Source organism: Uranotaenia lowii, chromosome 2, assembly GCF_029784155.1.
Source record: "Uranotaenia lowii strain MFRU-FL chromosome 2, ASM2978415v1, whole genome shotgun sequence".
Taxonomy (NCBI): Eukaryota; Metazoa; Arthropoda; class Insecta; order Diptera; family Culicidae; genus Uranotaenia; species Uranotaenia lowii.
Window position 1 is genome coordinate 320,376,791 of NC_073692.1, and position 72,089 is coordinate 320,448,879.

A 72,089-nucleotide genomic window follows, 5' to 3' on the forward strand; every position below is an offset into this window, starting at 1 on the left:
TCAAGTTTCAGCCAGTTAGGAAATAATTATATAATTTCTGCAATTTTTATAGTTTTTGTTATTTTTGTAATTAGTGAATGCCAAAGCCATGACGGCTGTATTTTTCGTAATTTTTTGAATTTTGATAATTTTTGTAATTCCTGTTGTTTTGTGAATTTTGTAATTTAAGTTTTCTTGTAATTTTTGTAAATAGGCCGCTCTTGAAATTTTCCGGATATTTTAGAAATTTATCGAAACTTCCATAAAATACTTCAAACTTTGTATTTTACCCCCTTCGAGGTTTTCGGAAATTTTGAAGGTTGGCGCGAGGTGACAATTGATTTTTGTACCTACATTTGTAATTTTTGAAATTTTTGTTTTTTTGTCACTTTTAATATTTTTCTATTTATTGTAGTAGTTTTTCGTTATATAATTGATTTGCGATTGTGACTATCAAAAATATTGAGGTAAAATCTATATAAAATTGTTATAATTATATATTCTATAAGGAAAAATCATTTCATATAATTGGAATCAGAAATATTGTTGAGGAGAAGCGAAATTAGAGGTTAGCCAATGTGAGTGAAACATTTGATTCAAAATTTTTCTTTATAATAACACTCAAATATAGTTTTGGCTGTACCACATCATCATCGGGTTTGCAAAACAATCCTCCGAAAATCTCGCCTCAACAAAACTGTTTTTTGTAATATTTGTAGCTTTTGTAATTGTTGTATTGTTTTGTATTTGTATTGTAGCTTGATTATTTTTGCATTTTTTATTTTGTTTTTTTTTGTAATTTTTGTTATTCTTGATATTGAATTCTTTGTAATTTTTATTATTTTCCATTTTTGTAGTTTTAGTAATTTTAATAGTTTTTGTAATTTGAATACCTAGTTTTTGTAATTTTTAATTTTTATGCCTTTGAATTATTTTCTTCCTTTTTTTATTTTGTTTAAATTTTTCGTAATTTTTGTATATATTTTTTAATTTTTTTTAAAATTATAGTATATCGGTATTTTTAGGAATTTTGGCTTTTAAGAAGTATACCTATAAGGTAACGTAAATTTTGCAATGTTTACCATTTTTGTTATTTCAGAAATTTCAGAATTTATTGTATTGAATTTATTGTCCTGCAAATTCGTAGTTCAGTTAATTTTATTCCGTTTTGTAATTTTTGCAATGTTTAAAATGTTTGTGATTATAGTAATTAAGGTCATTTCAATCGAAGAAAAAAACCCTGCGTCCAGTCAATGTAGCAGCTCAGATCAATGGATTCCATATCGCACACAACAAATAAAACAATATTCAGCATCTCTAATTTGCATAAATATTTATTTCCTCTCGGTGCTTTTACATTCGTTAGGATAGTTATATGAAGAATATTATACTTTTTCGAAACAGTTAAAGAAATGAATCCAACTTAGATGAAATTTCAGGGACTAGATAAGGAAAAATTGATGTTGAAAAACATGCGAAAAAAAATTCGCCTTGTCTCCCGGTGAGACTTGAACCCAGACTTGAACCCACATCTTGGCGCAAGATGTGGGTTCAAGTCTCACCGGGAGACGAGGCGAATTTTTTTTCGCATGTTTTTCAACATCAATTTTCCCTTATCTAGTCCCTGAAATTTCATCTAAGTTGGATTCATTTCTCTACAAAAAAAAAGTTTCGCTGACTGAATGTTTGAGTCAAGACCCATCTTTGGGTCACAGTTTAGAAACAGTTAAACTGAAGCTGAAAACTATGACGTTTTTATTCTGTAAAGCGTTTCCATATAGAGTGGTAGGTATTAGAGATTGGGACTAGCACTGTTATAGTTGTTCAGCACCGTCGTCGTTGGCGACGGAGTCAGGCTCGTTTCAGGACTAGTGTTGAAAAGACTGGGACTACTGATGCTGAGGCTAGGGTAGGAATCGATAGGCTTAAAGTGGCAACTCTCTGGCAACTGGCGTGGCAAGCTATAACATCCTGGTGGATTACTTATTAGCTGCTCCTGTTGTTGATTTGTATTGAGATTGCTTCGTTCCGTTGTTTGCGCTACCGGAGGTTGGGTTCGTGTTTGATGCTGGTCCTCGACCTGTCCGTGAGTAGCCCACATTTCGATTGCTTTCATTTTGTTCCAGTGGGACGGATGCGGCTGCGGGTAATGGTGCTGGTGCAAGCGATGGCTGTGGCTGTTGTTGTTGTTGTTGCTGTGTTGGGGACTGTGTGCTTCCAGCGGGGTAACTGGATTCATCATATACTTGCTCAGTGGTGTACTGCTGTGCATCATATGGTTGTTGATAATCCTGGTACTGTTGGTGATCGTAGGCTTGCTGGTCGTATGATTCCTGTACGTATTGCTGGTTTGCGTATCCTGCTGTGTCATACTGACTCTGGTCGTACTGCTGTGAGGGATCATACTGTGAGTTGTCATACCCGGCATTCTCGTCGTACCCTTCGTTAGGCTGTTGGTATTGCTGATCTGCGGATTGTGCATAGGATTGATCCATATCTGCCGGTTGTGTGGCGTAGGGATCGACGGCGGCTGATGGTTGATACTGGTCCTGGGCTTCTGATCCATACTCTGGTTGGGGGTATCTAACCGACTGTCGAGATGCTCGTTCACTGCCCCGTACCGATTCTCGAGACAAGCGTCCACTGCTGCCGGTGCCGTCTGGTTTAACGACGTTGTCGCTGGTTCGCGATACTCGTTCTGTGTCAGCACGTCCAAACTCCGACTCCTTTCCTTGCAGCTTCGAGGCAGAGTCCTCATTGGATACCGATGCTCGTGAGAGGCGGGAGTCACTTCGTTTTTCATCGGCGTACTTGTTGCCTTTGGAGTCTGTAGCATAATCGGTGACCGAATTGTTTCGAGACAATTCTGGTGGTGGTTGCTGTTTTGTGCTTGGGTATTGTTGTCGGTCTGATGATTGTGAGTCAGGCCGTGATGTTTTTGTTGCGTTAGACGGTGAACGGATTGTGGTGTCTTCGTTTGGCTGCATAGATCTGGGTGCTGGATAGTTTGTGGCTGTGCTACCCGGTCGGGATATGCTTTTGGAGCCTAAAAAGAATTTAATTTTATCAATATTAATCCATAACAGTTGACCTGTAAGCTATGATATTTATGGAGAAATAAAGTGTGTGGTTGTCTGAATAGAAATTATCTTCGTCTCCGCATCATCCGGATCTGCCCTCTTAACACATTGCGGGTCAAAAACGAGAAATCTCGTTTTTAACGCTTGCCGCGAATGTGCTACTCTTAGAAGCATACAGTGAGCGAAATAAGAATAGAACCACTATATGTTTTGCTTGTTAAAATATGAACGTTTGAAAATCACCAAAATTTTCTTCTATAAGTTGTTTTGAATTGTTTAACGGATAAATCAAGCATAAGTTTACTTTTTTTGGACGTTGCAATTGGCGTTGAGGACCAAAACTATGGAAAAAGGGTGCGAAATAAGAATAGAACCACTTGAGTTTTTTCAACAAAAACAAGATTATTTCTAAAAATTTACTGTGTAAAAGTGAATAACAATGCTTCTACGAATTTTTTGAATAGTTTACTGCATTTTAAGGAGTTTTCTAGAACTACAAAGGTTTTCGAAGGTTTTAGAATGGTGTTTTAAGAGATGCTCTTCTAGAACTAAGGAATTTGATATTTGAGCTGTAATTCTTTACCAAACTACTTATTTTCTTAATTAAAATGACGTGAGATGATGAATCAAATATTTTCGGTTTATTATTAATCAGAAAAAAAACAGGTTGGTATTCATAAACTTAGATTTTTTTCAATAAACATCACTTTTTCCAGTCATAGATGGCAGCACTGTCTCGCCGTTAATACCAAATTAAGTCTCAATATTGACTTTTCAGGTTTATTTAGGCCCATATTCATCATTTAGATGTAATTTTCCAACACAGTTTTGTTGGAGTTCACGCTGCAGAAATCTTTTCCGGATTTGCGAAAAAAAACACCAGCACAAGAATATAACACCGCCAAAATTCCTGCACATCTCAACTTCCGGATCAATTTCAAATCATACCAATAATACTGCTAGTTATCTGGTTCATCAAGCTCCATCGGAAAGTACAAAATTATTCTGATTATCAGTCCAAGAAATTCACTTTTATGGGTTCATGTTGAAATTCTTATTTTTTGATATTGTGATCTTAGAATTTCCAAGGCGGTCACACGGTACCAAGTACTTATTTCTTGACCAAAATCATCCAGCACACCTGAATTAGACCCAGATATTCGAAAATTGCCATCAATTCGGTTTAATTGCAAGATAGTGCTGCCATCTATGACTTGAAACTAGAGAAATAGCGTTTGATTATTTAAAAATATTAGTATTTTTGAATTTGAAGCCTGTTTTTTTATTCAAATTCAGCATCAAATCTATGTTTCGTCAATTTGCATCATACTAATGAATGATAATGAAGAAATAAAGCAGTTTGATAAAGTATTATAGCTCAAGTATCAAATTCCTAAACGCTAGAGGAGCATCTCTTGAAACCTCCTTTTAAAACCTTTGAAAATATTTGAATTTCTAGAAAACTCCTTAAAATACAGTTATCTATTCAGATAATTCGTAGAAGCATTATTATTCACTTTTACACAGTAAATTTTTAGAAATAATCTTGTTTTTGTTGAAAAAACTCAAGTGGTTCTATTCTTATTTCGCACCCTTTTTCCATAGTTTTGGTCCTCAACGCCAATTGCAACGTCCAAAAAAAGTAAACTTATGCTTGATTTATCCGTTAAACAATTCAAAACAATTTATAGAACAAAGTTTTGGTGATTTTCAATCATTCATATTTTAACAAGCAAAACACATAGTGGTGCTATTCTTATTTCGCTCACTGTAGCTCAAATGTTATAATTTTTTTGACAAAACTCTATTTTACAAAATTTATCTCAATATGTTCGGTAACTCAAAGATACTAAATTTGTAAAATTTGTTTCAGCGAGTTTTGAGATAAAGTATGCCAAACTTCGGTGTTTCTCTGCCTAGATTTCTTCGCAATCCTTAATGTGTTAACTAACCTACCATGAGGGTAGAAACTTTTCATAAGGTGTGAATTTTAAAAGCTATCATACAGGGTTTTCGATTTAAAAAAAACCATATTGGGGTCAGAAAAAAGGGTGTGTTCTGGAATGAAAACCTTGGATGAAAGAATCGTTCTTTGGCCTGCCAAAAAGCCTCATGCCAAATTCAGCTCAATTGGTAAACTCTAAGGGGTTACATAACGACGTTTAAGTTGTATGGAAATTTGACATCATTTGTTCTAGATAAGCTGCAAAATCCACTCTAGGAAACCAATTTTGTTGAGCAATCGATGTAAATATGTGCGATAGATTTTAGCCAATGTTTTGATTCCAAAACTTCCCCTTTTTTTGTTCACTTATTTGCATGTTTTATAACTGCAAATTTTCAGAAATTTCTCAAATCACCCCTTCTAGTGTACCCAAAAACAAGCTATTCTGAACACTTGAAAAATACGTGTTAGAGTAAGCATCCCCAATAAACAAGTTTCCTAGACGCAAGCAAGAGATACATAATATCCTATGGAAATTTAAGTCTTTGAACGATTTTGATCACTGTATGCACAATAGACTGAGTCGATTTGGGGTCATTTTTGAATTTCTCAAACCCTGGGGTCTCAAAAGCTTCGTTTTGGTCCAAAACTCATCCATGATTTTTTGCAGAATTTTTAAGTTACGTTTACATGAGTAAATTTCAACTTTTAGGTTTGTATGGGAAAATTAAATATTTTGTACTGAAAAATCAACATCATTTTTGTTTCTTCTGTGCAACCGAGCCTGCTAATGGTTTATGTGCCAATTTATAAATTCTCCTAAGGAAATTTTCCGCTGAACAACTTCGTCGAAGACCGTTAATTCGTATCTTATTAGACAAAAAAGTTATTAGCTGTTCAACAGAGGTATGTCTTTAGGCATTGATAAACAATAAATTCAATAGACACCACTGCTGGGTGCCTTGCGAGGTATTGCATGACTACTTTTCATGCAATACTTCGCGAGGCACAAGCAGGGGGTTTCGTATATGCTGTCAATTCACATGAGGACGGAAATTGTTCATACTTTTTGCTGTTCGGGTTTTTGAGTATGTGTCCGAAAAATAATCAACCATGTACCGGAACGTAAGATAAGTATCATAACAATTTATATAACTTCTATTTTTTTCAATGTGCTGAATATTTTTTCTTTATTCTGGTTCTGGACGCAGCTTAAAATTTGCAATAATTACAATTTGACCTCTTTTAGCTTACACAATTTTAACTATGTTATACAGTATTTTTTGTCAGAAAATTTAATACGTTTGCTTCAACTTGCAACTAACGGATTGAAATCAAAATTAAAATAAAGAAGGAATCAAATAACAGATTAATAACAGTGAAATTCTAAAATAGAAAACCAATTTTTACTGAGGAAAATAAAAGGGTTTGAAGAAATGTTCATAATAAGCAGGCTAATGTTGTTTATATGTTCGTGGATTTCCACAATCCGGTATTCTTTTTTTGTTAACATGGACAATTAACAACAACAAGGAAACTCAGAAAAAAAGACATACGGGAATATTTTTAAAAAAGTTTGAACTTTTGTTTGCATTGTGAAACATAATTAAGATTAATTTGCTTTATTTGTTAAATCAAAAAAGATTTTTTTTAGCATAATGCAGACTCTTTCTTAATCCCAGTTCATGCTTTAAAAAATAAGTTGACTAAATTGATATCGTGTTTGGGAAAAACAATAGGTGATCAACAAAACGTTTATAGTAATACATCTGAAAAATATCTTAGGACCCTTCCCCCTTTTTTATTCATCATCCTCTTTTCTCTAAATTTTAGAGTCTAAAAATTTAATGAGAAAGATTAAGTTTTACTTTGACGGATTATTAGATGTTGAAAACCTTCAATTGCTAATTAGTAATGCTGAGTTTTGCTAATTTTATCAAATATGTATTCAAAATAAAATATTTCATTGTTGATTAGTTTAAAGTTTTTAACTCTCACTAAAACAGTATGTTTGACAGCAATCCTAATATAAATTCAATAATATGATAAACATTTATCCTTCTAAACTGTCGTGAACTATTTTTGTTCTTTTTTTTTGTTGTATATTATAGGTAATACACATTCTACTCAACAAGTAAGAGAGGTTTAATCTAAAGAACGTAGCCAAAAGTAGCACTATTAGACATTTAAACAGTTTTCGAAAAAAATAACCTCATTCACAAAACATCAATAAATAAAATGTGTTAAATAATGTGTTACACTGAAATCGAAAAAAAAATAAAGAGATCACGGTTATCATAATTTGTATAGTGTTTCACGCGTAACAAGTTCAGTCTCTATAAACAGTCAGTGTCAGTTATAAGGAAGTTCTTGCGAAAAAAAATTTCTAGAATAGGATTAAAACACACTAGATCGCACTGGTCAAAAGTGCTTCCAGATCTTATCCTTTTTCCCACACTCCAAAATCAAATTATTTGCTAGGATGCAGAGGTGACCTCGGTCCTGAAGCACAAATTTAATTCTTTCATTCCTTCTTCTATTTTCCTACCTATCTATTGACTACTAGGACGTGGCCGGCGCCGTTCTTGATAATCAAAGAGAGAGTATCAGTTTTGTGCATTGAAAATGAGCTGCTAAAGCCCAAGCACCATTCTTTTGACCTCTGCGCAAAATTGATAGCCTCGGTCAATCACGGAGTAGCAACCATTGGCGACGTGGAAATCTTTCTACTGAGCCACGCTTGCAATCATGGTTTTCGAGATGCTTCATTGTTAAAAAAGTTAAGAGTTAAACAATGATATCATAAATTAACAATCAAAAGAAACTATAAAAAAACAATATGTGAAGTCATTTAGTAAAAATTTTTAATGGAGCATTTCGGGTTCAATGATTCAGGTGGATATGAGTAGTCAATCAAGCTAAGCTAAGCTAAGCTAATACTTCGCGAGGCACAAGCAGGGGTGTCAATTGAAAGACATACCCCTGTTAAACAGCTAATAACTTTTTTGTCTAATAAGTTACGAATTTACGGCTTTCGACAAAGTTGTTCAGCGGAAAATTTCCTTAGGAGAATTTATAAATTGGCACATAAACCATTAGCAGGCTCGGTTGCACAGTAGAAACAAAAACGATGTTGATTTTTCAGTACAAAATATTCAATTTTCCCATACAAACTTAAAAGTCCAAATTTACTCATGTAAACGTTACTTAAAAATTTTGCAAAAAATCATGGATGAGTTTTGAACCAAAACGAAGCTTTTGAGACCCCAGGGTTTGAGAAATTCAAAAATGACCCCAAATCGACTCAGTCTAATGCACAACTCTATTTTTCATTTCCTCACCCGAACTTGCTTCCAATAACTAAATGAATTATGAAATCCCTATTTTGGGAAACTCATAAATTGATTTGCTGCCTCACAGTCCCCACAATTGTTTAAAATCGAAAAACATTACTCTACTTCAGTGGTTTTCAAAGTGGTCCCTACCGTCCTCGGGGGCGTTGAGAGCTTCCAGAGGGGCGGTGAGCTGAATTTTGGAATTTGGGAGGACTCAGGGGACGGTGAGGTCGTAATTCACATATTCACAAATCACGAAACAACGTAGATTTGAAATGAGCATCGAACGATGCAAAACATTGAAATTACGTTTAGAACTAAACATCAGGTTCAAGACTAAAATATCTATAATTTAACAGAGCTGCTCAAATTTTTATTCCAGTATTTTTACCTAAAAATGTATCTGTAGGGAATAAGAGAGAGTATAGAGGATTATTGAGTAAAAGAAATGCTGAAGGTGACTGAAATTCGATGAACGTGCGTGCTAACGGATTATGTGAAACGGGATGGCCGTTACGACGTTAGGTTTCGGTGAATGCAAATGTGTGAGTGCGTATAAATGAACTCTGGAATAGCAAATAGGAGTTGAAAGAAATCATGTTTTGAATGTGTGTGAGTGTGAACGATCGTGCTACGAATCAAGTGTTTGTGGATTCGAGCTGGGGACGCTTTAAGGCAGTTAAGTGAAATAATTTCGAGAGGACAGACGCGGATTAGAAATATGTAGTGATGGTGAAGAAAAAAAGAAACGGTTTCGAACCAGAAACGTCCGGTCACTACAGTATCTTACAGGTTTTTTCTTTTAAATTGTTACTGATTTTGTATACACTTTACATGTTGACTTTTTTTGTAAGATTATTTTGGTTTATAACTAAAAAAGATTAATTTTAGATGGCAACCGAAAAAATCTGTATAAAAAGGCGTCATCTGTGATTAAGTGGTATATTTTTTGGAAAAAATATGAAAGATTTTATTAGTTAAAAGAATTTTTATTTTAAGTTTTTATTTGTTCATCTTTAATTCAATCGATTCAAAAATCAGTTGTGCCATTTGCCATGGATAAACTTTTAATCTATTCAGTTGTCATTAACATTGCCGGAATTCAATTATTAGAATTTAACTTAAACTCCGAGACCGCGGAATGCTGCAAAACTTTTAACAGGACTCAAATTCAGAAATCAAGAAATAATACTATTTTTACGTTCTTCCACCGGCTTGTCATTTATTAGGTAATTCAAAAATCCAAATAATGGTGAATATATAATTTAATTTACCTTAATTATGATTTGATACCAGAACAAACTAATCAATCAGTTTAAGTAATTGTTCAGGAAGGGCGTTAAGCTCGAAAATGTTGCAAAAGGGGCGGTGAGTGAAAAAAGTTTGAAAACCACACTGCTCTACTTAAAACAGTCAGAGTTCGGGTGATTAAAATTATTTAAAAAAGGGGTTTTGTTTTCAAATGATACGTTAAAACGTAGAATTCCGTTCAAAAGGTTATGAAAATTATAACAAACAAACAAGTATCTCAAAATACTCCACACTCCCCTATTTATTTATTTACATAGTATTCCGTCTCACGACATAACTTGACGAACATAATTCCTAAAATTCACTCGGTCCATGGCAACCGTTCTCCAATTCCTCGAGCACCCCACATTCGCCAGATCACGCTCCACTTGGTGTAACCACCTCGCTCGTTGCGCCCCCGCTCGTCTTGTTCCTACCGGATTCGTAGCGAACACCTGTTTTGCAGGACAGTCGTCCGGCATTCTCGCAACATGTCCCGCCCAGCTTTCACCACTTTCTGGATACTGGGTTCGCCGTAGAGTCGCGCGAGCTCGTGGTTCATTCTTCGCCTCCACACTCCGTTCTCCTGTACGCCACCAAAGATGGTTCTTAACACTCGTCGCTCAAATACTCCGAGTGTACGCAGGTCCTCCTCGAGCAATATCCATGTCTCGTGCCCGTAGAGAACAACCGGTCTAATTAGCGTCATATACAGGTTATACTTCGTGCGAGGGCTAAGTCTTCTCGACCTCAGTCGCTTGTGGAGTCCATAGTAGGCACGACTTCCGCTGATAATTCGCCTCCGGATCTCACGGCTGGTGTCATTGTCTGCGGTCACCAGTGAGCCGAGATAGACAAAGTCTTTGATTATCTCCAGCTCGTCGCCGTCGATCGTGACCTTGTTATTACTGGACAAGCGGGTTCGGTCGGTCTCAGATCCGCAGGCCAGCATGTACTTCGTCTTGGACGTATTAATCATCAACCCAATCCTTCCTGCTTTGCGTTTCAGTTTGCGGTAGATGTCTTCCACCGCCGCAGATGATCTGCCGACTATATCAATGTCATCGGCAAAGCAGATAAGTTGACTGGATCTGTTGAAAATCGTGCCCCGCATTTCGCCCACCGCTTGTCGAATAACACCTTCTAGCGCCACGTTGAACATCATGCAGGATAGACACTCACCTTGTCGAAGCCCCCTGCGCGATTCGAATGAACTCGACAATTCACCCGAGATCCGCACACAGCATTGCGTTCCATCCATCGTCGCCTTGATCAGTCTGATCAGCTTCCCGGAAAAGCCGTTCTCGTCCATGATTTTCCATAGCTCGTTACGGTCGATCGTGTCGTATGCGGCTTTGAAGTCGATGAATAGATGGTGCGTGGGGACTTGGTGTTCCCGGCATTTTTGGAGGATTTGCCGTAATGTGAATATCTGGTCCGTCGTTGACCGTCCCTCCTTGAAGCCGGCCTGATGACTTCCCACGAATCTGTTTGCTTGTGGCGTTAGGCGGCGGAGTAGGATTCGGGACAGCACTTTGTAGGCGGCATTGAGGACAGTGATCGCTCGGTAGTTCTCACAGTTCAATTTGTCGCCCTTCTTGTAGATGGGGCATATTACCCCCTCCTTCCACTCCTCCGGTAGCTGTTCTATGTCCCAGATCCGGACTATCAACCGGTGTAGGCAATCGGCCAACTTGTCCGGGCCCATTTTGATGAGTTCAGCTGCGATGCCATACTTCCCAGCCGACTTATTTCTATTCAGCTGGCGAATGGCTTCCTTAACTTCACTCATCGTTGGGATTGGCTCCTCTACGTCGTTGGCTACGCCGGCGATGTACCTTCCCCCACCGTTTTGATCTCCTGCATGTGCGCCGTTCAGGTGTTCATCGAAGTGCTGCTTCCACCTTTTGATCACCTCACGATTGTCCGTCAGGATGCCTCCGTCCTTATCCCGGCACATTTCGACTCGCGGCACGAAGCCTTTGCGGGATGCGTTGAGTTTCTGATAGAACTTTCGTGTTTCTTGGGAACGATGCAGCTGCTCCAGCTCCTCGAGCTCCTCCTCCTCCAGGCGGTGCTTTTTCTCCTGGAAAATTCGGACTCGCTGCCTCTTCCGCTGTCGGTGATTTTCCACACTTCGACGGGTGCCTCTTTGCACTACTGCCGCCCGCGCGGCATTCGCTTCGTCCATCACCCTCCTACACTCCTCGTCGAACCAGTCGTTCCGTCTAGATCGCTCCACATAACCGATGACGTTCTCCGCAGCACTGTTGATGGCTGTCTTGATGGTATCCCAACAGTCCTCAAGAGGGGCTTCATCAAGCTCGCCCTCTGCCGGCAGCGCTGCTTCGACCGATTGCGCGTAGTCTGCCGCGACCTCAGGTTGCTTCAGTCGCGCGATATTTAACCGAGGCGGGCGCCGGTTGCGTGTGTTGTTCACTACGGAGAGTTTTGGGCGCATCTCCGCCATCACCAGATAGTGGTATGACTCGGTGTTGGCGCCTCGACAGGATCTGACACGTCGATGATGTCCGAGAAGTGCCGACTGTCAATCAAAACGTGGTCGATCTGTGCTTGCGTTTGGTACGGTGATCTCCAGGTGTACTTGTGTGGGAGGCGGTGCTGGAAAAAGGTACTACGGAAAAAGGTACTACATTCGTTTGGAGGCGGCGAAATCTATCAGTCTGAGGCCGTTTTTGTTGGTCAGCTGGTGCGCACTGAACCTTCCAATTGTCGGTTTAAATTCCTCCTCCTGGCCGACCTGAGCGTTGAAATCCCCGATGACGATCTTGATATCATGTTTTGGGCAACGGTCGTATTCACGCTCCAGCTGCGCGTAAAATTCGTCTTTGTCGTCACCGGTACTTCCGAGGTGAGGGCTGTGCACGTTGATGATGCTGATGTTGAAGAACCGTCCCTTGATTCTCAACCGGCACATTCGTGATTGATCGGCCACCACCCGATCACGCGCTTTTGCATCTTTCCCATCACTATAAAAGCTGTTCCAAGCTCGTGTGTGTTGCCGCAGCTCTGGTAGATGGCACGACCATCTGGATACGTTCGTACCGAGGAGCCCTTCCAGCATACCTCCTGCAGCGCTACGATGTCGAATTTGCGGCTCTTCAATTCGTTGGAGAGCACGTGGGTACTGCCCACAAAAGTTACAGATCGGCAGTTCCATGTTCCAAGTTTCCAATCGCTAGTCCCTTTTCGTCGCGTGGGTCTTTGCCGATTTTCATCCAAAATTTGTTGTTCGTTGTTCGTTGCTTATGTTTTTGTAGTCACGGGCTCGCAAGGCCCGCAGTTAACCCCACTATCTCGCAGGAGGACCGTCGTGATGTTGCTGTTTTGGGTCCCGAACACCACCAGGACGTTGTTGCACTCCGCACGCCGCCCCTGACATGGAAACAGACGCGTACGAAGCCCCCTAACTCAGTCTGCATGCGACCAAAGCATCCACAGGGGTTGGGGACCCGATCTCCGCTAAGGTTGCTCGCACCCCAGCTAGCACCACGGGGAGGTAGAGAATCGGACACACTCCCCTATATATTTAAGGAAAAAAAAGATTATGGCCATTCTAATTTAAAAAAAAATTGTTGTAAAACATTACTTTTCAATCTTTTCAATCAATCAAAATTTTTCCAGTTGATGTAGAAAAAAATTGGAAAATGGATTGGAAAGTTGACGTTATTTGACACATTGTGGCTCATTATATTCTCGAATTATTCACTAACAATTACAACAATTTTTGTATGAAAAAAGCTAAAATTGTATTTAAAAATTGAAAATTCTCATGTACATGTAGTCCCTTGAAAAGTACGGTTTTACACATCTTTTTTATTTTATTTGTGGCCATGATCTTAAAAAAATCTTAAAAATATATTAATATGCCAAACATAAAGTTCTAGCTTTTTAAACACTAATTTATCTACAGCGTTCAGTCCGAATCATTTGTTTCTTCGATTTTGAATATCGTAAACATTTTAATACTGTATTTAGTCTGAAGATCATATTTGAGTAACATTACAAGGTTTTGAAAATTATAAATTCTGTACAAATTACTTGAGGAACATCTTTATCTTCAGTGGTTTTAGTTAGGAGTACCAAATTAACACACCTAGAACTCTAACGGATACAAAAATCTCGTGCGGATTAGGGTTAAAGGGTTAAGTTTTAATGTGACTTCCGATAACTTGGGATATAATATAAGATTGTTACAGTAATTGTAATCAAGAGTCTTATAAAGCCCAACCATTTTGTAGAGAGAAAAGCCGCGTACATTATACATCGTCAATATGAGAAAACAAAAGCTAAAAGCACTCTGCATGCTAGAGTTTTGAAGGGAAACCCCAAATGAAAGCATAATGATGTGAGAAGCCAGCAGCGGATGATTTGGCTCCCTTCGATTGTTGAAAGAAAAACACAGTTCCTAAAATAAGCTGACAAAAGTTCGCGTGAGTTTATAGCGTGTTGTGAGTAAAGTTGTAGGGGCGTTTGTTCTGTTGTCTTGTGATGTGAGTTTTTTTTTTTTGTGGCGGATGGAACCAAAAAACTACTGTAACGAACGATTCTAGGTATACCTTCGTATTTCCCATCATCTCGCACAGCGTACTGTTTCGGGGTTGGGCTCGAGTAATTTTGGGCGAGGACCGCTGCATTTACAGAGTCAGCGGCAGCGCTGGGTGTTGAATAGCTGGCATAATTTGTTGGATTAGGTCTATTAGAGGAAGCATAATCAGTCGTTGAATAGCGATTGTCGTTCGGATTATCAACGGAATTGGTAGCGTATTGATTGATATCTTGAGCGATGGCGGCAGCATTGACAGCATTTGTTTCTATTCGTTGTGAGAGGAAATCGAAATTGTTTTGGAGGATATCTATTTCCTGCCTTTAGGGGTTAAGCCGCATTTTTTTGGGGAGAAAATAGAAACAGAGAAAACAGAACAGATCGTTAATGGGATCCTGTGTTTTTATTACGTACCTGGGCGGGTTCGTGATTGGAGCCTGTGGACAGATTAGAATCCGATTCCAAGTGGTCGGCACTGCACTTTCGCTTCTGGAATACCGGACTAATTTCTTTGTAGTTTGTCCAAAGTTGCTTCAAGCGTTCCATCAGCTCGTTATTGGTTTGCCTTAGCTCTTTTTTCTCATCTCTAAATGTTAACAAGAAAATGAATCAATACACAAACTACCAGAAACAATTTTAACTGGAAGTGCGCAGATAAATTAAACAGGTGAAATAGAGCTTTAAAAATAATCAAAATCCAAAAATGCAATTTTGTTATATTGAAAATTTAAATATTCATTTTGATATAAGGTCTCAGAAGATATGCATGCAGATCATCTGATTTATTCTTCTAACTATACACTTATACATACTTCATCAAAAATGACAAATCTACTACTAATCATACTGTACAGTACAAACACAATATTCAGGAGATCTAGAAACGTCACGATACCTGAAGATACAGTTAACGTTTTCTAATGATTATTGTTATGCTATAATACTGAAGTGATGCTGAAGGCACGATCGATCTAAGGCCGAATTTATGTTTCAAAATACAACTGATCTCTCCCTCTAGCTCTCACACTCCTCCTGGCCCGTCTCGGTTTCTGGTTCTTTTTCGGTTTTCGGTTTCGGTTTCGGGCTGATCCGCACGTTGACATCGATCTTAATAGGGTGTCGCTTTGTACAGGCCACGTGCTCTGCGTTCAACGCGTTCGTCCCTTTGCCATGATCGCCTAGAGTGGCCGTTACAAAGGGACGTGAACAGGGGCGAGTACCGTTTGATGATAGTGGTGGGGGCACCGAATCCGAGATTCCACCCGGACGTTCCACTTCCAGTCGATGATGCCGTTGGCTCGTGACCAATGGTGGAGTAGTGGTACGGGTCTCGAACGGTGTTGTATAGCGATGCGGACATCCGGTCACGATCGGTGGCGGTGCTGGGATCAGCGGTCGAAAAACGGACACGTTTTCGGACAATCGAACGTCTTCTGTTTTCCAATGATGAATGGTGGTGAATTTGATGTCGAAGGGAGTCAGTTCAAAGTTTGTTGGGACATACGGTGTGCGGGAGATGTGCAGGGGTTGAGAAAAGAACCGAAAAACCAAGCGTTAGGAAGAGTGTTCAGATGCTAGAGAAGTTACGAAGAACATACTGCAAATACTTTATGAACAAATCGATACAGTTTAAGATACTCTTACAGTTTAAGATCTTAGGAATTAATAAAATAATATTAATAAACAAACGAAATGGTCAAATAAGATTGCGTGTGATCTCTTACATTTTAAATGTGTTTATCAGTGTTTGAATAATATCTGTTCCAAGCCTGCCTAGCCAGAACGAATTTTAAGATACAAGTTAAAATTATGCTTGAAGATTGCATTGCTTCTGGTAAATCTGATAATAAAAATATTGAAATCTAAATAACAATTTGGCATTCATATTGCTGGAAATTTTGCTGGAAAATCAGCAGGACGAAAACCAGCAAAAAAAAATGTTTATAGCATTTGGCAGTCGAGCGTTTGGGACATTATCTGTGTCGAAATGTGAATTTGAAATGAATAAACTGACAGTTCCGGAAATGGCTGTGCTTTGAGTGATAATTCACCAATAGACATCCGAAAATCCGTTCGTTGATCATTGTAAATTCCCAATCTGGCGAGTTAGGCAGATTTGCCCTAGCCATCAAAACCCAAAGAAAAAAATAATCCCCAATCAAAGTATTTTTGAAATTTTACATATAAAGGTATTAGGTACATATTCGATGCCCCTGTTTTAAAAAATAACATTTTGAAACTGTGCTGTGTTTGTAAAAAAAAAGTTCAGTACATTATAAGAGCGAGTTCAATGGTGTTGGGAAAAAGTGGTAGAAATTTTGACACGGCACATTTTGAAAATTTTGCCATGCAAAAACATTTTCAAGATCTGTGGCCTTCTAGTTTTTTTACAACACGTGTTGTATTTTCGCATGCTGTGATGCAAAAATAGCAATATCACATACGGCTGAAATAGAAACAGTGTTGTAAAAAAATACAACACCCCAACATCTTGAAAACATTTTTGCATGGTAAAATTTTCAAAATGTCAGAATTTCTACCACTTTTCCCCAACACCAGTGAACTTGCTCTAAATGGCGAACACGAAATTATTGCGACACATTCAACAGGGCATAACTTTTACCATTGGGTAAAAATCAACAAAATTTTGCACACTTTCACATTAAAGTGTTTTGTTTACATGCTGTCAAACTCGAAGACGTGTTTTTCGATTTAACGCAAATGGAGGTGAACCCGCGAGTCGAGAGAACAAACTCTTTCCAAACACATGGAATTTCCTGACCTGTCGCACCGGCAGTTGGGAAAAATGTTGAACATTTATAACTCAACCATCTCCAGAGTATTGAAGCGGTTCCAGGAGCGGTTGACGTTGGACCACGGCAAAGAAGCTGGAAGAAAACCGGGACTGGAGAACAAAAAGACGAAGGAAAAGGTGAAGCGGATGATTAAAGCAAATCCCAACGTCTCAAGCCGGGATTTGACTAAAAAGATCGGCCGGCATCCAGAATGCAAAGAAAAGAGCTGGACTACATACATACAAGGTACAGAGCTTCCCAAACCAATAATCGACGGCTAAAACTCGGGCACGAAAGCTCTACGGGAAGATGCTGACAAAATAGGGCTGCTGAGTGATGGACGATGAAGAGTTTATTAAAACTGATATTAAGCGAATTTTGGGGTTGGAGTTTTTCACCGACAAGAAATGTCGAAGTTCGCCTCCAAATATCTCGTTTGGCAGGCCATCTGCTCTTGCGAACTGAGGAGTGAGCTTTCGTGACAAAAGCACAGTAAATGGCGAGATCTACAAATCTGAGTGTCTCGAGAAGCGCCTTTTGTCGTTCATGCAGCAGCACGATGAAACTCCGCTATTTTGGCCAGATTTGGCATCATACCACTATTCTCAAGGTGTCATGGAGTGGTATAAGGCCAATTTTTCAATTTTGATCCAAAGAACACCCGCCAAACTGTCGGGAGCTGCGTCCCCGTGGAGCACTACTGGGCAATAATGAAGCAGGAACTTCAGAAGAGCAAAAAGACAGTCAAAGACGAGAAGGATATGTTAAGAAAATGGAAAAAATTGAAACTGGTACCGGAAGACACTGTAAAGACTTTGATGGAGGGCATCAAGCGAAAATACGTTCAATTTTATTTTCGATTTGATTCGAGTTCGATTAATTTTTCATTTGATTTTTGAAGTAAGTTGTTGCGTAAACTCTTCGGATCTAATAATCAAAGGTTTGAAGAACCTCTTAGCTGAATGAAACTATTATTTCAAAGTAGTCGAAGATTCCTTTGAATTCAGCTACAGTACTAATAATCAAAGGTTTGAAGAACCTCTTAGCTGAATGAAACTATTATTTCAAAGTAGTCGAAGATTCCTTTGAATTCAGCTACAGTACATACTGTAGCTGAATTCAAAGGAATCTTCGACTTCTTCGGATCTATTTCAAACACCGTTCCTTGTAGCAGTATGAAACAGCTCAAGCTGAAATATATTCACTGCCTTCATGAATATAATATATTGAAATATGTACTGTTTAACTTACAAATTTTTAGTATTTTACGAGCTCCTGACACTACGATACTACGTGGACCCTTTATTCCTTTTCCCCTTGTAACCCTTAATTAGGGTGTTATGTTATACGAGCCTAATCGAACCAACCAGTGTCGTTAGATAAGCTTAGATAGCAATGTTGAGGCAACTTACTTTTGTGTTTCTTATTAAAACGTCGTGCACTTAGCCGGGCTGAGTACTTCAGTTTCCCACAGTCGAAGGTATTAGGTATTTCCTAAATCTGATTTGACGAAGTATTTATCAATCGTGATTATAAGTTATACATTGGCTAGAACTTATAATTCTACTCCGATTGAGGCTGAAATTAAGCACTCTTCGTTGAAACGATTGTTTAACTAAATCCGAGATAACCTCAACAGGTTTTCAACACCACTTTATGGCTCTTCTGTGGTTAGATTTTTGTATAGTCGATAACTGTTTAAATTAAATAGATAGGTATTATACCTTCTTCTCCTAGGCTTTCTATCTAGACTTTTCAAATTAATAGCAAACTTAATAATCTCACTGACTGTCCACGTTTAATGTAATTCCTCGTTTTTTTTCCTAACCATCTTTGTGATTTATATTCGACTGTCACTTGTCAAACGCTGCCATCAGATTCACCGGTTTATTTTGATTCCTCCGCGACTTTAGAGTTGGGAGATAGTTCGGACATCTGTGGCCATCTGTATAAAACTACCCTAAAATTTCGGTTTGATTCCAAACTTTATAAGAAAATTAGCATAACATTTTCGGTGTCGCAATAATTTCGTGTTCGCCCTTTAACCTTTGCTTGACCCATTTTTTTTACAAGATGGAAATTTGACTTCAAACCAAAACAGCCGGGAATTTGCTGCCGTGTGTGGGTTCGTCCCACTAAAACCACCTTGGGCTTCGTGTGCCAGATGTGCCCCTTGGTTTCACCAAAGGTTTCACTCTATGATACTACATCAAGGGGTAGGCTGTGCTCATGCACTTATACATCTCACCCTTTTCCTCTTTCTCAATTCATCTTTCTCCTTTTCTCTATCGCCAACTTCAGACTGGTACGGGAGACCCCGAGACGTGTGCCGTTTAGGTAACGCTTTCATAGTAACTCACGCCCGTCACAGCATTCACTATCCCGGAGACCTCGAGACGTGTGCCGATTAGGTAACGCTTTCAAAGTAACTCGCGCCCGTCACAGCATCCACTTACGCAGGATTTCTAACCACCAAGACATGGCCGATTGAGAAACTACCAAGCTAGAATCCCGTCACGACCACCCCGAATGGTATCTTCGCTTCCTTTTGCTGCAGGAAAGATCGTAGCTGAGTAGGTGAGACCTTTTAAGTCCCACCATGAGTCCAGATTAGGGTTATACCGCGCCCTAAGATCGCGTTGCTTTTGAATAGAAGTGTCATACGAGGCCCAAGACCTTCCATTAGCTTGTCAAGTTTGGTTGACTATCTTGCTCTCTCCGTTCATCATCTTTCCTGATTCGTATTAAATCGCGCATGATTTGCGAGATTTCGTCGACTATAGCACGCCACGACTGTTCGTCGCGACACATTTCACTCACAATAGTTTCAGCGTTCAAATTTTGAAGTTGTTGACGCCTTGAAATGAACCTGGGGCAGACAAAGATAGCATGTTCTGCCGATTCCTCCGTATCTACGCATTCCGGGCAATAAGGCGAGCTGATAAGCTTAAACCGATGAAGGTATTGCTCAAAGCACCCATGACCCGAAAGGAACTGCGTCAGGTAGAAGTTGACCTCTCCATACTTCCGATTTACCCAGTCTGAAAGTCGCGGGATTAGCCTATGTGTCCATCTTGCGTTGTTCGATGCGTCCCATTGCTCCTGCCACTTGAGCATTGACGCTGCTCGTTGAATTTTACGCACTCCTATAACAGCTCTTGCATTGTACACTCCATATCCTCCGCCAGAGTTATATCGATGGGAATCATGCCCGCGATGACAAAAGCTGCATCTGCTGATATGGTCCTGTATGCACAGGAAACTCGCATGGCTATCAGCCGATGTGTGCTGCGTAATTTGGATCTGTTGCGCTCTACTTCTATCGCGGAGCTCCAGGCCGCTCCACCGTATCGTAGTTTGGACAGTGCTACGCTCGCAAGGAGACGTCTCTTGGTACTCTTCGGACCATGGCAGTTCGGCATAATCCAGGCCAATGAATCGATGACTTTCGATGCACTTCCACAACAGTATTTGACATGTGCACCAAAACTTAAGCGATTGTCGACCATTACTCCAAGGTATTTCAGCTGCTGTTTCGAAGATGTCGTGTACCCTCCAACAGTAATCTCCATATGCGACACAACTCTTTTATTGGTCACGAGCAGAACTTCTGTTTTATGGTGAGCTATCTGAAGCTTAACCCCCTCCATCCAGATGCCAACCCTTTCTACGGACACCGTTGCAAGGTCTTCTACCTCCTCGATTGTTTCGCCGGTTAAAACAGTAGATCGTAACTCAGTTTCGGTTTCGTACGTCAGGACTCGATTTTCGAAGAAGCTTCCTATTATCCTGCAGAGGGTATTGGGAACACGCATCCTGTGAAGCGCTTTGGCAATCGCTTCCCAGCTGGCATTGTTGAAGGCATTCTTAACGTCGGTTGTCACAATGGCGCATGGCGATTTTCGAAGAAGCTTCCTATTATCCTGCAGAGGGTATTGGGCACACGCATCCTGTGAAGCGCTTTGGCAATCTATTCCCAGCTGGCATTGTTGAAGGCATTCTTAACGTCGGTTGTCACAATAGCGCAGTATCGAACACCTGTCCGCTTCTTTTTATATGCGCGCTTCGCGTACTCTGTCACCATTCGGATGGCGTCCACCGTAGATCTCCCTTTTTGAAAACCGAACTGTCTGTCCGACAGTCCACTTTCGCCTTCTGTGTTGATAATAAGTCTGTTGAATATTATTCTCTCCAGTAGCTTACCAAGGGTGTCAAGCAGACAAATGGGTCTGTATGATGACGGGTGCCCTGGGGGTTTCCCAGGTTTCGGTAGTAGCACCAGCTTCGCCGTTTTCCACGAATTGGGAAACGATCCCTCGTCGAGACACTTTTGTAGCACCACTCTGAAAGTATCCGGAATGGTCTGTACCGCCACCTTCAGCACTGCATCCGGATCAGGGGCCTTATTCACCGCAAGTTTCTTGGCAATAGCCACAAGTTCCTCATTCGTTACTGGCTCGATGTCGTGGGAATCCGCGTCGTACGGGGTAAGTGGTCACTGCGTCGGGCCATGTTGCGGGAAAAGATGTGCAACGATCTCTCCCAGTTTTTCCGGACACTTTTCGTTCGGCGACCTTGGGCCACCGAATTTCGCCAGTGCAACTTTATAGGCTTGGCCCCATGGGTTATCATCTACGCTCTGGCATAACGCTCTGTAGCAGTTCTCTTTGCTTGATTTAATAGCTCGCTTAAGTGCCACCCTGGCTGCTCGATAAACGGCACCTCTCGTTTCTCTATCGGCTTCGTTTCTCGCCCGTTGAGTTCGTCGTCTGGCTTTTAGACAGCTAGTACGAAGCTCAGCTATTTCTGAGGTCCACCAGTAAGCCGGTCGTCGCCACCACTTCGGTGTATTTTTTCTGGGCATGGTCATGTCGCACACAGCTACCATCATTTTCGTCAGCTGCTCAGCATTATGGATCTGGGATGCCTCCTGCATGTATACAGCTTCGGTGCACACTTCCTTGTCGAAAACTTTAGTCTTCCATCTCCGCTCGTGCACTGGCAGTTGCCTCACTGCTACCGGATTTCGGTCTCCTACGCTATAGCGTATTGCCTGGTGATCGCTGTGTGTATAGCCGTCACACACTCTCCAGTTCATGTCAGTTTTTACTGATGGACTCGCAAAGGTGATATCAATCACTGACGTTCTGTCTGGTATTCCATGCTTGCGATAGGTGCGGATGGATCCGGTGTTGCACAGCTCAACCTCCAGTCTTGCGAAGGACTCTAGTAGACTGTGGCCCCTAGGGTTGTTGCTTGACCCATAGTCACCCCCATTTAACACATTTTGAAAAGTGTTCCAAAAATTGGAATAATTTGTGATATTTTCTGCCTGACAGAAAAAGGAACTTTGTAATGTGTTAATATAAGTTCCTACAAGACAATTTTATGTGGTGTTGTTTGTATGTAAATTATATACAGAACTTTTAAGAATTTTAGAATTAAATCTGAATATATTTCTGAAAAGTAAATTTTGAAGTAATAATGAAGTTATTTGCCAGCTATATTTTAATAGATCTTTGAATTCTTTTATCCAAATGAAGTTAGAAATATAGAACTTATATTTCAGATCTATCTCATTTAAATTTAAAAGTAAGCATTCAATGCAAGGATATCCATCCAATGTAAAATTTTGAGCAAATCTGATCCGACCTGGATGCCTAGGATTATGTAAAAAAGCTTAGATTTTGCCTGGACTCATTCACATTTTTTTTCCTTTATTAAAAAAGACTCTAAAAAAATTGGAATAGTTTTAAGATTTTTTGGTTAAAATTTCGATAAAACAATATCTACTGTTTCAGATATTTTTTTTTCTAATTTTACCTTGTTTTTTTTTGAATAATTTTTCTAAAAAAACTTAATAACTATAATCCGATACGAACATTTGCAAATTTCTTCAATCGTATGCAATGATTTAACAAAAGAAGCATTCTTGCACATATGGATTTTCCATCGCAATTTAATATAAGGTTCGTCACTTATTTGGAGTTGATGTCTGTTGATTTTTACGGCGCATTTACTAAAATTTCGCCATAAAACAAATGCAGAAAATAAAATTTATTTGACATACTATTGATTTAACACGTTCGTCGCCACGCTCATTTTGGTAGTTTTGCTAGCCGGGCCCAAATAAATTTTCAGGGAGAGAAAGCAAAGAGGGAGAACTCCCATATTAATATAAACGTTAATATAAACTCAAGTAAGAGAGCGTCACCTGCTTTTTGATGTGACGGGGCCCCCCAGGAAATACACCCGTCTGCCGAATATGGGTGACGTGGCGACGAACGTGTTAATGGTGTTAAAATAACTTCATTCCAAAATTTGATTACCTACCTCATTTGAAGGAACCGTAGTTTGAGAAAAAATATTTTGAAATTTATAAAATGAATTGTGTCTGAATAATTTCATTTTCAAATATGGCAATGTTTTTTTTAAATGCAATATGTTCTTCGTGTATAATTTGAAAATAAACAACTAACAGGGTTGCTAGCGATTTTTCGTTTTGAAATTCCAAAGTTTTTCCCGGTTTTTCCCAGGTTTTTTCCCGGTTATAAATGATGATTTCCCCATTTATATTTACTCGTTTTTTAATATTAAATCATGAAGAATAAAAAAAATTCAATGTAAAGGGCCTCAGATTTCTAACAAATGTATCCCAAAACTGGTTAACCGGTTAGAAATTATGACAAAGACTTCGGCGTCTTTTAACAGGTAGTCTTTTCGTACCAAATTGACAGGTTTTCATGATTTTTTAAAACGAATCTAACGAAAATGGCATCCGTTCGTTATTTTGCTCCAAAATTTTAATTCATCGAAACAACTTGAATGGGAATTTGTCTTACAAAACTTAAATCATCAGATTGCAGGAAAATATTTAGTTGTTTTCTGAATGCAGTTATAGTTTTTGTACAAATCCAATAACATGTTTTAGAAAAAATGTGTATCTTTCCAACACAAAACATTGAATAACTCTAGTAGTGCTCTAGTCATTTTAACTAAAAATTCGTGAAAATATAGAAAATCGTGTATAAGACGGGCCTGAACTTTAATCGTTTGAATGTAAAATATTATTTTGCAGCAGGGTAAAGACCTTAGATTTCGACAGGAGCTTTTTTAGGTACAATTTTTACATAAGACAATTATTCGAGCGTAGGAAACTTAAAGCAAAAATTTAACGTAAGAAGAATTAAAAACTAAACACTTACACTAAAAACTAAAACATGCTTCGTTCCACAAGCCAATTCAAACGAAATACGCAATAAAAACAACATTGAAAAATTAATATCTTTTTCTGGTGAAAAAGAGGTGTAACTCTGCTTTAAAACGTCTCACGCTGCCAAATTATTTGTTTTGCATAAATTTGTTTGATGAAATATGTATATCGAACACTGAATCATTTGACGTCGAAAACTTAAACTGGTACAGTCGAACCTGGATAAGCGAGAAACCTCTGTAAATGAGAGAAAACTCCAAATCCCATGCTTTTTAAAGCACGAAACCTCTTCAAGTGAGAGTGTAAAACCTCTAAAAGCTGGAGTCGTTTTTCCGAATAGACCAAGGAAATTAGAGAAAAAAAACAGTTTCGCAATGAAGGTTTGGTACCAAATAGGCTATTGGGTTACCAAAGAGCAAATATCTACAGTTCTATATTGAAACTAACTCGAGAAAACTTCGAACTGATGCATCAACTGGTTTCTTATAAATCAGTGGGTTTTTAACAAATACAGTCCTTTGGACTCTCACTTATCGACGTTCGACTGTAATTAGTTTTGTGTTTAGTTTTGTCGATAACAGTTTTACTATTAAATTTATAACATTTGAATTATGCTTGTAAGTGTAGCACACTTGCGGATAGCGAAAAAATTAGTTAAAAAAGCGATTCAAACTTCATTTGTTTACTAACGAACGAAAATTAGCGTTTATGGGATAAACTTATATAGTGACTGTCAGAAACTACTCTTAAATATAGATATTTTTTAAAAATATTTTCGAAATTCTGTGAAGAAATTCAAACATGACAATTTTCCCGGTGAGTCGCCGAAATTTCCGGTAATTTCCCGGTTTCCCGGTGACGCGATGAAATTCCAAAGTTTTTCCCGGTATTCCCGGTTCGCTAGCAACCCTGAACTAATCCGTTTTGGAACTAGGTACTACACTACAATTCTGTACGCAAAGCACTCAAAACTAAATAATGATCTAAATGTGACAGTAAATCACTAACTAAACCCAAAAAAAGACCGTCAACTGACGGATGTGGAAAAATAGACTAAAAATAATCGAAACGAACAGCATAAATTAAAGAAATATGTACTTATGTCTCAGTGTGGTGTCCTCTAATTTGTGGGTTAAGCTTTTGCATTCTGCAGTTAGTTTTTCCATGAGCTGTTTCTGATCTTGAACCATGCCCTCGAGCTCTGACACGGTGGAAGCTGTTCGGCAAAAAGGGGGAGAAAAAAAGAAGAAAAATTGTGTATTGTTCCGGCGAGTTGTTTGTACTTATGTTGGAAAAGAGCGGGGTGCGGATGGACAAAAAAATTTAAATTTTTCTTTCGAAACAAACAGTTTGAGGCAAGATAACATAATTGTAGATGCATTATCTTATTGTGTTGTTGGGTTTTAGAATAAGAATGTCTCATTTTCTACCTTAACAGTTGATGGAAGGGGTCTAACACAAATTTTATTGTCGCATTGTCAGTCAGGTGTATTTTTGCCATAAGGCGAAACGACAACCGGAAGGTCAAAAAACTTTTATTAATTCAATTAGCTGTATGGCAGCATCGTTGAGTAGACGATATTTGTTGACCCGAAAAAAATCAATGTATCTAAGGCACTAGGCTTCTTGGGTGGAAGTTGAGTAGGTAATAATGGCTGGAAAAAAGCTCATGGATAAACTATTGAGAACGCCAGAGATTATCGGTTTGCTCATTGTTTCGTTTCCAACATGCGAGTATTATAGCTTACTAAAAAAAAATAAACGTAAAAAGCTTGTTGCTTCACTATTTTAAAGAATAGATTTAAGACGTACATTAGTGATGGATGTGTGTTGTGTAGCTTTTATTAATTAATGGAAATTTACGGTGGATGCAACAACATTTAAACATGACGCTTGATGCTATCAACATAAGGGGGTAACATAAAAATAAGTAGCTTTTATCACGATATAGCTCTAGAATGTGTTACATCAACAATGGAAACATCAGATAGAGAGGTCTTGCACGACGCTTATCTCTGTCTAAATCCATGCACATTCAGTGGGCTCCAATAGCTTACCCATGGAACTAAGCTTCTAGTATGGCACATATGTATAATTTAAAAAAAAAACTGAGAATGATCTGGGACGGAAACTTATAAACATTCATGTTCAACCTACCGTGTTTAGCTTCCATGTCGGCGATTATCTTGGCGAGCTCCTTGGAAGGACGAGTCTCCTTGTTTAGGTCTCCCAACGTTAGCTGCAATGATCAAAATAAAGCAATTCTAAAGTGCGGAATAGTTTTCAGAAACATATCTTTTATTCACCTCTTTCTCCAGGGAAGCAATATCGTCGCTTAGTTTAAGGTTTTCGCGCTTCGAGTGGAGCAAATCGGCGTCCGCTCGATCGAGACGTTGACGCAGGGAAGTGCATTCGGCTGTCAGGCGCGATACTTCGACTTTTGTTTGACGTTCGGCACGTTCCAGTTGAAGCCTGTAATATTTGCAATAAGAGTCTATTTGATCTTACTAAAATTACGCTGATTCTCACAAAACATTCACTCCTATTTGAATTAAATGTGTTCCCTTATTTATAATAATTCCGTAGAAGAAAATGAAATACATAGATGAAAAATAACTCACCTCAACGAAGTTATTTCCTGTTCCAGCGATTGTTTCTCTGCACTAGCTTGGTTGAGATCGGACATAAATATGGCCGTTTTGTTCTTCAGTTCAAGCTTCAACTCGTCGAGCTGGGAGTTCTTCTGGTTGATTTCCCGCTTGTAATCCGACTCGATCCGTCTCATACGTTCAACCTCCAGCTGCAGTTTAGTAGACTGCTCCCACTGGCTGCTCAAATCTCCACCCAGCTGATCCACCTGGAAGGTGTAACGCCTCTCTGCGTTGGAACGTTCCTCGGCAATACGCTTGGCCATCTCGTGCTGCACCTCTCTAACGCGCTCATGTTGTCGCTCTAATTCGTCCTTTTATCAAATTACGAAAAAAAATAAGTGAAAAACTAAAAATTTAAAGCATTCTAAACTCACTTTCAACCGTCGAATTTCTATTTCCCCCTGATTACGCTCGAAGGCAACCTGCTCAATCATATCACGACTTCGTTGTGATTTGTTGAAGCTAGATGCCTCGGAATCTTTCAGCTGGTCGATGGTCAGCTGGAGCTTACGGACACTTTCTTCCAAGCTTTGCTTGTCTCTAGAAAAGTAAAAAAATATTGTTACAATTGGCTCTGTCTGTGCATCATTAAGTTAAATATCAAGTTTACCTTTGCAAATTTTCCACCTGCTTCCGGTAGACATCGGTACAGTTAGCATCGCTAGAACCGTGCACCAGTTTGCGTTTATTTTCTTCATTTTCGTTGAACAACTTCTTAAGATCGATCTGGGACTGTGCAAGTTGAGCTTCCAGTTCGCTTATCCTTGACTCGAAGACGATATTCGGCCCGGAAAGTTTTCCTTTATCGCGCAGTCGATCGAGATCCAGATCCTCGCTCTCGGATGAATCCACCTGGTATAAAGCTTTCGAACGTGCACGATCTGTAAGGGCTTCGTTTTCGGAAACAACATCTTTCACTTTTTTCAGCAACGTCGAAAGTTCTTCCTAAAATTGTACAGATTTAGCCTTAGAACCTTACGTCTGTAATTTTGTTTTTAGTAATTCTATCCATTACCCTGCAATACTGAGACTCTTTCTCTAACTGCTCGATGTAAGTTTCTTGCTTCTCAATGAATCCTAACAGTTCAGGAGGTGGCTGAGCGATTTCGAGGTTTTGAGAAACACTGCAAACTGGGGAAAGAAAAGACACACATGTTTGAAGACAAAGCATCAATAAAACTGACAATTTTCACTCATAATGGTATTAAGAAATAATCACTTTAAGCTGAGTTTGTCTTTTCTGTTGAAAATGATATTTTGCACCTCCAATATAATCATCCAAATACAGAAATTAGAGAACAAAAAGTATGACAATATGTTTTTCCTATTAGATTAGACGAAAATTCGTGTTATTGTTTATTTAGATTTTTTTTTAAATGTTACTCCTGTACAAATCATGTATTTGACCTTAACCAGATACTAACGGCTTCCATGGAATTTGAGGAAAAAAAATTATAGAACAGTAGAAATTCAACCCTTAATTTAAAAAACAGCATGCATCGGTGTTTTGGTTCACATCGCCCAAATATTGATGGATTGATTTATTGCATTTTTCGACGAGGGTGGTGTTTTAATTTTTGGTTCAAGTCAACCAGTTTTCTGAATGAATCTGTTGCGAGAGCGAACGACAAACAAAGAAGTAAATCTTTCGGTTTTATAACAATCTTTTTTGCTTTTCCAACGTTGTTTAATCCCTTTGAGAAAGAGAAATACACCCAAAATAATAAAGAAATTAATTTTACGGGATTTTTCACGTAAACTAAGTTTTTGATGCATCCCATCGATTCTACGTGTGTCCTGTAGCAACCACATTACTTCCCCGTAGCTAATACATATCAACCCGTAACTGATACACGAAATTCACGTAAATTCTAAGTGGGTGTCTTGAATTCCGTTTTGATAAATTCTTCCGTGCGTGTGATCATTTTTCTTATAAGAATCAAAGGCAGCCGTCTGAATTTGTTTACGTTTTAATATTTTCGTAGCCCCGAAAAATTCTCGATAAGCGCCACAGCAAACCGGTGCGCCACAATGGTGGTGGAATCAAAAAATACCAGCTTATTTAAGTTTTGTTTAAGTTTCTCATATAAACGTTTTGAATCGTTTCTTTAGTGAAGGTGAATATTTATAAAAAAAAACGAACGGCGGATGCACTTTATGCACTTTGTTACAACTAGGTTATGCAACTACCAAAAAGCGAGATTATTGGTGTCTGCAAGACCCAGCTGGCATGGCCGGAGCCAACGAATCTGCTGGGGAAAATCTTAAAATGCAACTATCGGTAAGTCAAAATTACAGCAGAGGAAGGCAAAGTTATGTCAATCGAAGTTTTTTTCTGCTTTTACAGAGACTGCAACAACGGTACCAAGTTCACTGTTACAACAGCAGCAGGAAAAACAACAGATGTTTCCAGAAAGGCAACTTGGAAAATGCGCAACTTTCACCCCCGCTTGAACAAAGGCTCGAGCCAGAAATTGGTGGTCACGAATAAATAGGAAATGTTGTTCCGGATTGGTGGCTAGGAGCAGGAGTTACTCAAACAGTAAGTTTTCATATTTTTAAGTAGATTGGTTACTAAAGCAGTGACTATTGTACGTTTAGTAGATTGTGTAATAAACAATGAAAAATAAATTGTGGGTTGACTTTTTATTTATAGGAAAAAAAGGCCATACAATTAATAATTCAAATATCATAAAAATTAAAAGAAACGATATAGCTGACTAGAATGGAACCTCGATTGTATAAAAATTTCTCGTAACTTTCAGCGCCAAACCATGTTGCAAGCATTAAAAATTCACGTAAATTAGATGTGAGTACAAATTCCAATAGGGGCGCGTTTACTTAACTATTTCGTAGCATTTACGTGAAAATCAATTGGATAAAAATTATGTAGTTTTTCACGTAGCCACGACGTGCAGATTATTTTGGGTGTAAGCCCTAGTTAGGGTAGGTGTAATATCAGGTTACTAATGATTTGATTTGAAATTCGTTTATTTGAAAAGGTTGCTGTGCGCTATTCCGATTAAGCACCCTTAAGGTTACTAATGAGCATAAGCTTTTTGGGATACTATCTAGACTTGTTTTTATAGGTTTTAGAATAATGTACATTTAGTGAATCGAAGCAAGCCATAGTTGTGACAGGACGTAAAAAATTTTGCTCTCTGGAAAATTGTTTCAAATTTGTGCAAAACTTGAAAAATCTATCAAACACCAGGCGGAAAAGTTTGTGTAACAAAGGTCTTCCAATTAGTGAAATGAGGATAATCCTGATTGCTGGGAGAGGGTGTTGCTGAATGATCTATTAACACTGTGTACCGTCGAGCGATAACCGGACCCTACGTTGTGTTTAATTTTTGTTTCTTTCCGGATCCACTCAGTTTCAAAAAACTAACGGCTTACGCAAAGGACTTGGACTTTATTCGACCGACATTTAACAAATTATGTTCCATTTCAACGGACTAGATTTATTGCCAAAGACTTCTCGGAACAGACTGACAAAACGGAAACTGCTAGACTAGCTAGTTCCTATCCGCCGACCCGAGTTGACAGACAGTGCGCGCTTGTGTTGGTGCAAGCGATATTCGCAACTGTCAGTTGATGGGGTTCGGCTACCTAGCTCTACCTAGAGATTACACCACAGGAGCGGTTTTTTAGCAGTGGGCGCAACACACTGGGATACGAAAATGTAGCAAACAATGGTGAGGTTGTCCAGGGTACGAGAAAAAGCTCCGCAGACTAGCGCTGGAATTATTTCGCGACCTTCAAAGGACTGGTACCAAATAAAAACACACAGGGTTTCCGGAAGATAGGAAATTGAGGAGAAAGGATCATATTCGTAGATTTGGGCGGACTGGAGACTGCAAGATATAAGAACCAGGAAAGCGATTCCAGAGCGGAATGGTCATGCAATGCAACATCGTTCACAACATCAGGTTTCCCGTAAATTGGTGAGCTCTTTCCATGTTATTTATCTGTGTATTCGTGCACATTTCACAATTATTAACATATCAATCCTACCTGCCAAGTAGGATTTCCTATAAATATCCTTCCCTCTACCTATCTGAAACAGCACCTTGTTTGTAGGGTCGCATGAGTTCGCTTGCACCTGAAAAGTGCATTTCGCTGTTCAGATTATCCCTATATGATTACATTGACTTGTCACGGTGTGCATCATGGTACCACACTGATTCTCAATAACAACACTTGAAATGAGTATTGAACCCAGGTACTGATTTTGGCATCTAGTGTTGGGCTTGATTGTTAGTTGTACCTCGTGTATCAGCCAATTCAAGATGTGTGTAGTCACCCAATGCTATGCTATGCTATGCTATGCAATGCTATGTATGTCACTTACATTTAGTGTCTTTAAACTGTAACTGTTATATGCTATATGCACAAATATATATTATATCTTTTTTCGATTTTTTTTAAGATCAGGACCACAAAAAAAGTAAAAAAGTAGTGTAAAATCGTACTTTTCAATCGATGAACCGTCAAACTGATTAAGTTACAGTAGATGAATTTTTAAAAGTGGATTGGAAAGTTGATGTGATTTGACACATTTAGGTATCTTTGGATTCTCAAAATACGAAACACCAAATTTTTGAGAAATTTTCGAAATTAGTTGTTTTTTAACTTTTTGTTAATTTGCAATTTCTTTGATTTTTTTCAAATTCAAATTCAACTTTGCACTGGATTTTAAGTACATCTACGCAAGATTTTTGTAATAAATTTATATTCATTAGAACGGCCATTTCATACCGGTTCTAGAGGTGTAATTAAATTAGCGCTGCGATGTGGTCCCAGAAGATTTTTTTTAAATTTGGATGCACCTGAATAAAGATACAAGCCGCCAAACTTTCAATAGTAGCCTATTGAAACTTAACAGCGGATTAGGGTTAATTATCTTTGCTTCGATGCTATAGTAACGAGTAAATATAGACTATTCCAGAAATTATAAGCACACCTAATATTAACTATCATATTTAATCAATTTTTTTCGAATTCTACTGGCTGCGTCCATTTGTTTACACATTTCTGTACGTGATAATATCAAAAAATAGTTAGTTTGTGATTTCATTTAAAAATGCGTGGTCTTACTCTGGAGAAGAAAAAAAGTATCGTGCACAAGTGGTGTACTGTTAGTAGAATCTCATTGAGAAAATTGGCCAAAGAATACTTAGGATGTGAGCATCGGAGCGGTACGGACAGCTTTTAAAATTATGGTGAACATTGTACATTTGAAGATGAACTGAGGAGTGGTCGGAAATCTGGTCCTGTAAGTCATGCTATCGACAAAAACGTCAGGGAAAAAGGTCTGTCTGTAGGACAGAAACCATTGGCTTCCGTTCGGGATGTGGCGAGTCGTGACCTCGACGTCTAACATGATGCGTACTAAAGAGCGACTTTGACTCAAGACGTACCGGAAGCAGAAAAAACTAAAAGGAACTTAAATCAAGCCGCTTCTGTCAAACCAAGTACCCGGAAACTGTATGATTCAATATTTTGCAAAAGTTCTGGGTGCATTATCATTGATGGTGGAACGTATGTGAAGTTGGACTGTAAAACATTTCCTGGGCCACAATACTTCACTGTACGCCGAGGATATCCCCGAAACGGAGAAGGCCACTTTGAATCAAATTTGGTCCCGTCATATTTTGGCCCGATTTGGCATGATGTAATTACGCTGAAGACCCACTAGGGCTCCTAAACGTCTGTTTTGTACCAAAAAACATGAATCCACCAAATTGCCCCGAGGCCCGGTCAATCGAGACTTTTTGGGCTTTGACCAAAGCAAAGCTACGAAAATACATAAAACCAGCTGATGACATCGGAAAATTAAAAAAAGGATTGGCCAAAAGTGGTGAAAATGGAGAGTAATGAAACTGTGCAGAAGCTTATGAGTCATGTTCGAGGAAAAATGCAAAGTCTGGCTTATGATTACAGATTTTCATCAAATAAGAGTACAGTGTTGTTTATTATTTTGAAAGTGTACTTATAATTTCTGGACTAGTCTTTATATAGAAACCTTGTTTAATCGACCGCATCAAGAAAAGACTTTTTGCTCCCACATGTTTTTTCGATTCCTTTTGGGAGTTTTGTGTCACCAATCATCAGTGTAAATTTTGAGATGATTTGGTTGATTCCTGAGTTAGCGCAACGCGTTTCAATATTGTATGGAAATTTGTATGGAAGAAAAACATTTTTACACATTAAATAATCCAGAAAATTCAAACAAACTTTAAATGAAGTTGGTCTTTAATTTTTGGATTTGACTATTCTTAAGTTTCATTTTTTGCTAACATGACAAACAGCTAAACATTTCACGAAATAAGTTATAACCATTTCAAAATAAAAATCAGAATCCATAAAAAAGTAATTAAAAATGGCAGACTTTTTAATAATTTCATGAAATGTTTTTGCAAAAGTTTTTTGAAATCAATAAGTTTAATAGCTATGCAAAGCTATTTTTTAAGATTTTTTATTCTCTTCCTACGGTTTCATAGCTTTCAAATAAGCAGTCAAAAACGTTAAAAATAAAAAAAAAATTGAAAACAAATTTAACATTGAACATCGAATATCTTTTCTAGAGTACAAGTTAGGTTTGTGCTTTGTTGACATGAAATGTACTGCAAGAATCAAGGAATATTTTTCATCCAAAGTTATATTTTTTTAAACTTACAGAACACCTCTGGCGAGTTTTGAATGAAAAAAATTTTTCCCATACAAATTTCCATACAAAATTAAAACTCGTTGCGCTAATTCAGGACTGGATGGATCTCTTTCAAAATTTTTATTTCTATTTCTGGCAGCAAAACCAATCGAAAAAAGTTATGGGAGGTGTAAAAATTTAAGAATTTGAAATTTCCATTCAAAGCTTGCAGCGGTTTATTGTCCATATTGTATTTTTTTCGACAAAAGTATTTCCAAGCAACTTTTAAGTTTGAGCGGAACACAGCGCTCAACTTTATTAAATAATGAAAAAAATAATGCATAATAGATTACCCGATTTTTTACTCCATGGGGCATTTTAGGATGACAAATTAGGAAGAGTATTAAAATGTTGAGTGGATGAAAGTGGAGCGCTGATGTGGTCTAGTGGATAGGCTCGCGCGAGTCTGGTAACCCAGGCGTACGAGTTTTTTGTTATACTGATGAAATAATAACGCAGCCAGTAATACAGTGTAGGAGGGTGTTTGAGTGCTAAGCAGTATATGAAAAAAATAATGAAGAAATATCCCTTTTTTCATTAAAATTATTCACATGTTTCCTTCAAGATTCTGTTTAGTCTAATTTTCCTGGTCAAAAACAGAATTTTCAGATCTCCTAAAATTTGTGAACTCTTAATGTACATTTCAAGTGATTACGAACTATAATAGCAAAAATTAAACTTGAGTCATTTTAAATTCATTTCCAATATAAATTATTCATCTAAGTTATATTGTAGGTTGTGAATCTTAATTTGGAAAGTTAACTGAATTTGAAGTTCAGTCTGAGTATAAAATGTAACATGAAAAAACATCTATATTCGGAATTTAAATCTATTTATTTTTTTTGAGTACTTTGAAGGAGGAAAATACGAAATGACTTTTATGAAATTTTAGTTCGAATTTTGAATTTTGTTATCTGCATTTGAACCTTTTTTACTCCTACATCTTAGTTAATCGGAATGTAGTTCGTTGTTTTTGAAGGGTTGCAAAATCATAGACTAAATTTCTATTCATAAGCTTAATGTAAGTTTTGACCCCTGATTCACTAAGAAAGTTAGTTTAATTTGTATTTTGTGAAGTAATACCTCTTATTTTGTGTTCAAGGACCCTCAGAACTGCATTAAAAAAAAATGCATCACTTTCTTCTGTGGATAACTTTCAAATGCATGGATCGAAATTGGAGGTTTTTAAGTGAAACTATAACCAGTAATGTAATTTTTAAATTATTTAAGTGCAAAATTTTGTGGCACCTTTTAAGTGGTTTTTGAGATAGCGTTCAATGTAGACGGACGTCGACCAAAATTCTTTGACGCGATCGTGCATAATCCAGTAAAGTCCCGTTGAGAGACCCCATGACAGCTGAAATCAACTATTTGACCAAATTTCATGTTTAATTGTTCAAGGAGAATTTAGATTGTTTTCATAAGAAATGTGAGGTGCCTAATCAAGCGCAATTCGAACCTTTCGATTGGGGAAAATGTATAGAATGTCATTTTTTATTTATTTTGATGGCCAGGAAATAGAGAAACCTATTACAACTTGGCGTACAAATCTTGAAAATCATCACAAAATAATTGGGCTTGTGATATAGCTCAGTTGGCTAGGCTGTTGTCTCATGAGCAGATGTCCGCGAGTTTGAGCCCAAGAGTAAACATCGAACACAGTTGTACCGGATAAGTTTTTCAATAACGATCCGCCAACTGTAACGTTGATAAAGTCGCGAATGCCATAATGATGGTAAAACAACTATAATCGAAACTAAAAAAACACAAAATAGCTTTTTTTCAGTACAGTCCTTGGAAAAAAATAAGATAAAGAAGTTCACATAAGGAATTTAATTCTGATTTTATATCGGTTTATTGCACCTCTACCATCACTTGAAGTACTTATATTTTTTGTATTCAATTAAACATCATAAACATCATAAAATCATCTTAGAACTTACGTTATCGAAAAATCAATTCAATCAAATTTGTAGCGCAACAGCTTTACTCAAAAATTTTGAGAAATGAAAAAAGGTTGATTTGGCTTTTACACAACTTAAAATTATAATGTTTGGTTAATATTTGGGAGAATACTTTCAGTACGTGATTTTGAATAGGTTTAAATGCTTTTTTACTTATTTAAAACTAGCAGTAGTATTGTTTTCTTTAAAGGTGAGCTTTTATACATTTTAAACGTTCTATCATGCTGGGAAGAAACTTATCAAATGATTTAACAAAGAGAATTTGTGTGATCTTGTATAATCTTATGAAAATAGAATTGTTTCCAGAGAAAACACAAACTATCTATTCAACATTTGAGTGAAAAGTAAAACTAAATCCACCAAGTTAGAGAATTGAATCCAAAAATTAGAAAAAATATTTTTCTAGCAAATGAAGTTTTACAAAAAAAAAATATTCAAAAATTGAAACGAGAACAATCTAACATACCTGAAGGTGCCGGATGCAAACTGGCCATCGAAACAGCTGGCTTCAAACCAGGCGACCCTAAGCCGAGATCTTTATTCAGCATACTGTAGCGACGTCCTCCAGCTGCCGTCGTTAGTGCCATATCATTGCCGCCATGTGACGTCGTTCCCAACGTTGTGCCACCAACGCCGCCATACCGCGAGACGGTTCCATGGTTGAAATATTTGGACACCTCCGTGAGCGACGGGCGCTCGATGACGGACTGACTGTCTGATGCCTCTGATTTGCCATCATCTCCGGACCGCCGGTAATAGATCGATGTGGCCAACTTTGTCGGTTCGTAGGCTTCCGTCAGGAGAAACTTTAGGCGATTTACGGCCTCGCGGTAGGCATAATCCGTGAAATCGAACGTTTTCTTTTTATACAGCGGGGTATCGATTTTCTCCGATGCAGAAAGTTTCCTGAAGAATTGATGAGAAAAGCTGGCTTAATTCATTGTTTAAATTAAAGCGTCCGAATGTGACAATACGTTAACTCCAATCGGGATGTGTTCTCTGAACTCATTTTCACAGCTTAATTATTTTCCTTCTTAAAACAACTTTAGTTAAACTTCATACGAAAACTGTTAAAACTCAAAACTAATCCTACAGACTTAGCTGCATGTTCGCAACTGTTTGTCCAGCGTAAACAAGAATCGTCATACTTCAGTTACCCTTAACGACAACGCATGTGTGTGGGGGTGAAACGTGTGCGCCTGGCACGTTTGCATGCTTTCGTTCTACGGCTCGGAACCCCTCAACGAAAGGATAGTTTTTTTTTGCTGCCTCTAGTAAGGACTCACTCCTGTTTTCCTTTAGTATTTATTTGTGATCAACAAATGGAAAAGGGGTGTCTGAGAACTAGGACAAATCGAAACCCTATTAGATGTTGGTCGAAAATTTTCTAAATGTAATGATTTGAGGACATGTGAATGAATTAACATTGCAATAGGCTGAGATGGATGTTTTTATTCTGAGGAAATAATAGTAAATGGGTTTTCGAAGTTGTCTTATAATTGTTGATTCAAGAATTAAGTAAGTCTCGTTATTTACACTAATTCTTCTACTTTTCACAAATTAAACAGACACGTGTTTTGACAGTACATAATCACTCTATGGGCATTTGGCAGTTGCATGTATGCTTGTATTTGTTTGGGTACATACTAACTTAAAGAAAATGTATATGAGCGTAAATTTGATTTTTATGATCTGGTTAGTCGTCATGAAAGGTGATGATGTATTATTATGACATGTGTACTGGATTCATTTTAGTGCACTTGTTGATGCCGGCGAATCATAGATGTTATTTTACATACGTACTGACAGGGGTTCCTTTTTTTTCGTTTTGTTTCAATATCATTTTAACAATTTAGTTGGTGAATAAAAATAAAAAAAAATGCATAATAATTTTCTTCTGAACCAAAATATTTGCAGTAACATAGGATGACAAATTTTAGAGCTGATTTTGAAACTAATTTGAAAACGCTGAATTGAAATATGCTCAAACTACTTTGCTTTCTTTTATTCACGAGGTGAATTTGAAAAAATCGTGATTTTTTTTAAATGTGTTTATTAACAGCAAGAAAAATAAAAAAATATAACTTCATTAAACTTAAAGCTTTAGATGCATAAGCGTATGATATGGGAGCATTATTAAAGAAGTCAGTGAAGTTGAAAAGTGAAGAGACCCATGAAACATTTGAAAGGAAGTGAAAGTATCAGGTGAAAATTTGAATTCAGCAAATACAGACGAATTCGATGGTTAGCCGACGTACGATGTAAGTAGTCCCGTAGTGGCTATACTATCTGTTTTGCCGAAATTAAAAAAAAAAATTATATATCCAGTCTTGGAAAATTAAATTTCATCGTGTCAACATGGATTTTTTTAAGAGAAAAACGGTGGTAACAAACCTTTGCGAGTTCACTACCAGTGTACTGGATTGGATGGTGAAAGGATTTCAAGTAGACTGCGTTTATACGGACATGTCGAAAGCTTTCGACGTAGCAGGAATAAAGGAAATTCTGGAGGCATCATCGAATGTTGGTATAGCAGGAAATATCCTTCATTGGATAAAATCCTATTTAGAGGGTAGGCTTCAATATGTTTCCGTAAATTCGGCTATATCTGCATCCTATAAAGCGTCCTCTGGAGTGCCTCAAGTTAGTCACTTGGGTTCACTTCTCTTTATTTTGTTCATCAGAGGTGCAAAGAGATCCCTTCATGTAGCATGCAGCGCACGACTTTAAGCCGATTCTTACAGCCCGACGTCAGCCACGAAAGAATCATCTTGCAAAGTTGCAAACTGATTCTTTCTCCCTTACATACAGAACGTCGAACGTGTCTGAAAGTAAAAGTCAACCGCGCGATAAAATCCTTTGACTGTAAGTTCCGAAAATTTCAAACGATTCTCCGAAGTTAAGATCACTTGCAAACTTGTAAGCCTGAAGATAAAATCCCTTAAGCCGAACAGAAAGAATCATTTCCGAAGATAGCTACAGTCTGCAAGTTGCTTGCTTGCAGCGCCGTGATGCGATGTACGTTTGCAAGCTTGCAAGTTGCAGAACGCTAGAATCCTCCTTGGGAGGATCAACGACGACTGAAAGAATGGTTGACATTTTGGTATCACTTTCTTCCTGCGCGTGCTCGGCTCAGATTGGTGGAACGAACCAAACCACACAAGAACGAGCCCACAAACGTTTGGATTGGGTAACAAGCAAATTTGCAAACAAACATCGTCGTTGGGGGAACATACATATTGATCCTCCCAAGGAGTTTGACCAACTCAACATTTCTACGCTCACGATTGACAGCTAACACCAGCAATGTGGTCTCAAGAAGACGAAGACTTTACGCTCCTGAGAATCGCCGAACAAACTACAGTCGCAACGAGCCAGCCCTTAGGTTAATGAGGGAAATAAACAGTGTTAACAGTGTCTTTGATTTCAATTTAAGTTTATTTATAATCAGAAATCTTTACATTTTATTATTAAGAAGACAACTGTATGTAAGATCATTTTAAGACAGCAGGGATGACGGGCTCAGCCCATATATCCGCCAATAAATAAATTAGTTAGTGTTTCTTAATTTCGATCCTTATTTATTTAACAATTTTTGCAGATGCTTACAATTATTAACAGAAATTAAACTATCCTATTCTAGATTTGAAAATAGATTTCGAAATATTAAAATCAAATTCACTAGAAACTTCATGAAATCTAACACAACACACATATAAAGGGTTGTTTTGACTGTATTGAGTTCGAGGATGAGAGAGTCTTAGCAATTCCTGGGATCAGGTAGTTCTTAGAGGAGCATGACACGGTAGAAGTGATAACTGTTCAGGAAAATCCACGTTATTCTGCAAGATGTCGAAAATGAAGATTCGTTGTAAGAATACGCTCCTTGAGGCCAGTGTCGGTAGGTTTTGTAGTAAGCAACGTTGTTCCAAGGTTGCTGGCGTTGAGCGTATCTATACTCTTTTTATTTTTTTGCGGTTGCACCGCCTGATATGGTGCCCAAATTTGCACTCCAAATTTGACAATGCTACTCACAAGAGCACAATATAGTGATTTCAGACTGTAGAAGTCTCTAAAAACCGCATGTCCCGTCGTATGAAGCCAAGAACCGCGAAACTAGTTTATGTTTTCTTCTGTACTTTTTTGTAATAAAACTTTTTGTTAACATTTTGTTTCATACGACTTAATGAAAGCGCATGCGAGAATTTATTTTTTCAAAAATTACCTTGGAAGTGCCTCAGGGAAGTCACCTGGGACCTTTGATATTCCTCCTCTCCATCAACGACTTGAATGCTACTCTTAAGTCAGAAAAACTGCTGCACGCCGATGACTTCAAAATTTTTCGAACAATTTCTTCGTTAGTCGACTGCTGCGCTCTTCGAAAGGACATTGACAAAAGCATTGCACACAGACATTGCTACAAACACAGTTATTTCATCGACTAGTTCTAGATAATTTTAAATGTTATTCTTCAAATTTACTTAAAAATTTAACATTTTTACCAAAATTTTTTTTATTAAATATCATTTGTATATTTTTTTTAAATTTATTATTTATATTTGAAGGAATTTGAATCTTAACACATCTAAGTTCAAAAATGTAAAATTTGAAGTTCTAAGGAAAATTTATTGACGAAAACTTGAAAATTTGGCTCGTGTATTTTGTTCGCAAATCTTCGAAAAACAAGTTGTTCTAGACCCCTCGAGCGATGTTTTTTTTTTCTAAATATTGCGGTGAAAAGGGGAAATTCTCCTCTATAATATGGCAAATCTTCAGTTGCCGCTCGAACGTGCGGCCATCTGCTCAGTAGGCAACTGACTTGCCAACTGAGCTTTTTCACAAGCCTAAAATTATGGTTTTGCAAAAAAATATGAAACCATATGGTCGTAGTTTAATTTTTTGCGATTAAAATTTATCCTAAGTACAAATAATATAGGAGCTAATTTGAAATAATTTGAGGCGCTGATTCCAAATATGCAAATGGATTTTTTTACTTTCAGCTCTTGTTTTTTTTTAAATACCTTGATTGATAAAAAAAAAATTAAATAAATGTGCGCACTTTTTTGGCAAAACTAGAGAACATTACAAAAATTGTTAGTTCATGTGTTAAGATTGATATAACTCAAAATTTACTGATTTTAAAATTTAAACACGCCGTAGACCAAAACTAGAGGTGACAGACAAAATCTGACAAATAATATCTATTCAGGACTTCAAAATTTTCCGAAATCAGTTATTAAAACATTTGCACCGAAAATGCTGTTTCCTCGTGTTGTTATTAGTAATATCGTGCTCAGCAATGATAACGAATAGTTTTTGTGGAAAATGTGTTTCTTTGAAATTGAGGAATCAATTGAATTAATAAAATTAAGTATTTACAATATATTTATCCTAAAACAATGAGAAACTAAAACCAAAAAAGGGGCACTATGAAGTCTTATCCTACTCTAAGTGATTTGGTTCCTAAAATTCAATAAAATCAAATCGCAGGTTGACAGAACTGAAACAATAATTTTTTCCCAGGAATTTAAATCTGCTGTTGGTTTTGACCTAATCGATTTGTCTGTGAAGTTATTGAGCACAAATTACCCAAAGAAAAATTATCACATCATATCATATCAAAGGTAAACCCTGTGATAAAACATTTCTTTATGCATTATTTTTATGATGCCTTTGAAATAATTTTATATAGAACTTTTTGGAAGTTTTTGAGGCTTTCATTCGTTTAAATGTATTTATTGAACAAATAATTTGCGAAAGAAGCCTGTTTATGAGTAATTTAGGCTTAAAGTTCCTTAAACTATTTATTATGACCGAAATCGATGGAAGATTTAAATTTCTGAGAAAATTTCACATGAGAACAGTATAATGGCTTCAAATTTTTGAAATTTCCAATTTTTTTCACTGTGCAACGTAAGACTTATTGATTAAAAGATTTTGGTTATAATTTTCTCATTTTGAACAAAATGACGATAGATTGTTCAGTGAAATTTTGTAACATAATTTTAGAAACTAAATATAAAAAATATTTTTCCGTTTTATTTTGCCCTTTTTGGTTATTAGGATACTAAACCATAGATGAGAGATCAAGAGATCCCAGCGAGCAAGTGTTGTTACTCTGGCCTCCTTGGAAGCTTTTCTTTAATCTCAAACATCTAAATAAAAAAAAACTTTCTTCTAATGGCGCACCGGTGCTTATCTATACATTTTTCCGCTTTTGATTTTTTTTTCGAGCATTCTCGCTAGAATTTGAATTTTGCAAGAAAAGGTAGCACAATAACAGAAAATAAATAAAATGTATGCTCCCTACTTCTAAATTTTCAACAATTTAAGATTGGGAAAAGTGACATAAAACGGCTGACAAAGTAAATTTAAAAAAAAACTTATAATTTTTAGAATAGCAGGGTGGCCAGCAAGTTTCCATTTTCAAATTCCCGGTTTTTTCCCGGTTTTTCGATCGAGATTTTATGATTTTCCCTGTTTTGAAATACATGAATGTGACAAGATGGATTTTTTGAAAACGAAAATAAGCTCTTTTTTCAATGTCAAACGTAAGAATATTCTCTGATAACGATGATGTTTGTTGGGATTTCTACAGAAAATTGTTTAAACAAAGGGTGAAGAATATAATTGAGGCCCTCAGAATTAGAGCGTGAGGTGCCAAAATTACCAACTTTGAGTGAAATACATATACCAATCGATTCTTCATATCTCAATCTATATCTGCTGCAAAACTCTATTTTTTTGATAATTTTATCATCACTTTTTGGATTCAATTAAAACGATGATTCTCCAATTAAAAATTACTTTATCAAACACAGAATTTGATAATTGGGCTCTGGTTTCTGAATTATGAAATTTGAAATATAATCATCAATGATGAATTACGGATCTTTAAATCAAAACCTAACAACTTTAAGTTTGGATTTGATTCAAATTTTAACTGAATAATACTGTTTGATATTCTAATTTAATTTTTTTTTCTCTACAATTTTGAGAACAGAATCCACTAAGTTCTATTCCTCCTATTATTCTAAAATTTTGTTTTGATTCTTGTCTTGAACACTTGAGCCTGAGGCTGAGTTCTAAGAGCTTGACTTTGGACTTGGCATGTTTATCTAAACTCCAACCAGAAAATTTGAATATCGTAATTCAAATTTTAAATTTAAAGTTCTAACACAAATTTTGAAAATTATTGTAAGGCTCGAATTTGCTTTTCAAATTAGCTTTTTTATTGTGATAATATTTTAATGTAATTTTTAGCTCATACATTTAAACTATCTGTATTTTTCAAATTTTTCATCAATAAAGAATGCGATTGCCAGTAAAAGCGCAAAATAGTTAATAGAATCACACAAACTTTAGGTATCTCGTTCTACCTATTGGGCATTTTATTAATGAACCATGTAACATGGTGGCCACTCAATTTGATTTTTTCTGTTTTCTCACATTTCCCCCGCATAATTTTATAAATTGCCGGCTCTAAAAGGTTAAAAGTTGAATTTATTTGTGAAAAACAATTTTTTCGAACATATGAAAGATACATAAGTTCTTCGCGCTTTTGATGCTTATAAAAAATTTGTAAATTTGTAAATGTCAAAAATTAGTAAATTTACAAAAAAAAACTCAATATACTTTGGAACTCGAATACTCCAGAGCACTAAAAGGTATGTGCTGAGCTAAAAAATCTCGGTTCTTCAAAAAATTATCGACTTTTGCCCACATTTTCCTTATGGAATTTTGATTCCAACTTTATTTCGCTTTTGAGAAAAAAAAAAATGAAAATATGAATTTTTTTTAGAATTCAATTGGTTTATATAGGGAGAGAATGATCCATAAAGAATTTTCCCGGTTTTGATTTAAAATTCCCGGTTTTTTCCCGGTTTTCCCGGTCCTATTTTCAATTCCCGGTTTTTTTCCCGGTTTTCCCGGTTCGCTGGCCACCCTGGAATAGCCAAGAATCAGTAGGTATTTAGTTTTTAAATCATTTTTTTTTTGTTTCGATTATAGTCGTTTTACCATTTTTATGGCATTCGCGACTTTATCAACGTTACAGTTGGCGGATCGTTATTGAAAAACTATCCGGTACAACTGTGTTCGATGTTTACTCTTGGGCTCGAAATCGCGGACATCAGCTCAGGAGACAACAGACTTGCCAACTGAGCTATATCACAAGCCAGTTTTTAAATCATGGTAAATTCGAAACTAACTGAAAAGAAAAATATGATTTTTTTAAATATACTATCACCGAAAAACCGCCGTGACCGAGATTCGATCTTATGAACATATACTTAGAAAAGTGAGATTAGGCTAACCAGAATTTAAAACAAGGACTGCAAATAAACAACAATTATGATGCCAATATTTCAAGAACTGATTTTGGCACAATTTAGTACCTAATTTTGATTCAAATTTTCTGTCAGATTTCATCTACCACCACAAGTTATGGTGGTATGACTTTTTCTGACATTTTATTATTTTACAAAACGGGAAATGAAAACCAAAAAAAAAAACTTCTGCAACTCTTTTCTCTCAAGTAAAAAATACTCGTGGTCTTCGAACAATTCATTTCATCGTTTGTCTTCGCCGGCTAAATGATCTTCTCGAATCTTAAAACTAGGCATTATTGATTTAAATTGAGGCAGCTGATTTGAAAATTGTGAAATGATTTAGTCAACGTTGAGTGGAATCTTCTCTTGACTAGTTCCTCCAGATTTTTTTAAGCGACGCCTCTGTAGAAAATCTTCAATATGCGTTTTATTTTGAAAAATTTAAAATTACCCTAAAATTATTTCTTACCCTTTCGAAAAACAAAGCTCGGGTTGTACTTCGTAATTTCTGGTTTCAAAAGATTATATTCAAGAATAAAAAAAAAGAACTCACGAAAAAAAAGTAACAAAAAATCACACAGAAGCCGAATTACTAATAGAATTTAAGCACCATTTTCAAAGCTGAATTAAATTGAATTTTTTTTAAATAAATTGAAGATTTACGTTGAACAAATACACACTATTACTGTTAAATCAAGCTTGCTAGATTGTCCGGTTTTATCCCCGGGTTTGCCCGGATATTTAATACAACATTTGGGTAAGGTCCGGTCCAGCCCAGTTGTTCAGATTTTAATGGAAAAATAAAACCCGGATTTTGCCGGATTTTTTCACATTATTTGCAAATCAAACAAAAAAAACAAATTGTGTTGTAAATTTTATGTATGTATGCGTCAAAAATGAAATAGGCCTTAAAACGATTTAAAATCTGCTGAAAATTTTTAATGAAATTTTTTTTTCAAGTTTTTTTCTTAATTTTGTTTGACTTTAGAGTTTGGAACAAATTTGCCCGGATTTTTTAATTTTGAAATCAACCACCCGGATTTTGCCATGTTTCTAGATAAAATAGCCCGAATTTGTCCGGCCCGGATATTTACTGAAAAAATTCAGATTCCTTTTGTTGAATGTTTATCTAGTTATACCATAATGTGTAACAATCGATATCGAATTGAGTGTATCCAGAAATTTCACATGAGGTTCACATATTCACGAGAGTCGACATTATTTCCTTTAATAGAACACATTTTGGATGAACATTTCTATCACTTTTTCACTATTTATGAGGTAAAACCACCTTCCTGAATTCATAGTTATTTCATCCAAGTATATTAGCGACTATGACTTTCTTTCGCGTTGTCGATTTAGTTTTGTCATTAAAGGTCACAAAAGTAAATTCGCACTCCCACCAACCCTTGAATTAACTTCACTTTTAAATCCTTGCCTGGGTTTCGATTTCTTCACTCTTCCGGAAATGGTATCCTTGTCGCCTGCATATTTCGACGATTTTAATCCACTGGTCAGTGAAGAATATCCTTTTCCGCTGTTCCCACTGTACGGCAACGATGAGTATGGCTTTGAAGAATATCCTAAATATCCAAGCGAATCTCCTGTGTTTAATCCATATCCGGTTTTCATTCTGAGCTTTGCTGCAATGGTATTCCTGTTTTCTTTCTTTGTTAACACTTTTTAACTCTTCTTGTGCACTTTCCGTTTCCGACTGATTATAGCGATTCGCGACGTTTCCGACTGACTGAAGGCCCGGCAGAGCATCCGGACTTGCTTTTATAGGGTCCCGATCCGGGGCTTCGTGGAATCCGTTTGCAAATCGCATCCACGAGGACGAGAGCCTGTCGGAAGTAACAACTCCTTGGTAACCGCACATTCGGATCCCGAATCAAATGCACAAACGTGGTGTTTAGTGGTCTCGGTCGTGTATCGGAATGTGTTGTATAAAAACTGATAGTTATATGCAGGGAGTAATGCACTAAATTTGGGCAATCTCCGAAAAACCACTGTGCTCTATATAAAAAATATAAATAACCGAATTTGGGTAAATGTGTCTTTTGGTGGGCTCGTGATTTCGAAATGGTGGTTTTATTTTCCGGAGGCAGATAAAATAATTAATCAGACCGGGAACCATGCTTGTGGTGATTCCCTCGAAGCGCACGGTTCGTGACCCCACCGTATAAAGCTATCAAAAGTTTGTGGAAAAGAAAATATTTTATTTTTTATGATAAACAAATTTCCTGCCGACGACGACGATGACTAAGAAGTGAAGTGCCATCGAATCGCGTGTCGTCCTACACATGCGGCGGCATATCCTAGAAGAAATTCAGCCATGTTTCGCAAGTTTGTGGGTAGTTTTGAAGTTGTTGAACGTAAGACACGTGGTTCAGGCACAATTGGAATTTGGTTCGCTGTGGTCTTTGTGGCAAACTATGTCAAGTGGCTCTGCGGGATGTTAGCTTTGTCTAGCTGCACGCCATAACTGTAATCGGTATTGTAAAAATCCTACAATCACGATCAATCTTGGCTGTGTTTGATCCATATTGTCAAGCTGGGCTCAAAACATGGGAAATGTTATTTGTCTCGAGTTCATGCTTCCTTTGGAAGCCATTTTATCCCATTTTCCTAGAGTTTAGAATGTTTAACATCAACCAAATCGATCGCATTGATAGGTAATATTTTTATTTCGGGCTCTGCTGAAATACATATTCATAACAATCTAAAGCAGTTGTTGGGGTTTCATGGAATACGACAGACGGAAAGAGAATTAAAACGAAAAAACAAAGAATTATGATGATGAAACGACTTTTAAAAGATAAATATAAATTCGTTTTTAAATATTTTCTACCTATTGTATTTCCTGTAACAAACTTTTTTTCGTAACTTGTTGCATTAAAATTTCAAATTAATTACATTTCACACCTCCCGTAACTTTTTTGGTTGTTTCCACTGCTGAAAAAAGCAACACGAATTCTGAAAGCGATTCATTCAATCCTGAATTAGCACAACGGGCTCGTGATATAGCTCAGTTGGCAAGTCCGTTGTCTCCTGAGCCGATGTCCGCGGGTTCGAGCCCAAGAGCAAACATCGAACACAATTGTACCGGATATTTTTTTCAATATCGATCCGCCAACTGCAACGTTGATAAAGTCGCGAATGCCATAAAGATGGTAAAACGACTATAATGAATAAGCACAACGAGTTTTAGTTTTGTATGGAAATTTGCATGAAGAATCAAAACATTTTATTCAAAAATCACCCGAGACATACTGATAGTTAAAAAATATAACTTTGGATTTGGAATATTTCTTGATTCTAGCAGCACATTTCATGTAAACAAACCACAAACATAACTTGTACCCCAGAAAAAATATTCGTTTTATACAAAAAAAAAATCCAACTTTTTTCTAATTTAAGCGTTTTTGACTGCTAGTTTGAAAGCTGAGTAATAGTAGGATGAAAGTAAAAAAATCGCTGCATAACCAATGAATTTATTGATTCACATAACCTTGGCAAAAACCTGTCATAAAATTATTGAAAGAACTAGCAAGCATAGTCTGTCATTTTCAAATACTTTTCAATGGATTCAGATTTTTTTATTTTTAAATTTTGAGATATGACTTTTTTCATGAAATACTTGGCTTTATCTAGAGAATTATGCTTAATAATGGGAAAAAACAATAAAACATGGTTATTTCAAAATTTCAATTCCTTAAGAATATATGCGAAAAAAATTCTTCTTCCATACAAATTTCAATACTAAATTGAAAGGCGTTGTATTATTTTAGGAATCAAATCATCTCAAATTCTACACTGATGCTTGGTGACCCGCATGGAAAAAACATATCGGAGAAAAAAAATCGATGATTGCATTTGGGGTCATTTTTCAATTTCTCAAACCTTGGGGTCTTAAAACCTTCGTTTTGGTTCAAAACTCATCCATTATTTTTTGCAGAATTTTTAAGTAACGTTTACATGAGTAAATTTGAACATTTAGGTTTGAATGGGAAAATTGAATATTTTGTACTGAAAAATCAACATCATTTTTGTTTCTTCTGTGGATCCGAGCATGCTAATGGTTTTTATGCCAATTTATAAATTCTTCAAAGGAAATTTTCCGAACTTTGTTGAATACCATCACTTCGTATCTTATTAGGCAAAAAAGTTTAATTAGCTGTTTAACAGAGGTGAATATGTATTTTGGCATTGATTAACAATAAATTCAATTGTCATCATTACTGATGCCTCGCGAAGTATTGCATGAAAAGTAGTCATGCAATATCTCGCTAGGCGCCCAGCAGTGATAACAAATGATTTTAATGTTTACGAATGCCAAAATGACATGCCCCCATTCAACACCTAATAACTTATTTGTCTTATGAGATGCGAAGTTACGGTATTCGACAAAGTTGTTCAGCGGAAAATTTCCTTTAAAAGATTTACAAATTGGCACAATAACCAGGCTCGGGATTACAGAAGAAACAAAAATGATGTTGATTTTTTAGTACGAAATATTCATTTTTTTTATACAAACCTAAAAGTTCAAATTTCCTCATGTAAACGTTACTTAAAAATTTTGCTTAAAATCATAGATGAGTTTTGAACCAAAACGAAGGTTTTTAGACCCCAGGGTTTGAGAAATTAGAAATGACCCCAAATCGACTCAGTCTATTGTTGCATAAATTGTTTTCAAAAGTAAGTCCTGGTTTACACTTCCCGTGAAAAAATCTTATTTTGTCAATAACTCAAAAACGCGTCACAGCTGTGTAACATGGTGAAATCGATGAGGAATGGTTGAACGTTGGAAATCCAACAGTCTTGTTTTTCAGAACCTTTTAGAACTGTTTTTATTCCGATTTCCCTCGGTTTTCACCGCGGAATTTTCATCATGGCGGGGGAATCAGAATAAAAACAGTTCTAAGATAAGGTTGCAGAATTTTTTCAGCACGTATCCGAACCGGACAAACCGGGCTATTTTTATCAAAAAAACCCGGCAAAATCCAGGCATTTGATTTCGAAATGGTCGCCCAAAATCTTGGCAATATCCGGGCAAATTTGGTCAAAACCTAAAATCTACTCATCAAAAATCAAGAAAAAAAAAAGTTGAAAACCATTTTTTTACCTAAATTTATCAACAGATTTTAAATTGTATTTAAGGTTCTCTAAAAAATCTTTCATGATTATTTTTATAAAACTTGCTCAGAAAGTTTCGATTTGGACGCATAAATAAAAAAATAAATAAAAAAAATTATAACACAATTTGTTATTTAAAGTGTGATATGTGAATGAAAGTGAGAATAAACAAGGGCAAAAATCCGGGCATTTTCAATGAAATCCGGTCAACCGGGCCGGATTGGACTTTTTCAAAATTTTATATTAAGTATCCGGGCAAACCCGGATAAAACCGGGCAATCTGGCAACCTTATTCTAAGAGGTTATAAACAACCAGACCAGTTTGGTTTTCATCTTTCAAGCATTCCTCATTACTAAATCTAGTTTAGCCGCGTTGTTGAGTTATTGACGAAATCGGATTTTTTACGTTTATTTTCACGAGAAGATTGAATGGACCCTAAGAGCACCTGCAACGGTTCAGGCGTAAATATTGGTTTTAAGTATACCGTAAAACGGGGTAACTTTGATCACCGGGGTAACTTTGACCATCAAGAAATTTTTCCTCATTATCATCAATAACTTAGTCTATAGTTTGAACTTTTGAAAACTTGTTTCTACGTTTAAAATCCTATTAATTGAATATCAAATAGAAAAAAATAGGTTTGCATTTGAAATTGTTTTCTGTTAGTAAAAGTGCAATTTCAAATTCTTAAAATATCTATTTTTTCAAAACTCGTCAACAAACAGCTCTCCTGATGATATCTAAAAGTATTTAGAAGCAAACGGGTGGTTGAATGTGAAAGAACAACTTTTATTCTTTGTATATGTATGTATAGTTAAAGTGAAATTTTTATAGTCATTTAATGATAAATTTTTGATATTTGAAAAGTAAGAACATTTTCCAAGAGTAAGCCCTTATTGGACAAATGGATAGGAATCCTATCAAATGATTAACTTTAAAGAAAAAATTAAAATAGAAATAGTGGGAGGGACTAGGGGAATGTGTGAAGGTAAAATTTCATTGGTATTTTGAAGCTGGAACTATTTAACGAGTATAATAATTTTTGCCCCCAGATGTATGCAGCATCATTGTTTTTTTTTCGATAAGAAATGTTTTTAGAAGAAAACGTTTTAACGCAAGGTAAAATTGATAAGTTAGAATTTGTAAACAATTTTGAAGGTGTTTATGATCAAGAAAACTCGTTAAAACCGTCAAAATGGAGACTGATCAATTTAACCCCAAAGTGTCAATTCCTGAACAGTGAAGAAATCGATTTTATAATCAAATTCAAAGTAGTCCAATAAATTTCTGCAACCATGTTTTACGTTCATAGGAGTCTAGGACTGGTTTTAAAAATATGAAACATGTCACATTCCCCTTAATAGGAAAAATAATCGAAAAATATTGAAAAAAGTGATCAATAATACCCCGGATTACGGTACCAGTTTAAGCACAATTTGAAATTTTAGAATCGGCTAAAACACCCACTCCCCACCGGTGTAGTAGCAAATTTAAAACGGAAACACTTTCATTGCAGACACTCAATAATTGAGAAGAAAAAACCCATTTTATTAAAAAAAATTACATAAGTTTTGGGTTTCACGGTTAATTGTCTTTAAATTAATTCTACGAATATTCTTTTCGACAGAACAATGATTTCAACTATGCTACCAGGATTACATTAATTTAAAAAGGTTTTGTTAAAATGAAATGAAAAAGCAATTTTTTATTGCTGACATTGATAAAGGAAATGAGAAATGTTTATCCCAAAGTCAAAGGAAATTGTCCTTTGATTTGTCGACATTTTTGTTTGACAAAAACTTGTTTCACTTTGTAAATTTTTGAATGGATACAGAAAAATTTGTCTATTGTTTATACTTGATATGGTTTTTATTAAATAGATGTTCAATTCAATTCATGTTACGTATAGGCTGGTTGAATCGAAAAAAACATTCAAATAATATCTCAAAAAGACACTAATATCACACCCAATGTTACCCAAACATGTGTGAAAGAAATCATTGTTGGCTAAAATTTTCTCACCGTGAACTAAATCGGTCTGTCGTATATTTTGAAATCCTGTTCCAAATTTGCATGAATTTGGAACAAAGGCGTATACTGCCCCTATTCGCATATGAGTCCCATGTGCATTTTCATCGTTTTTGAGTTATCGATGGAAAACGCTTTTTTGTGCTCCAATTTACATATCAAACAAGTTTTTGTTCGAAGTTTGTTCCCAAAATTTCGAAAAAAATATGACCCCTGATGTGTCTCATGTGAAAAATATTCGCATATGAGTCTCATGACCAAAATTCAGCGCCAGAGCTTACAATTGAAGGTAAGGATAGATAGAAAATGAAGCAAATCAATAATTTTATGCTTAAAACATTAATTTACATAAAAATTGAACGTATAGTAGCAAAATGATTCTGAAGAATTCGTGTTCTTAGTCACAAAAAACATTAATAAGTTACTAGTACCCAAAATAATTTTTTCGACAAAAATCAACCGATGAACAACGCTCAATAGATCAGTCATCGGTCAGGATGGATCCTTCGTGGGTAATTTCGACGATCTAATGTGTGATCGGGTGGGTGGTACTTGAAGTGTTGTTTCGGTAACAAAATAACAAACTTGAAGTGTTGTTCCGGTAACAAAATAACAAACTTTTTACCACTATTTTCGTTTATTACATAGGAAGATGTTAACGGAAGAAATCTCCTTCTTTGTCTTGAATCCAGTAGACTTTGGTCGGTGTTATCTACGTATCCATAACACACATTGAATTAAATGATTATGATGTCTGATAAATGCGCAGTAATTTCACACGAGTGAAAACAAAGTTTTGGAAAAACATTGGAAAACATATCCCACTTGGCGAAAAAACCGATTGAAATCAGTTTGGGATCATGATCTTTCGATAACTTTATTCTGTCATCAAAAAGAATGGTAAACAAATGAAAAAAATATGTTAGAAAAGTATTTGCCACTTGCCGATAACTTTAGCACCAGAGACTCATTTGCGAATAATCTCTGTTCGAGGGTTAAGAATATTCGCATATGAGTCACATGAGTGTTTTATTGAAATTTCTCCGTTATTATTAGTAAGTATTAGCACAAAAGTAAACAAAAGTATTCTTTGAAGTGTTTTCTATCCGAACTATTGATAGGTTTTGTCAACAAACAATGCATACGATTGATTTTATGAAAACAAGTTTCAAACTTTACAAGCGTTTTTCTCGGTTTGCAGTTTTTACACATGGGACTCATATGCGAATAGGGGCAGTATAACTGTTGGGAGTTTTGAAATCGATAACTGTACTAAAACAGCGATTTACGCCACCGGTGCCAGCCGGACTGTTTTAGCGTGGTCGAAAACCGTGTTTTGCATCTACCGTTGGGACAGCCCTAATGAGTGAAATGACGTCTACACGGAAAATAATAAAAAGGTAAAATTTACCGAGATACCTGGGTGAACGCTCGTGGAAGCCGAAAAGGAAACTTTTACCTTTTCGAGGTGAACCTCACCTGACAGTAAGGTAAAGTTTACCTGAATCGATCTGGAAAAAAGATACAATTCACCTTGAAGAAAGATGAATCCGAAAAAGGCAAATCTTACCTCGTAGCGAGGTGAAGTTCACCTGAATTGAGCAGAATTAAAAAATAAAACTCACCTAGAAAAATGGTATATCCAAATAAGTTAAAATTTACCTCGTAGCGAGGTGAAGTTGATGGTTGGAAAAAATCACCTCGCTTCTCAGTAAATTTTACATTTTTTTTTGTTTTCCGTGTAAACTTAAGAAACCAAACACGGAAAATAATAAAAAGGTAAAATTTACCGAGTAGCGAGGTAGTTTTTTTTACCCCTATTTCGAGGTTAATTTTACCTTTTTTTTATTCACTTAGCAAAAAGGTGAATTGTACCGTTTTGGGATTCATTGAGCAAAAAGGTACATTTTTCCGGTTACCCATTCACTGGGTTTTTTTTTCACTGTTCTGTTTATTCACCAAATTAAATTAAATTCCCCCCCATGAAGGTTCAAATATTTTCCTAGACCCAAATTTTTACTACAGACTGTCTCGGAAAACGTTATCAAAAGTTATTCACAAAATAAGTTGGTGCATGAATTTTGGGTACAGTCCTTAGTCTCCAATATTGAATTTCTAATAAGATTAGAATCACTAAGGTTGTCTGATTTCCCAGATTTTGCCCGAATGTTTTTATTTATTTGCAAAATCAAAGCAAAATTTAAATTGCGTGATAACAATTTTATATTTTGCGTCCAAAACATTTTTTAAATAAGGTTTATCCAAATAAACTGGCAGATGCGTTTCGATGAAAACAAACTACTTTTTGAATTTATTCTTCTAGATTCTTAATTCAAGAATTCCAAAATTTGCCTGGATATTGCCTAGATTTTGAGTTTTTCGAGGTTTTTAGATAAAATAGTTCAGATTTTCCCTGCCCGGATAAGTACGGAAAAATATCTGGTGAGCTTAGGTTTGAATACATTTTGATGTTCTGATTCCAATTTTTTTTTCTTAGATCTGAATTTGTTGCCTTTGACCGGATTGTGGAGTCTGTATCCAGTTTATAATTCTTGATTTTAATTTTTGTTCATCATTGGAACAAAATCTTGATCCGAATCTTGGTTTTGAATTTAAAAGTAAAATAAGATTCATTTTACATGTTCGAAACTCATCATTCCAGAATATTAAAAAAAAAATTAAATTACAAACAATTTAAAAAATATGGTTTGAAATTTTTACTTTACTCTTATGCAGAATTGAAACATTAAAATGTTCCATAGTAATGATCCAGAAATGAAATATCAGATTTTCATCATTTGGAATTTTCAGTTAGATTCACTAGTTGAATTACGAATAAATATTTGAAGTAAAAATTCTTATAGAAAATCAAAGATTTAAAATTCGGATAATAGTTTTCTGGTTAAGAATTCTGTCTGTTCTGATCATAATTATTAGGAATTTTTGCTTAGACTTTATATTCAGAAATTTATTTTATAGGCTAGCAATACAAAATTTATATTCAGGTTCAAAATGCAGAATTCATATTCGGTATTAAAATTCAAAATTGCCAAAACAAAACACAGAAAAGGTGAAAACCACTGTTATAAAAAAGATCTGAACTCATTTTCAAAATTGCGATCCTTGAAAAATCTAAGTTTCAATTTTTCACAGAATTTCAATAATGAAATAAATTACTGATGATAATTTATTGTTGAATAAATAACTTGTACTTCATCTTCGGGTTCAGGCAATTTATTTTATTGGTTTGTTGTTTAACATAATTTATATTGTAGGCAGTTAAATTTTTGTATACTAAAATCTGAATGTATCGAGTTTACAAAAGTTTAAAATAAATGTGATTTGAACCCCATACAAGTTTTTCTTTCCCTCATTCATTTTTTAAGGTTTAAAACATTTAGAACACATTTAGGACTTATTTTCATAAGTAATGATTTGAAATGAATAGCTATTAATATAAAAGAACTTAAACACGAATAATGCGGTACTCTTAGTATCACTTTTTTACTATTCTTTATATATGCATTTTTCAAGCAAAAATGTTCTAGGAAAAATTTTATAACCGAGCCCTATAAGGCAGTTCTTCCTACGGCCCTGCCTATGTGTTACCTTTTTTGTCGGATGAGGATGAGACACTTTTGCATCCTCTCCAACATCAACGCTGCCTTTTACGTGACAATTCCTTCTAAAAATGTTAGTTGATTTTTCTTTTTTTTTTTTGTTGAAAAGACCCAATTTACCATGAATTTTCAATCAAATTAAAGGAATTAGCATTACAGAAAATCTGAATTTTTTTTTTCTCAAAAACACAGATTTTTTTTTTCGGCAACCTTGCGCAGAATGCCAGTTTGTTTTGAACTGCTTCTCGCTGCTAACCGTTTTTTCGGGTCTTCTTATGATTCTGCTTAATTATTGCTTAATTGCTTTCGATTCTGCAATATTTTTCGATTGGGCAAAGCTCTGCTGTGATGGAAGGATTCTTATCCTTGGGCACAACCCGAATATTGTTAGTGGCATACCACTCCATGCACTCCAATAGCACAGACAAGTCATGTTTCTTCAGGAAAGGCGCTTTTGAATACACTCTGACTCTTTCATGTAAATTTCCTGGTTGCCGCTCCCGGTTGCAACGAAAATGTCGTTTTTCAAGCCACAGGTACAGATAGCTTGTCAAACGAGATATTTCCTGGTAAGCTATGATAGTCTAATATGCTTGATAACTAACGTACTAATGTCAAAATCCATATAGAAGCATCGCATCATTCAACACACTCATCTACAAAATGAGGGATGTTCAGGTTTTCTATATGGCCAACTACTATGAAGTGGTAGATACAGATAGAGTTGAATCCGTGTTGAACAAAAATGCTTCTAAATAAAATTCTACTCGCTCATTTTCACCATCTTTCATTTCTTCTAACTTTCTATCCGTCTATAAAGTATCATAATCTTGAAATGTTCTTACTAAAAACACATTATTTTCACCCACAGGGCCGATAAACTTATTAACATAAGTTTTTTATTTTTAGAAGGTTCAACCTGTTGTATTGCTTAAAAAGGTGAGTAATTGTGATATATTTTTTTTCCTTGAAAGAATTCCAATCACAATTGCTCGGCTCCCTTCCCAATACCATATTTCCAACACTTATCTCTAAGAATTGAATGCTGTCGTTTAAAAGGTATTGATTTTACTAAATTTATTGCTCACACATTTGGCAGCTACTGACAGAGTCGATGTAAATCGCGTGAAACAGCCCATTGCTCTGGAGTGGACCTGACTTCCTTCGAACGTACGTTATTGGTATGATCGTTCTAACAATTTTACATTAGTTCTATAGGTCTGTTCTGCACAACAGAACCCGTAGCAAGCCAAAAATCACATTAATCACCCAAAGCATTTGTCAAGCTGCCCCGCAGAACTTTACGAATCTAGATCTATCACGAAAGCATGTGGGTGCCAATTGTAAACCATATCCACCCTTCCTTATTTACATGTACGGTCAAAGAACAAATTTGAGTGGTTGAACCAACTGGCTTAAGCGATAGTTGGTGCATTCCGATCACAAGTTGGTTACCTTCCGCCCCATCACACCGATATGCCAGAATAAGTAGGTACGAGGCACTGGGCTTAAATTGGATGACGGGCATTTTCCTGCTACCAGACTTCGAACCCTGAAGAGCCCATTCAGTTGATTACAATTTTTACCATCAATTATCAGCACCTCGTCTGTTCGGCTGAGGTCTGGCGTAGTATAGAACATGTTATTGAGCTCTGATTGAATGACTCTCAAGAAGGTGCGGGTGTGTTCTTGTTCTTAGCTTTCCGTGGGCTCGCAAAGGTCCATAAGGGAAAGCCTATTGATTTGGTTCTTGCGGTCCAAGTTGATCACCAATAAGGCGCGAGCGCGATCGTGAACTTGATCCTTAATGGCACCTTGATCGTTTGATTGGGCGTTGGATAAATATGGTACTCAATTGTTCATGCCTTTAACAACGAACAATTGGTGCTAATTTTGTTTAATTTTTGCGTATAGCCTTAAGTGTGCAATGACACATAATTACTAAGCTACAGTTTCAGAATGAACTTTGTAGTATTTCAAAACCAAAAGTCAAACTGTTTGAGCTCATATAATTTATGTTTGAATTTTGTTTATATTCATTACTAATTTCAATAGGTACTTATAGATATAAATAATTTTAAGTTTTTTTAAACATATGTTTTGAAAATTTCTGCCTTTTACAAGAGTATTAGATTGCGTTTGATAAGTTATTCATAGTGGGTCAACATACAAGAACATTTTTAGGACACACAATTTTCAAATTAAGAAAAATAACTCAAAGCTGTGAAGAGAAAAAAAGTTTAAGCAGTTGAGATAAACCATGCCATATCAAAGGAGCACAAAACAAAGTGCGCCAAAAATACGCTTTAATCTTAACTTATCCGTAATATATTGACCGTGATATTTCAACTATACTTGCGGCTCTCATTGATCACTTTTTTTCGCCAAACTGTTAAACGTTAGACGCAAATAGTACAATGCCGTGGTTTCTTGGCACGGTTACTACCTAATAGTTTCACACCTAAGGCCTCACACCGCCCACGATTCGGCGTTATGATCCATAAAGATACAGATTCAGAAGGTGTCATTTACGTTCTTCACGATGCCATTAGCGTGCTCCGGACATTAACTTTGAACCGGTAATAACCAATCAATTAATTCGGCACCTTTCTATTGTGTAGTTATCTGTGTCAAATTGTATAACTTACAGTTCAATTCATGCCACATTCATTTCATATTACTGATACTCTGAGCCAAAGTTTTCCCACAGGATCCCAGAGTTGAGGCTCACCCTGAATGTAGATGAGATATTAAGAAAACCATTTTAAACTGATGATTACGTAAGGTGATTTGATTCACTTTGTACTTGAAAATTACTAATCATGTTACACAATACTATGAGTAAATTGTTTGAAGTCCCTCGGAAAGGCCGTCGATAGCATGGTATATTGTTTTTTTTTTTAATTTTAGGAATCACTAGAATGCCTTTCGGACAGTTTTTTAATCGACCTAATGCTTTTTGTTGAAACATAACCTTTCCATTTTTCTTCAACTTCTACTTGACGAATAATTTTGAGTGTGACTTGAAGTCCATTTAGACAAATATCTCAGAATCTCTCTACTACTTATCTGTTATAGAGACTGCGTACCGAATACCAAATTTTCTTTCTTTAAGTGAAGTTTAATGTACAATTAGAGCAAGTTCACTGGTGTTGGGAAAAAGTGGTAGAAATTTCGACATTTTGAAAATTTTACCATGCAAAAATGTTTTCAAGATCTTGCAGCGTTGTATTTTTTTACAACACTGTTTCTATTTCAGCCGTATGTGATAGAAATATTGCTATTTTTGCATCACAGCATGCGAAAATACAACACGTGTTGTAAAAAAACTAGAAGGCCACAGATCTTGAAGATGTTTTTACATGGCAAAATTTTCCAAATATGCCGTAAGTGTCAAAATTTCTACCACTTTTTCCCAACACCAGTGAACTTGCTCTTAGGTACTTGTTTTGAATATTTTGGGTCCAATGTTTCGTTTGGAAAAAAAGGTAGGCTGTGGCCAAAGAAAGAAGCCGCGTGTTTTTTCGTGTCATCAAAAATTTAGTCAAATTTGAAATTCTGGAAATCTGGAATCCGGAGGATGAAAATTTGGATAACCTTTTGAGATGGAACTAATTCAGTGACCTCCAATGGGACTTTTGAAAGTAAACAATCCCATCTCCCCAAGATTCAAGAACTAGATTCTCTGGCGGACTTCTCCAACATATAGGATTGCCATTTTATTTGGAATATCTGGGAAGCCCATTCTATTATGTTACTACATTATGTCACTAGAATGTTTTTTTTTTCAGTCAGAATTTTAACATTTACAATAATATAAAGTTGTATTTATATACATAAACTAGCTGGCCCGGTGTGTTTTGCTACACCTTTCAAACATACTGAAATTGGTGATAGATAGTGACTATTAAAATATTACGTAACGCGTTTAGGGGGAGAGGATAAAAGCTTGTTATGTTTTTTTGGATTTCGGATAGAACATATTTTAAGACTGTGTTTAGTAGTGGGAAGAGGGTTCCGAAAAATATCGAAAATTGCGTTACGTAATTTTTGATGGTCCCTTATTTAACTTTTCATTTATTAACACATTTTAAATTGAATTCCAAGATGTTCCTTCAAACAAAAAAACAGCAATTATTTTTTTTTTGTTTTCAAAACTTAATTAAAATTGTTTTTCATCATTGTTTTAATACTTTTTATGACTCTGATTTATTTGGTTTATAAGTTTATTAATTACATCAATCTTTTTATATATAGATTCCTCTATATACCCTACCTTGCCAAATTTGGTTTCATTTTCTCGATTAATTATCCAATTAGTATAAACATTGTAAGGGATCTCAAGCCATCAGATCAAAAACATGTCTTGTATACAAATACAATCCCATGCTATGTATGGTTCCATTCTCGATAAGTTCTCAAGTTTTTCGAAAAATGGGTGACCTTTTCTCGACTTTATATCTCCCCTATGGAAGTAGAAAGATGTCTTAAACCATCAAAGAAACATTTCCTATACACAAATATGCTCCCATGAAAATTTGGTTCCATTTTCTCGATAAGTAATCAAAATATTTGAAAATAATTATGTGTGACCCCTCCCCACTCAAGTTTCAGGTCTCAAATCATCAGTCTGAATTCATGGACTGCCCTCCTCAATTCACTCCCGTGCCGAATTCTGTTCCATTTGCTCGATTGCATGTTTTTTCCATATCATATTTGGTGCATTTAAAAGATAAGTTCTTGGTTTATGCAAAACAACAACAACCCTCTCCTCTTCCTTAACTTTATCTCCAACTAGCTGATTTTACCCGGCCTTGCTCGGGTTCGCATAAAATATAAATCAAAATGAGTCGTTGGACTTTTCGAAATTTTTGAAGCTTTATATTCATCATTAGATATAAACAATTCCGCTAATTTTTGGCCATGTGAGCTATGTAAGTTTTGTTAGTCTTTTTGATGTTTTGATTGAGATTATTTATTGTTTTTCTCGTGTTCATAATTTTAAAAAAACTGTTTGTGTTTAAATAAATTTAAAACTATTTCCCTAGAATGCTTGTTCATCCTATCATAACAAACATTTTTTTCTCCCATCATTTCCAAGGAAGCTTGAATAGCATTTACCTGATATATTCAGCTGATAAAACTGTTTTTTTACTTTCACATCCCCCTTTTAATAAAAACTTCTTTTGGAAATCATTCCACTTTTCAAGTTACATGATCTCCCTGTACAATGGTACATATATTCAAGTTTTGGTTTCTTAGAAATTTTCAAAAAAGACTTTCGAATCTTAATAAATTATGTTCAAAACTCGCTTTGCATGTTTTCAATTATATGTGTGCTTTTAAAATCACACTGCTTCATGAGTACTTGTTCTTAAACGTTAAAAGTTCCACTAATAGTTTTTTGAAGTTGTCGAGAACAAACTAGCTCTGAACCGAAGTTACCATAATAATGCTATGAAACAGATTTAATTTGAGTTATATTTCAATGTTTCCATTGTTGGACACAATCATCCCATTAATTATTGTGAAAAGTGATCAATGTTGTCAAGTCACATTGATGACCAAAAATGACTCAAAAGTTAGAAATTTGCCAATGAAATTGAATTGTATAAAATTGAAATCCTTAGATTTAATTTCTTAATCAATTTTCTAAACCCCCGTTTGAATTCCTCGAAGGCTATCTTAAAGGCTGAAAGCTGAATCTAATAATTTTTTTCTTTCTGTATGAAAAATCCCATAAATATTAAAATGGTTGTCTCTAAAAAGCTGGAAATTATGAAAATCGGTTCATAAGTTTTTCAACACTCAGTCCAAATAGTTGTTCAGCTGAAAAAGTCAATTCATTGTTCACTATTCAGTTCACTGTATGTTTTTGTAAACCCTCAAAGCCCCCCAGCGGCGGTAAAGAGCTTTGATAAACACTATGTACAATGCTTGTCAATATCTATATTCCTAACAGGCTAGTTAGATTTTTCAATTCAAATTGTAGGCATATTATTGCATCCAAATATCTCGTACCGGTTTCACGTAATTTGAAGTAGAATGACAAAAAACACCCGCCAAAATTTTCCCTATCAAATTATGAATGCTCAGCAAGCTTTGATTTGCTATCCAGTACACGTGAACTCTAGATGGTCGTTTCTAACGCCCAGCCCATGGGTGTGGTGAAAACAACCCCGCCAAAGGAAACGAAAATCGGTCGACAAAATGGTGCCATGACTTTTGGTTCATGGGAGAAAAAACGAAAGTTGTATGGAAGGGTCCCTTTTCTTAGATGGGAGGGGCTCAAAACTATTACTAAAACCTTACCATGGTCCAAATACATAACTGTACAAAATTTCAGGCTGATCGGTTAAGCGGTGTGGATTTGTATAAGGTGCATACAAACAAACAAACATATATAGTCCAACTCATCTTTATATATTAGAAGATTGAAGAAAAATTTAGTCTAAAATAAGCATATAACCAATTCTCGTATCCAAATGCCCTACCATGCCAAATTTGTATCCATTTGCTCTATAAGGGTTTTCAAAATATTACGAAACATTTCTGAGTTTCACGTCTCACGTTCCAACAGGTTGTTTTGATCCATCATTGCTCTGCTAGTAAAAGCCTTTTTACGGTTAAAAAACTTACTTGGAGTTAATTTGGTTGTTCGCATCGTGGTTGTACGGATCTGAAGCCCATCGTCCACCCGGAGCACCTAGGAAGGATTGTCCACTGGATGTCGTAGCCGGATTTTGGTGCAGTATACCCGAAACACATTTCTTTTTCCGCCTATTATTATTATACCACCAACAACCATCTGCTGTCATCAGTCTATCACTCCTCACTGCTTCTCTCCGCGATCGTTCCCGGTATCTGACACACTCGAGTGTTTTGATTTTACACCACCGTCCAAAAGTTTTCGCATAGAGCGTGAATATTAAAGAATGGAAGATGAAAAAAATATTTTCTGTTTCCTTTGCGAGAGTTTGGTGCAGGATTCAACAAAAGTGGTTGAGTGCGTGCATTGCCACAGAGTGGTACACTTCCGGTGCAAGAAAATTTTTGGCAATAGTATTGCAAAAACGAAGAAGAATCCATTTTTCTGTTCGCCTGAGTGCATTGATATGTTTACTCGTGTATCTCAGGCAGTAAACCGTGCTGATTCCGTCAGTGAAGACATCAGGAAGCTAACAGAATATGTTCGAGCAATTAAAGAAGATCAATCGTCTGTCCGTAGCGAAGTTCGCGAAGAATTGTTGAAAACCCGCTCAGTTGTTGATAGCTTGGTTGAAACCAACAGACACATAGAAGAGTCCCAGGAATTTCTCTCTAACAAATTTGAGGAACTAAGAGGGAATTTCAAATCAATTGGAAAAGCAATCAGGGAAATTCAATCCGACAACGAAAAACTGAAAAACACAGTCAGTGTCTGGCAACAAAAACACTGTGACCTGTCAAATAAAGTGGATCGACTGGAAATGGAATTGGATAAAGCTAATAGGTCTGGACTGGAGAAAAATGCGATCGTGCTTGGAGTACCGATGAGCACCCAGGAGAATGCCGTGGAAACCGTTAAAAAAATAGCTGTAGCAGTAGGTTGTCCACTCGAAGATGATGACGTCACCGAAGCAAGAAGATTGGTGAGCAAAAATTCGTCGTCCAGGCATGCACCGCTTCTTGTTACATTTGGACGCACTACAGCCAAGGAGCTTTTGTTCCAAAAAAAGCGAGAACATGGAATTTTGCAGGCAGCGCAGATCGATAATGTTTTTGTGGGTTCGACAAGCAAAGTAACAATAAGAGATGAGTTAACCAACTTTGGGAAAGAACTGCTATCCGAAACCAAGAACATGCAGAATGAACTCGGCATTAAATTCGTTTGGCCAGGACGAGACGGTAAAATCCTGTTCAAACGACACGATGGAGCAAAGATTGAGCAAATTGGTAATCGAAATGATCTTCGCATGCTGGTCAAGTCCACCCAAAAGCGTTCCTTGAATCACTCTGTCGACCTAGAAACATCCAACGTTACATTACCAGAGATGCCTTCGCCGAAACGTGTTTATACTGGAGCAGGAAGCATGTAGAAACTAATTTATATTTCGTTTATGTGGATACTAATATTTTAAGAAAAAATGAATAATAAAAATAAAAACATATTTCACGACTCATTAGATTCTCTGCGTGAAAATAATCGTAAGAAAAACAGTCATAACTTTCTAAGATTTCTTCAGCTGAATGTAAGAGGCCTTAATGATCCGAGCAAACAGGACTTCATCAAGATTTTTCTAGAGCAATTCCCTGTATCGATTGATGTGTTAGTTCTAGGGGAGACATGGTTGAGGGAGGAAAAAAAAAACTTGGTTAACGTAGATGGATACCGCAGTTTCATTTCCTGTCGACCCGATTCGAGTAGTGGTGGACTAGCAGTTCTCGTAAAAGATTCGCTTAAAGTATCAGAGATCGAAAATTTACACGATGATGGGTTCCATTATATTCATTTGCGTCTGGAACCAGCCTGCTCACCAATCGAAGTTCATTCAGTTTACCGACCGCCTTCACAAAATCCACAGTTGTTTTTAGGAAAGCTTGATGCCGTGCTTGCATCTCTGAAATCTAACTCTCAGTTTTTGATGCTAGGTGATGTTAACATCCCGATAAATAAGACAAGTTGCCCCGTAGTCAGCCAGTACCTAGATCTGTTGAGATGTTATAGTTGTCGTGTATCCAACACATATATAACCCGTCCAGCAAGTTACAACATACTTGATCACGTTGTTTGTTCAGATTCGATAGTTGAACAAACTCTGAATGAAACAGCTCTCATCGACATAAGCGACCATAGTTTGGTGCTGACTACAATCAGTTTAAAGAAACCAATAGCGTACCGAAAGCTTGAAAAAGTTATCGTGCAACATGAGCAGATCAATGAGGCTTTCAGAGTTGAGTTTGAAAACATACACGCTAGCAGTCCTACAGAAAAATTAGAGAAACTATGCTTATTATATAGTCAACTGAAAGCTAGATTTTCAAAAACAGTATCTGTCAAAGTTAAAGTTAAGGGACATTGCCCGTGGATGTCGCTGGATGTGTGGAAGTTAATGCGAATGAAAGAAAAGGCACTTGCGCGTTGCAAGAAGTATCCTACCAACAGTGACTATAAGGATCTTTTGATACAAGTGTCGAAAAAACTCAACAGTGCTAAGACTGAGGCAAAAAAAAACTATTACCAAAAACTGTTTCAGAAATCCACCCAGAAAGAAATGTGGAAAAAATTAAACAAGTTGATTGGAGCAAACGAATCTCAAAGCGAAAGGATCAAAATAGAACTGAACGGAGCAGTTACGGATGATGAAAAGACAGTTGCCAACGCATTCAATCATTATTTTTGTAATATCGGAACTCAGCTAGCAGCCACAATTCCCAGAAATGTTCGAGGAAGTGCACGAAGAGATATCGAAAACGGTGACAGTATATACCTTACACCAGCAACAGACCAAGAAGTTATCATCAAAATAAACAAGCTAGATGCTTCAAAAAGTCCGGGTCCAGATGGGATCCCAGTACAATTTATCAAAGCCAACCATGTCATATTAGCCTCCCTGATAAAAGATGTTTTTAACAACTGCGTGCAGAATGGTGAATTCCCCGAGTTCCTCAAAATAGCTAGAGTTCTACCCATCTATAAAGCGGGAAAAAGGACGGATTGCTGCAATTATCGCCCAATCTCCATACTATCGGTGTTCAGTAAGATCCTGGAGCAGTTAATAGCAGATCGTATCTCGCAATTCCTGAAGCACCATAACCTGCTATACAGCTATCAATACGGTTTTCGCGAAGGATCCAGTACCCAAACAGCAGCAATTGAACTGGTAGATGCCATACACAGTGCTCTTGATAATCGAAAGTTTATGGGAGTGTTATTCTTAGACCTAAAGAAAGCTTTCGACACGATTGACCACAAGATACTTCTCCAAAAATTGGATGCCCATGGAATCAGGGGTAATGCAAACCTTCTTCTTGCCAGCTACCTAGCCAACAGAAAGCAGTACGTCCAGATAAATCAGGTTTCTAGTGACCTTGGAGACCTGCCTGTTGGAGTCCCACAGGGTAGCAACCTAGGGCCTCTCCTCTTCGTCTTATATGTGAATGATTTGCACAAGCTACAATTACAAGGTAAACCCAGGCTGTTTGCGGACGATACATCGTTGTCATACGAACATAATGACGTCGGGACTATTATTTCCCAGATGTCAAATGATTTAATAGAACTGAAATCATATTTTGACAAAAACCTTCTTTCACTGAACCTGGATAAGACCAAGTATGTAATCTTTAGTGCAAACCATCGGCTTTCTAGCAACTATGGTCAGCTACTAGTTGATACGACTATCATAGAGCAGGTCAAAACTTTTAGATACCTGGGTCTGAACTTCGATGAACGTCTAAGATGGGACGCACACATAGATTATCTTAGAAGAGATCTAAGTGCTATTCACAGTATAATGTGGAAGCTTTCGAGGTTTGTACTGACCAAACAACTAGCGTGCCTGTATCATGCATTTGTGCAATCCAAGCTGCAGTACATGGTCTCGATCTGGGGCGCAGCTAGGAAGAAGGATATTAAACCGCTCCAAACAATGCAGAACCGATGCCTAAAAGCTGTTTATAAACGGCCCAGACTTTTCTCCACCTACAATCTTTTCCACGAAGCTCCACTATCTGTATTACCAATAGCTGCACTAAGGGAACTCCAAAGCGTTACTCAAGTACACCACCAGCTACACAACCCAGTCTTCCACCACAATCAACAAATTCAGCAGCAGAATCACAGATTTCCTACGAGGTCGAGAGGAAACCTGATGCTCAGAAGAGTAAATACAGAGAAAATGAAAAAGTCCCCTGAATACTTCAGCAAGATGAAGTACAACGCTCTTCCAGGATATCTGAAAATCACAACCAACAAAGCCAGCTTCAAACGTTCAGTTAAAACATACCTCAAAACCAACCTAGAAAACTACCTAGCATGATGTGAGAAAAAACAACTGAATTGTGAACTAAGCAGCTAACTAGTTCGTTAAGACCCCCTTAACAGAGAGTAATCTCACTGGGGGCCTTGGAAAAATCAATTTCCTCACCCAAAATTATCTAACCTGCCACTAATCGCCACAATACGACTTTGTTTATATCCCCTCTCTGCTAGCCACCGCCACCCACCAAAGCCGCCCACCACACCACAAAACCGCCCACCACATGCCGCAACTGCAGAACCGCTAATTTAATGAAATAGTGTTGAAAAGAAAGTGTGAATTCTAAAGATTGTAAATAATGTTAGTTTTGAAAAGATATCAAACATGATCAATAAATGTGAGGAGGTTTTATGCCTTCGGGAGAATGGTGCTGCAAGAGAGGCCAACTCCCGGGGGCTTTTCCCTGCTCAATTAAAAAAAAAAAAAAATACCTTCCCACGCTAAATTTGGTTCCTTTTTATTGAGCAGTTTTCCAGTTATGCTGAAAAATTTTAAAGAGCCTCCTTCCCACTTTATTTTCCGTCATTGGAGAAAGGGAGGGTACCAAATATCCATAAACCATTTCTCGTACCCAAATGCCCTTCCAAGCCAAATTTTTTTGCTCGAATAGTTCTCAAGTTATGCAATAAAAAAGGTATGGAAGCCCCCTCCTCTCTTCTTAAACCCTCACTGGAAAAAGGGAGGGGTCTGAAATAATCATTAAAACATTTCTTGTATACCAATACCACCCCTTGCCAAATTTGTCGATTCCTAAATTTGCCCAAGGCGATTGAATTTTGTATGAATTATATATGTATTAATCATCCAGACAATTCAAATTAGCTTGAAATTAAGTTTGCCTTTTTTTGTAAATATGTCTTTATTAGTCTTTTAATCATTACATTTAAGTTACATTATTAAAGTAAATTAAGTGTTCAGATCAATTATGATCAGTTCAACTCTTTGATTAAGTCAATTCTAAACATTGTTTATTTGATTTAAATTTGCTAAAGCAATAAGGTATTTGATATATAGGAGAATATCCTGAAGAGCAAAAAAAATGTATAAACTTAATCCTAGATCCTGAAAACCAACTTAGTTGTAGAGAGAGCGTATCTCTGCGATGGAAGATGTGCAGACATGTCGCATGTTCATCGATTTGTCTCAGGAGTTGGATGAAGTTTGTCTTTAATTGTTGCCTCTGAAGTTGGATGAAGTTTGTCTTTAATTGTTGGTTTTGCCTATTCTTAAGCTTAATTTTTTTAGCAACACGAAAAGAAGCTAAGTCTTTCATGAAAAAAGTTATAACCATTTCAAATTGAAAAATCTGAATTCAATGAAAATTATTTAAAAATGGCAGGTTTTGCTGGCTAGAGCTTTTACAAGTTTCAAGAAATGTTTTTGTCATGGTTAAATGAATCAACAAATTCAATGGCTATGTAATGCAGTTTTCTGCGATTTTTTTATTTTAATCCTATGGTTAAACAATTTCAAAATGAGCAGTAAAAACGCTAAAATTAAAAAAAATATGTTTTGGATTTTTTAAGGTTAGATTTAAAGTTTGTAGTAATCACTAATTCACTTCAAAGGAAACATTTCAAAGCGAACTGCTGTCAAATAAATTCAAGACCCGACCACTAGGACCGCTAGAGTACAATAAAGACTGATAAAAAGAAATGCAATACTGTTCTTGTAAGCAAATTTTGAACGCATGGACGTCAATTGTTTAAATTTTCAGTGGAATTATTTAGTGATGTCGTGATAACATTTGCGATATTTTATGATAATTTGTCAACTGGCTTTTGAGACATTTTTCAATGAAGAAGTGCATCGATCAACCATTTTGGACGAAAACTTTGCGTACGATTTTAAGTTTTCTGTTGGTATTTTTTTTCAAATTTCAATTATGTGTATAAATGTTTGGTAAACCATTAAGATTGTGGACAGGCTGTTCAGTTAGTTCTATACACTTTTTCTTTGACATTATAATATTGGCTGCTAATGAACTTTGTTAAGAGTTGAAAACAAATGCAAAGCTCAGTCGCCGTTCTAGTATTATCTTTAACTTCCAACCTGAAACGGAAATGTTTCACAGGAAACTAGAGATAGTCTGCATTGCAATAACCAATAATCAACACAAGCAAAGAGTTATTGAAAAAAAATGCTAGTCGAACCTCAGTCAGGAAAAAATCATAACAGTCTAATACAAAGTTCTCGTATGTAACTCGTTTTCATGACCAACATTTCCAGTCTCCGAATTACCGGCGGGCATCATCTTAAAATTATGAGCTGGTCCTAATTGTAGCCCTACATTAGAGATACTATTCAGCTGTGAAATCCGAGATTTGTCTACCTAACATAGAATGTGAATTATCCCATATATACGTTGACGGTTGAAGGGCACACATGGTACAATCATAAGTAGACTAGACTCCCGTTTCTCTGAGTGGAACCATTTAAAGATTGATGTTATCAATGTTGAGTATCGACATGAACGCTCGAATCATTAGTTCTATGTACTGGAGCTAATCATTATCGTTGAAGGCATATCGAAAAATATTAAGCCAGCCACTGATTCAATTGAGTAGCAAAATCTAACTAGAAACAAACCTTCCAGTTTTGGATGCTTTCTTTGCCTATTTGACATGAATTTCACGGAATCAATTGCTCCGAATTGTTTTGAGTACAGTAAAAACTAACAAATAATCGAACAAAGTTTGCCCAAGAAAAGTATCGATTTGCATAACTCAGTCGGCTTCTCTAAGAAATTGAGCCTCTTAGCGACTTCAGTGAACAGTGCAACAAGTTGGTTAAACTGAAACTCCTAACTTTTGCGCACCTTCAGCAAATCCATTAACCATTTCCATTTTTTTTCTTGTCCACTCGGCGCGAGCGCTGGGGCCATTGATTTGCACTTGAGTTGTCGTCGAAAAACAGATGTAAAGAGGTCTATGTTTCGCGATGTTTTGGGAATTTGCATTTTTATGATCGTGACCGGCAGCCAACGCGAATACTGAGCTGACCCCCGTGCTGCCGCACGTTTTGCGATATTGGTTGTTTGACGTAATGTAATTACTCTCGGGTGTTTTGGGGCTAAATCGAGTAGAATGCCAGATTTTATTTTTGTTATCTTATCAAAATGACCTTTTTTCTGAAATGTGTTTTTCGTATATTTCATCCATGTTAGCATTTCTTTATTAATAACATTCTTGCAAACTAACTAATATCGGTGTAATTTGAAAGTGTCGATGGTGAAATTCAAGATGTCAAAACGATGTTCAGAAATATTAAAATTCCGATTATTCTGATAGTAAGTATGTTAAAGCATATTTAAAATAAAAAAGTATACCCTTTGTCTGATTTCGTTTATGACTGTGGATGAATAGAACTTCGATATGTTCTAAGACAGTATTTTTCAAACTTTTTCCACACACCGCCCCCTACGGCCTAATTTACGAGTTTAACGCCCCCCTGAGTCTAAAAACAATGCTGATTGAGATCTTTGAAAAACCATACAAAATACTTAAACTTGAAAGCAATCAGTTTGTCTACATATCTACATTTTGATAAAAAAATATTTCTTAACAATCAAATTTATTACGATTGTAATCAAAATAATTATTGTTAATTCCTTGTATTATTTCTTGAAATTAGAAATTTCAAACTTTAAAATTCAGTATATTAAAAAAAATTCTTTTAAGTTTTATAAATATATGAAACTTTGAAAAAATAATTTTAGGTGGCATCCATAAATTACGTAACGCAAAAATGCCCTTTTTTTACCCCCTCCCCCCCGTATGTCACAAATCGTAACGCTTCGACGTACCCCCCTATGAAAATTACGTAACGCTGATAATTACCCCCCCCCCCCCTCTTCTCACGTTTTTAAATACTGATTTTCAAAGTTAAAAAAAATTTATCGTAAATTTTTTAACGTTCTTCAAAGTGGAATTAAGGGGGGGTAGGGTCTAACGGGTATAAAAAACACCATTTTCTCGATTTTTTTCTAGAGCTATCGTTCAAACAAATGTATTCAAATTTTTTGCATTATACAAAGCATTGTTAAAAGAACATTTAGTAATTTTTTCGTAGAAAAATATTAAAAAATGAGCCGGTGACGGAGCACTTTCGAGGATGCCTTTTAGAAAACAGGATTTGCGGTGGACACTGTATCTCAGCACAGAATCATCTGAAGTCAAAAAATCAGAGCAAAATATTTTTAATAGATGTTTTTCTGGACCCCAACGTTTTTATTTAACTTAAAAATATTTTTATGAATTTTTTGTGGCTGTTTGAAGTAAAAACTACGATTTTTCACTTAAAAATCCGCCATTTTTCACCTGTAAAATCTCCCCAAAGTAAAAAAATCAAAAAAGAAAAACGTTGCGGTCTGGTATTTTATATGTAGAAAATATGTTCCACATTTGAAAAGAATCGGATAAGTAGTTTTCAAATGACGATGTCCACGGACTTTAAAAATGTGCTTTCGAGAAAAACGCGTTTGAAGTTTCTGCTCTTGCTTTCTTGCAGTATTAGATAGGAGGAGATAAAGGCTTATAATTTCTACAGTTTTGCTTCAATTGACTTGAAAATTTGACACAACATTCTTGAAATGTTTTACAATGAGAAAATAAAAAAAAATAAAAATCGATTTTTTGAAAGTGTTAGACCCTACCCCCCCCTTAATATCTATCCAAATCGCTTCTTAGTACTCATTGATGATAACTCTATCATAAAATAAATTGATTGTCTTATTACGAGTTGCTCTGTGTTTGTTAACTGATGATCCACCTTGTTCACTTTATTTTGTGACAAGAGCATAGCTTGTTGTGCAAGATATAATCCACTTAGTAATATTCGTCAAAATAACCAAAATTGAATTTTTTAAATCAATTGAGAAAAAATAGTAAAATTTCCGTCTTAAGGTTGAATTGAGTTCTTGGGGGTAGATGTACCTCATATTCGGTTTTGCAACGGTTATTTCACGGATATTCAAAACACATTTTAAGAAATCTACCTATGAATCTTAAAAGAGGAAAGGTTACAAACCAGTTTCAGTCATGTTACAATCAGCTTACAAATTTTAAACTGATTTTGGTTTGCATATCATCCTACAAAAATTGCATAAAATAAAAAAGCTGCGATGAAGCTGAAATTTAAAAAAAATCGTTACGTAACGATGAGCATACCTCCCCCCCTCCCCTTTGTCACAATTCGTAACGCTAGAGCTTGCCCCCTCCCCCCCCCCCCCCCCTAGGAGCGTTACGTAATTTATGGATGCTCCCTTATACTAAATTTTAATCCTGTTCAAAGATAAGCAGATTTCATTAGTCTTAAATATAGATTCCAATTACTGAACTTCCACTATTTTAGTGATAACCTTATAACTTTTAAAGTTTAACCATTTAAAATTGCAGAAGTTAATTTATAAATCGATTGAACCAAAGACCTACAAATCATAACTTAAAATGAAAGTTCGCCAGACTTGTCAGAATTAGTTATTTTTACATTCCAAAAATATTAAGATCAAATTCGTAATACCTTTAAAGTTGATATGTTGTAATAGTGTTCAAATTACGGCAAATCAGTCCAATTTTATATTTATAAACGACGTTTAATTTATTCCGACGTTTCGGTGTTTATTGACATTATTATCAGGGATCCTACAACGTTTTTTTTGAATAATATTAAGTGTAAACTAAAGTGTATTGTTTGTTTTGATTGTCCTATTTTCTAAGCCTACTAACAATGTTGTCGTTTATTACTTGTTTTTTTTTGTAAATGCAGAATTGTAACGGTGGTGGTTGAAAAAATTATATAAAAATACATTTTAAACTGTATGGGAGAGTGGGGAATCATGGGCCACTTTTTTTCGTTGTTCCATAACTTCTTTATTATAAAAGATAAAATGAAAATAAAAAATGGTATGGTTTTCTACATTTTCAAGGTATCATAAGTAATTTTTATTTTATTTTCAATAAGTTATTTTCCCTAAGTTCTGACTGTTTGAAAAAAAGCAATATTTTTTGGATTTTGAAAAATGGTGGGGAATCGTGGGCCACCAAATCCAAATTGACCAAATAACATGCAAAGTTTATGAGTTGACCCAAAACTGTGATTTCCTAATTCATTTCGTTATTTAAAAGCAATTTCAGATGATGAAATAAAAAAGAAAGCTGTGTATGATCGCATAGATTTCAAAACCTGGCTCGCAAACGTTTTGGCAAAATTTCTTATATAGGATGGACAAAATATTTCCCATAACTCTTCATTTGGCATAAGAAAACTTTGCAGATAGGTAAAACGTATTTTAAGTTCTGAATGTGTATAAAAACATAAAAATATAGGTGATTCAAGATGTGTGGCCCACGATTCCCCACAAGCTATGATTTGCAAATTGGTTACGTTTGTGTGAATTATTGATGTTTCATCGAAAATTCCTT

At 36.3% G+C, this 72,089-nt stretch overlaps 1 protein-coding gene across 3 annotated transcripts; it reads right to left on the bottom strand.

Annotated features, from left to right (window-relative positions):
* Positions 1-1,556: 1,556 nt before the first annotated feature.
* On the bottom strand, positions 1,557-45,621 carry LOC129747746 (coiled-coil domain-containing protein 158). Of its 3 annotated transcripts, none has more exons than XM_055742092.1 (11): positions 45,300-45,621; positions 35,998-36,437; positions 27,871-27,986; positions 27,466-27,800; positions 27,230-27,395; positions 26,826-27,166; positions 26,511-26,676; positions 26,362-26,443; positions 25,303-25,420; positions 14,611-14,782; positions 1,557-3,025 (listed from the first exon to the last, which is right to left on the bottom strand). In XM_055742092.1, the coding sequence occupies exons 1-11, from the start codon at positions 45,491-45,493 to the stop codon at positions 1,772-1,774; spliced, it is 3,384 nt and encodes a 1,127-aa protein (XP_055598067.1). In that variant the 5' UTR covers positions 45,494-45,621; the 3' UTR covers positions 1,557-1,771. The 3 variants fall into 3 exon arrangements, with proteins under 3 accessions (XP_055598067.1, XP_055598069.1, XP_055598068.1); XM_055742094.1 differs by lacking the exon at positions 45,300-45,621 and adding an exon at positions 36,506-36,641 and having other exon boundaries at positions 1,558-3,025; XM_055742093.1 differs by lacking the exon at positions 14,611-14,782 and adding an exon at positions 14,210-14,517 and having other exon boundaries at positions 1,810-3,025.
* Positions 45,622-72,089: the final 26,468 nt, after the last annotated feature.

Bases quoted from the DNA above. Each gene is read 5' to 3' on its own strand.
- LOC129747746 (XM_055742092.1), bottom strand. From the start codon at position 45,493: ATGAAAACCGGATATGGATTAAACACAGGAGATTCGCTTGGATATTTA. The intron at 26,444-26,510 runs GTGAATAAAAGA...TGATCATTGCAG, and splicing joins TTGCTTCCCTGGAGAAAGAG to CTAACGTTGGGAGACCTAAA. The intron at 14,783-25,302 runs GTACATATTTCT...GTTAACATTTAG, and splicing joins GACACCACACTGAGACATAA to AGATGAGAAAAAAGAGCTAA.